Raw genomic sequence first — 72,089 nt, forward strand, 5'->3', positions numbered from 1 at the left:
ATGCCCATCTTCTCACTGGTCTTAACAGACTTTAACTTGTCTTGGCTCACCTCACCTGGAAAACAAGTTGATTTCTGAATAATTTCATCATTATGTTATGACATATGTGTTGTAACATTTTTGTTTTAATCTATTTAACTTATCATTTTCACAGATTCATCTCGGTTTTCTTCATCTGTGAGAAATTCTAAGTATTCGTATAAAGTGCAATGATCTTACCACTACGTTTGGTACCTTTTTGAGTTTACTTAAACCTTTAAGGCTGCAATTAAACTTTTTTAAAGATTTTTTTAAGTTGAAAAGGTTGAAGTCTTTTAGGGATTATTTCTCATTCCAGTATAAACTATTTTGTGGGGTTTGCTAAGACTGGCATGATGACTATTACTTATTAATCTTGCTTATTCTTAGGTTTAGGAATTGAAACCCCTCACCCTGCAAAATGTCTACATTTAACTTGTCGTAATCACTTAGCAGCACACAAACAACCACTCCGAAAACCTTAGCAACTGCATAGCAACACCATGGGAACTTCCCAAGCATTGCAGTGGTGAGTTTTGCACAGACAAACTATAAAAATCTCATTGAAAGTATAAATCAAAACAATACTTAGAAACAAACTTCATCTTAAGTTTCTATGCTCTGTTCTTTTGTCTTTCTATGATGTCCCGTGTTGTTGGAAGACCTCTGTCATATACCGATCTCCTGTTTCAGAATATTGTGTAAAATTGCAGGGTCTCTACGCTCCACCCGCGCATCAGATTACTGTGCAATTTTCCTTTTTTGTGTCTTTTGAATGGACTGGATTGTTCATTGTTTTGACAGATGCAGAGGACTAAGTCAGTTCCGCAGAGGAAAGCAACAATCAAAAACCTCAAATATCTTTGAAGAAACATATAAATACCACTGTGTACCAATATAACTGCAACTTATATCAAAACCACCGACACACACATTCAAAAGAGTCAAGATAATGTGTGTATGCCTCTTTTTGAGACAATCAGTCAGCTCAACATGTACATGTTTTATCTGTGAATAAACTGTTATTAAACTGCGTTTCAATCATTTGAATTAATTTATTTGCATTACATTTGAACAGTAATTCATTTGTGACAAAATGCTAGTCATATTTGTTGTTGTGACAGAAGCAAACACTTCACTTTCAATGTTTTTGTTCACCTGACACCAGATAGTCAACCTGCTGGCATTTCCCATCAGATCCCGCAGAAGAAGCACTTGGTAAGATGGACACTCTAGACATTGGGATGTTGAGCACATTTGCCACTCTCTTACGGAAATCATATCTGTACAGAATAATAACTGTGTCATTATGAGATATGTATTGATCTTTCTGCAAGAAGTGGTCTACAGAATATTGTGATCAGGGACTAAAATTGGTTCAAGAAACGAAATCCGAAAACGAATGACATTTTTGCAGAATGTAACTGAAAACAGGAACAAAGTCCCTTTCAATTGTCCCAGAGTGAAAAGGCGTATTTTTAAATCCTGGTAACCGGTTAAAGTTGGTTCCGATCATTTGTCATCGCAGTACATTTTAAGAATTATACTACAGTACTTCCTATTGCCCAAAAATGTGGCTTCCCTCTTGTTAGTAAAGCATGATAAACATGTGCTTTGATCCTAATAGAAAACACTGCATCACACTTCTGTGTCTAATTGCAAAGACATTGTGGGTGTTGCCTTCCATGACATGCAGGAGACCTTTTTGCAACTATATATACTGTAAGTACTGCATATACAGTAAATGCACAGTTAATCCAGATACAAGGAACATATTATTAGAGGTAAAAAGTAAATTTCTTCACTGAATTATTGTTAGACATGATGCATTATTACAGATTTGAGGCTGTCAGGTTTTGATTGAGAAGTGGATCTGCAATAGAAAAATAAAGAAATAAAATAATGAAATAATTATAAAATTATTTAAATAAAATACTTTGGCCAGCATACAATGATGTTTAGTCCAAACACACACATGCAGTGAGAGAGATTTTAGATAGCAAGATGTATGTATATATATATATATATATATATATATATATATATATTTGTGTTTATATTTAATATTAAGAACTAATTAAGAATAATATTAATATTATTTTATGCTGATAATTCCCTCACATTAATTAACTGTATGAATCTTCCCACACATGTTTATCATCACAGGAATTTCACACAGATATCTGACACCATCATTATTTTAAATAGCAAAATCCTCAATAATGCCTCTTCAGGGGACCATAAAATATATTCTGCTTTCATTCACTTTGCTAAAATTGCTTCATGTTAGTGGCAAAATCAATTGCTTATTTTGGCTTATTTTGGTTGAGGCAAGTCCCTCACATAGCTTGATCTTACAGACCCTTGTGCTACCCACCCGCAGTACAGAATAATATCATTTCAAAAATATGTTATCAACCGTTCTTTTAAGCTAAACTTCACTCTCTTAAACTACATAGAATATGAATTAACCACTAACAAAAGCCTTCATCTGCATAAATCAAAGGTCAATGCATCCACGTGTATTTCCTCAGTTAATTCGGGATGACTTCAAGGACTTTAACACAAAAACGTAATTGTTAAACCAAAATAATTTTGCTTAAACATTGACCAACAAAACTTACTTTGTTTACTAATTTTAACCACCAATAGTTCTAAACATAAATAACAAATATTAGCATAATATTAATTCATTTACATTTATGCATTTGGCAGACGCTTTTATCCAAAGTGACTTACAGAGCCCTTATTACAGGGACAATCCCCCTGGAACAACCTGGAGTTAAGTGCCTTGCTCAAGGACACAATGGTGGTGGCTGTGGGGATCAAACCAATGTCCTTCTGATTACCAGATTACCAGTTATGTGCTTAGACCACTACACTACCACCACACATTTCTGTTACAGCATAATTTCATGTACAGCTGCTTTGAAACAACGCCTGTTGTGAAAAGTGCTATTCAAATAAATGTTGTATTGTGACTTAACTTTTATTTCATTCAGCCGGTTACCAATTGGAAAGGAGTCTATGGAGCGCCAGAATCGGAACCAAAAATAAACAAAAAAACATTTCTGCTCAGAACGAACCGAAATGAAAAACATTTTGTTTTTAGTCCCTGATTATGATTGAGTACATTTTGCAATGTCTATCCTTGAAACTGATAATTATTAGTGCTGTCAGTCAATTAAAATATATAATCACGATTAATCGCATTATTTTCATAGTTAATTGCAATTAATTGCAGATTTTAAAAGTGCTGACATTTGACTGTAAATAAACTTTTTCCAGTTAAAATGCATTTATTTATTAGAAAAGAAAAAAAAACAATATGTAACAATAATACTTTATTAATTTTTTTTAGAGAAAGCAGTATAAAGACAGAAATTCAGTAAAAAAAAAGCACCAATTCAAGTAACATAAAACATTTCCAAAGTCTAAGTGGGAGGTTGTCTAATTAAAGAACTAGTGCCCATAGGTTGCATATTCTTTGCAATGCACATTAAATCTCTCCTCCACAATATATATCAGCCAGCAGGTGTTCGTGATGGCATGCTACACATATGCCTTAGGCACCCCAAATGCTCAGAGAGGCCCTGGTTCAAATCATTTGATCTTGGAGAACTCCATCAAGCTAGACAACGCTCCTTTTTAGGTGATAGTTAAGACTCAACGTGCTTCTGTGGTAACTGAATTCAGACTGTAAAGTCCTTGATTTTTCTCAGAAGTCCCATCTGGGTTTAAATAAAATGTCAGAATCTAAGGTGAAAATTGGTAAGTACATGAATTGCCATTAAGAAAAATAAATGTGTTAAACATTTTAAATCAATCGCATATGTTAACGCATCAACTTTGATGGCTTGAATAATTATGAATATAATCGATAGCCTTGCTTTTGTTATATCTTTTATAAAATATCTTTTAATTTTGATAATCAGTTTAAAGAGGCTGTGAATGAAAGTATTTGGATGAATATGGTTTTAGTGAAATAGTCCCACCTGCTAAAGGAGGCCACGCTGGGGAAGATCTGCATGGCAGAAGGGGATGCTGGCAGAATATCTGCACACGCAGTTGTGCTATTACTGAGTCTAAGAACCAATGACCTCTGGACAACTGCAGGTAAAACAATGAGTCAAAGGTCAAACTATAGCTAAAATCATCTTCTTTGTTACACACATATTTCAGTATTATAAAGATCAGAATCTTATCAGTGTGTGTGTGATACTGTTATCCAAATGTGCTACCTGTAAAGTCTCCGGTGAGCTGCAAATTAATGTCATTGTACACCTGCCTCTTGAGGAGACTAATGGAGCCATGTCTACCTGTCAGATCACCTACCTCACAGGACAGAGAACTGACCTGAGAACAGCTAGTGTTCTGTGAGAGAGAGAGAGAGAGAGAGAGAGAGAGAGAGCATAGATTTATTTATTTTACTATTGAAACTATTTCTACCTCATCTGACCCTTAAAATGACTTGTTGGTGTAACCCAAAGTGGTCAGGTTGGTTCAATCATATTAAAAATATATATTTTGCCTACAATAAAACCAGATCATTTAGATGTGACCACATCAAGCACATTTTTAGGTGAGCTATCAAAGCATGTTATTAAAATTCAACTAAAACACTATTTTAGCATTCAAAGAGGAAATATCCCTTCTTCCTCTCTTACCTCTGCTATCATGTCGAATGGATTATACATTTCTTCAGGACATGTACTACGACTCGACCCCACCGGATCTTCAGCGATGTACCAGGATGCCTCTGTAACCTAGAAATAAATCAATATAAGTTCCCATATACTGCAAAATGAAGCCTTTTATTGTCATTATGACAGTCTGACTAAATCTTTCATTCAACTTACATTAAATGATTGTGACGCACGCACATCCACCTCTAAGATCATGTCACTGTAACTGCCATCTGGAAAACTCTGTTGAGACTAAATACATGTACAGTAAATCAAAAACTATTATTCAAACCTATGCCATTAAAAAACTGTCCCTAGATATTAATATTAACCAAATTTTTTTTTTAAACTTGCCACCACAATGCAAGGATGTTGTGGGTGGTTTCCAGGGCATTGTTATTTACTGAGGTGTTCTGGGTGGTTGCTAGGTTATTGCTTACTGGCCCAAGTCAAAAGACTGTGGTCCGTGTATATGGTTTGAGTCCCTCCTACAATGCGGCGGCTGTGGCTCAGGTGGAAGAGCGGTTTGTCCAATAATCGCAGGGTGGCCCACATGACTCCACATGCCGAAGTGTCCTTGGGCAAGACACTGAACCCCAAGTTGCTCCCAATGGCAGGCTAGCACCTTGCATGGCAGCTCTACCGCCATTGGTGTATGAGTGTGTGTGTGTGAATGGGTGAATGAGTCACAGTGTAAAGCTCTTTGGTAACCGCTAATGGTAAGTTTCTGTAACTTTCCGGCATAACCGGGCGGGTTCCAGTGACACCCCACGTTGTTGTTGCAACAGCTGCTACAGAATGTATATAAAGTGCAGACAATTTACAATGTAAATCTGCAGGAATGTTTTGCCTGTTTTATCATTTGCCAGGTAAAAATGTTACACAATTTAAATAAATCGCATCAGAAAAGTATCATTCCTTTCCACTGCACAACCAACACAGGAAAAGTTACATGCGGAAGTTTCATTCTTGGTTTAGGGGGTCTGTTAAATTAATGAAAATGTTTAAGCAATAATAATAGAGATGCTTTCCTTACCATGTTTATTACATTTACATTTTAATTATTTTATGTGTTGTTTTCTATTTTTCCTGTGAAGTTACTTGGTTATTTAGAAATATGTAATTGTGAATCACAGATACTGTTTAGCTTGACCCTGTGAATTCACTTATTGAGCATTTTCTTTATTCGACAACTTATTTCCGATTAAAACATGAAGTTTGGGCAGGACTGTTATGTTCCCTGTTGTCTTTTGTTTTTTGTACTGTTATTGTGAAGTTTTGTTTAGTTCCTGTTTTGGTCTTTGTAGTCCTTTTGTAGTTTCTCTTATGCTGTCATGTTCTCTGTTGTCTTTTGCTTCTGTGCTTTTATGTTGAAATTTAGTTTAGTTCCTGTTTCCTGTTTGGTTTCTGTCATGTTCATTGGTGTCTTTTGTTGTTGTGCTCTTATGTTGAAGTGTAGTTTAGCCCCTGTTTCCTGGTTCCTGTTTGGTTTTTTGTAGTCCTTTGTAGTTTGTTATTATGATTGGTGTTCCCTTGATTGTTTCTTCCAGGTGTCCCTCATTCCCTTGTTTGTTCCTCTTGTATTTAAACTCTCGTTTCTTTTTCAGTCCTTGTCAATTGTTGTTTGATGTATGTGCATGAATGTTTGCTGCCCTAGTTCTCCGTTTAAGTTTATTTCTCCCTTGTGGGTTTTTCCTTTGTTTATTCGTTTGTTCATTTAATAAAAGTCTAAACTGCATTTGGATCCACATCTCCTCGTCTGCCTCGCTGCTCAAACGTAACAAGGACATTTATAAAGAGCACACCCCCATTTTTAAAATAGCCAATAGGCTTTAGTTTACGTCACTGCCATGAACCATGGTTTGTTTCTTGCTTGTCTGTTAGAGGTGGTCTTCTTATTCTAGAGAGCATTTGATTGGACAAAAATCTGTGTAGTGCAATATTTTTGGGCCATTTTCCCGAAAGAGAAAGATAATACATTTTAAATGCATTTATCTTCTAAAAGTTAATTTTGTCAGTGTTTAGGAATACATTAGATGACCTCAAAGCTGTTGCATAGTATACTAATAACCACAAAACTCTAAATCTGATTTAATTTCCATTAATTCCTCAGTACCTTCATGGAAATGTCATGGTTCCCATTTAAAAATATACGTGTAAATGTGTCAGATGCTGTGTATATAGCTCTAAAAGTGGAACGTCTCTGTTGCTGCTCATTATTCTTTGTAAATCAGGTGATTCGTCTTTCCGGACGTAACACAGGGACCACAAGACAGCTGCAGGTTTGTGCTGCATGTGACAGATCCATCTGCCTGCTGTAGAGATGAGCTTCATACTGTCCCAGCAGGACAAGAGCTGTACTTCTCCACAACCACATCATCACCAAGCCTCTGATCCCCCCTCTCCCTCCACCTCATTCCCCATCCGGCACTATCGACAGCGTCATCTTTTTGTGGCAGATTAAAGTGATGGTAGATTTAAAACCATCACTTAGAATAAAGTGAAGAGAGATGAGAAAGCATCACTCAAATTATTATTTTTTTTTTAAACATCCAGCAACATTAAACTTCATCAAGTAACTCATCTTGCACCGTTTGTGTTACAGATATAATTGATTCCTCAAATCATGCGGCTTGTTGACACGAGGTGTGCTAGTACTTTTCTAAGCAATCAAATGTAAAATTTTTGCCAGGCAGACAATAAACTGGATGAAAGAATTGTAAGGGGTGCACTCTTTTGGCTTGGGCCAGTAGGCAACCACCAAATAACCACATCGAAATGCATTATAAGCCACTCAGAACACATTGGAAACAGTATAGCAACCCTCTGGCAACAACCCAAGCCACCCTCAAGCAAGTTTTGCACTAACAAATGCCACCTATAAACATGTAGTTATGTGATATATTCTTAAAAATGGTTTATTACCATGGTCACTGTTCCAGTTACTGCATTACTGAATGTGGCCTTTGCAGTCACCAAGTATCCATCTGTATAATTCTCTGCTGAGATATCGGCACACCTCATTCTGGCAGAAACAGCGAGAGAAACCATTTCATTTTCCATAAATGTGACAATTTTGATTCCAACATTCCATGTACCACATGAATCTGATTGATTACTCATATAAGTCAACATGAATAATGTGTTTGGAAGAATGGGCTGAGTGAATCTTCCCACACATATTCCTCCTCACATAATTTTTTTTAGGTATGTCAGATATCTGACACTCTAATTACTCTAAATAGCTTTACAGAAAACCGATATGAGGGCTTTTTTTCTGAATCGTCAATTATGCCTTTTCGGGGGACTATAAGACATATTCTGCTTTCATTCTCATAGCTAACATTGCTTCAAGTTATTGGCAAATGCACAACATTTTCTGCCAACAGCTGAGATAAAAATACAAATAAAACTAGGAGGAACTGAGACAAAAGGCAGACATAGGAATCTATTTAATCACTACTTGCACCAGTAGTTATTTTCCTCTCAGCCCTATTTTTGGCTAAGTTTTTATAATCACCGTGAGAAGCAATCAAGAACAATGCACTGCATTCTTATACAAAACAGGCTAGAATCAATTTCAAAGCTCATAATAATTGTCAATATTAAAAGTCAAACTTAAGTGATTTGTTTGTGGATGTAATATAGGTAAAGAAACTAACCTTGAGCCATTAAGGTAATGTATTACCAGAGATCGGCCAATGATGCTGTTCAGCCCTGAAAGTGGCATGTTACCATCCATGTACTGGTTTTGAAAGTCATTCTGACCCAATAATGGTCCAAACTTCCCACTGATGTCTCCAATCTCATACTGGTCAACCGTGCCATTCCCTGGAGCAGGGGAAGAGGCCACATTCACAGAAAGCGGGTTGAAGTGGCCCATGATGTTGCTGTCAGAGCAGGGTTCCCAAACGCTCTTGATTGGAAGAATATGGATGTGGTAGCTAGCAGCTCTGGCATTGAGTCCAGTTAAAGAAATGTTGAGAATTGTTGGTCCTTGCGGAGAGACTTGGGAGAATATGACTTGACCTTCAGAGGATCCAGGACCCAGCCAAGACTTTGAGCGAGCGGATGGAAAACGGAACAAGGTGAGGTTTGCGCAAGCGATTCGTTGAGCTGTTTGGTTGGAACCGTGTACCACTAAAGAGCGACCAATCATTCCAGACACCCAGGAGGTGGTGTCAGTGAAGAAGCTCTTGGTGGCTACAGTACCCACCTCTGGAAGCAGGTCCAGAGTCTTGTGCTTGCCAGAGATATCTCCAACTTCACAAGCAAAAGGGCTGTCTGGACCACAATTAATGTTATAGGTACTCACATTGGTCTCTATGTTGAATGGGTTCCAATGTCCACCAGTGGACAGACAACTTCCCTTGTCACTGTCAGTCTCTGTGCTGATAGGATAGGTGTGGATGTGCCAGTTATGATTATGTGTGGCTTGTGTCGAAAGTTGTCCATAAGATAGGTCCATGAATACTGAGACTTCTGAGTATGAGTCACTGCTGAGCTGGGTGAAGAGGACAGTCCCCACCACAGGACTTCGGAAGACTGCCCTAGCAACAGTCACTTTGCCAGGGTAGCCTATACTAGCACAGGCAAATCTAGCTCCATTGGGTTGGTGTATCACGACAGAACGACCTACAATGCTATTATGTCCAAACAGAGGTAAGTTCCAGTCTGTCAAAGTGGCCTGAAAGTTATTTGAGTTCTCCAAAGATCCATGCCTGGCGCTCAGATCTCCAACCTCAAAGCGATCATGAGTGGAATTTCTTGGGGGCGGATATGCCGGGGCCTGAACTTTCACATTAAAGGGGTTCCAGTGACCCCCCACGTTGTTGTTGCTACAGCTGCTCTCTGGGGGTGATCTCATCTCTGGCAGTGGAAACTGGTGGACATGAAAAGGTCCAACTCTCCTGTTTAGGTGTGTCAGGTTAACCGTGATGGTGGTAAGATCAAATGGTGATGCTTGACGAAAGGTGAAGTATCCTTTAATCCCTAACATGTCTAAGACTGCGCTAACTACCTTGGGAGCAAGAGTTCTGATTTCCGCACACAGGTAGCTTGGGCTATTGAGGTTGAGGAGAGCAAAGCGGAATTCAGAACTGAGAGAGGCAATATCTAAGCGAGATTTCACAGGTTCAAGAGGGGATCCAATGTTCAAAACTCCAAGTCTTGTGAGACTTGTTGGATCCAGACTGCCAAGAAGAGAAGTGCAGTTTGTGGCAGAGCTTTGGGAAACAAAAATGCTGACATTTGCGAATGTCGTGATCTGATTGACATTTCTTAGATTTGAGAGAACACTTGCTCCTTGTTCCCCTGTCACTTGGCGGATGTAGATGTTCCCAGCTACAGAACTGAAAAATCGTGCCTGCCATGTTTTGACTTGGGATTCGGGCATGAGTCCAGCACAAACCCTGGTACCATCACATGTCTGCACCACCACTGAGAGGGCATCCAGACTAAAGTGCTGAGAAAAAAGACTGGACACATTTACGACAGCCTGGGTCAGATCTACAGAAAACACAAAAACACTGTCTCCTATGTGTGATTTCTGACAGGGCGAACTAAAATGGCCGTACATAACTGGGAATGTAGTGAGGGAGATGTTGAGCCATCGACATGTGCCGGTGCCAGTGAGGTTAACAGTGGACTTCTGGTCCGTGGAATCAAAGAAGACCCAACCAGTGACCCCCATCATGTTGAAATCTGCCCAATATTGAACACAGTAAGCACAACCTGAACAGAGAAAAGAATAGAAACAAAAATGTATTAAAAAAAACCATACTCTAGAATATTGGCTGTGTGTAATGCAGATCTATACCTTTATAACAGAATGTAGTATACCTAAACTACACAAAGTGTGTATTTTACCTGATTTGACTCATAAAAAAAATATTATTATTGTATGACCCAATGTATTCAAGATTATTCAGTCTTATTTAATAGCACATTGTCTTTACATTTATATAAAACCAGTTATTTTGTTATTTTTATTTGTATTTTATTTTTCCAGGAAGCTTACAATGTGTTTTGCCATTAAAAATGTATCCAATGCATGAAGATGTATCAAATAGGCTAGTCATATTTATATTATAATGCAGTATTTATACATACAGTATTTTTAATATACCTAAAATACATATTTAACATGTTTCCGATGTGATAATATGTGTATTACTCATTCTGACACCTGATCTATTATACATTTGTCAGACGCCAATGTTGTGGATTAAGGAACCAAATCTTTAGGTGCACTTAGGTGACAGGTGGGTTCAGGTGTTTCAACATTTCTAAGAGATTCTCTAACAAGAACTTGTTAGGGAATTGCCCTGTTGAATTCAGGGAATTGTCCTGTCCTGACATAAATAAATGATGCCACAGTCGATCTGATACACTATGAACAACAGCCATCAATAAAACAAGCACTGTGATCAACGGTGCAGAAAAGTAAAGAAAAGTCATTAGTAAAGAATTTGAAAGTCACAGAGGCATGATTTTACTTTTCCATTTCCCATGGCTGCCCTTACATAAAGATACAAAGGTTAAATTAATGTTTTAACTAAAACAATTCAACTATGGCTACTACTTAACTGTGTTTTCTTAGGGTTTAGAATTAGCAATAATTTTAGGCTTATTGTGTCTGCAATATACATTTCCAACAAAAACTTTAGCATAACACTTCATATCCTCAAAGATATCATCCTAAGTGAATGTTATAAATTTGGCACTATTGTGTATGTGACGATACCTTCTGGAACACAAGGTATCACAAACAAACACTTAGTATCACTTGGTCACTGAATAATTTAATCATTGTCAAGCAGTTATAGTGCACCTTAAAACACATATCAACTAATTAAGAATGCATTATATCTAAACCTTAAAATGCATAGCTAACTTTATCCCTCTATAATGCAAGGGTGGGTCAAATTGTATGCAGTTGCATGTGTTGTTTTGTTAATGAAAATAAAGGTTAATCATTTAGTTTGTGTGTGTATATTTTTAAACATACTTAGCTATACCTTGGGACAAATTTGTCCCCAAAGGTTGGTTAAATGCCTCCATTTGGAGATTCTCAATTGGAAATTGAAATTAATTGAAATTAAAGTGTTTTTAAAAATTCAAAAATTGCAAAATGTTTTCTATTATGGTTAGGGTTAGTATAGTATTGTAATTATAATTAGCTTTTTTTTAAAAAACAATATAAATCTATGGTATGTCCCCATTTAGACAGCTAAGTAAACGTGTGTTTGTGTGTGTACCCATAGGCGGAAATCGCGGGGGGGTCGGGGGGGTCAGGACCCCCCCATCTGAGGGTTGTCCCCCCCTAAAATATCATTAAAATATGTGTATTGTAAATAATATAATGATATATTCTTAAAATAATTGTTTAAGAAATAAAATAATACAAATGCAAACGGGGCTACAACAAAAAACCCCTTGGTGTCCCCTTCAAAAATTGCTCTTGAGAATTGTTATGTTTATTGATCCCCCCCCCCCCCCCCCTCCCCAACATTTTGATGAAATTTTCACCCCTGTCTGTACCTAACCTCCACTGTATCCTCCACCCACTCCTCTAATAAGTATACTGTGAATGTCATTGGATAATAGGATCTGCAAAATGACAGCCTGCTATTTATCTTACTAAATTTGAATCTGACAATGAACATTATATTTATCATTGCCTATATTAATAGTCAATATAAAGAAAGAAAATAGACAAAAATCAATTTTACACACACGTGTACAACAGGGTTATTAAAACGAAAAACTCTGCACTGTGATTAAAAATAACAAACATCAAGCTAAATGTGAAAACAATTAGTTTGCATGATAAAGACATTTCCTGGAATGTCAGATGAAAAGACCACCACATATGCATTTAAGGTTTAATGTTACTCATTGATTTTGGAGTCACAGCAATTCCAGAAACTTTCATCTATTTAGCATCAATTTTTTACAAATATAAATTCAAAGTTGAATCATGTTAAGAGTTACAAAACACACAAAACATGCAGTATTGGGATGCAAATCCCTAATTCTTTTAGGAAAAAAATAAATCGGCACTTACCCCACAGGCTCAACAGAATAACAGCTCCTGGAAGCAACATGTTGACAGCTACTGTTTGCGTGTGTGTGTGCGTTTGTGAGCGGTTGAAAATAATTAAGACAATCAAGTTTGAGAGGTTTCACAAGGGAAGCCCCTCTGTGCGCATGTGTGTGTGTGTACAAGTTTATACCCCTCAGTACTGAAGCATGTCTATATTTGTGTGTGTGTCAGTGTGCATGTGTGTGTGTGGACTCTGACTCTTTGCTGTGTCAGTTTGTAACTGGTTTGAATGAAACTGTGTGCTTGTCTCTTCAATAGTCCAGAGGGAGGGCAGGTGGAGGGAGTGGTTTGATGGGCAGGTTGTTCTGAACATCCTGTGTTCACATTTTTTGAACACAGACACTGGCACACCTGACATATACCAAATGTAATTTGCAAATACATCCCTGATTGTTGCTTAATTTCAAACTTATGTACCTGCTAACAACAACTTCATCCTTGGGTCAACATTAAATAGATAGATTGGGCGATAGGATAGCATTTTAATAATAGGTGAAATTGAGGCATTACAGAAGTAGGCATAAATTAACAAATAGGAAATAACAATAAATACAACATAATACACTATAATTCACAAAACAAATCAAAACATACTGAGAGAAAACAGTCAAATAAATATAAACTAGATAGTGTCCAATACATTGTTAAATTGGTTGCTTTCTTCAGTGTTGTTCGAAACCAGATAAACAAAGTCATGAGGGGGACCAAACACAATTTGCAGACTGTCTTGTGTCCAACTTTATATTGGGTGTCTTGAATTACTATGTACTAATATTAACATACATACAATACAATTAAATATTTAGTTAACTACAACTACCTACTACATTCTGCAAGATTCCTTCAAGATTCAAATGTACTGCTACTGAGGTTGAGGTACTTGTTGTTTTTTTTAGTAGGGTTAGGGTTTAGGGTAATGGGTTAGGATTTGATTATGGGTTGGCGTTGGGGTAGGGTTTGGTTTAGGGTTAAGGTTAATAGTGTAACTACAGACTCAATTAAATGCAGGTTATTTAAATGTAAGTACAATGTAACAACAACACATATGTACACAATAAGACACCTAATATAAAATGAGTCCCTTTTTTGCCCATTTCTGTGCTGATTTTGTAGGAAAATCTGGGGAAATCTGCTGAAAGGACTTAAACATGTTTAAAAGTTTTAAACAGTTCTAAAAGAACTACACTATTTTTAATAGGTGAAAGCATTATCAAATTATACATAATATTTTATAAACACTCAGGGGAGGGAGAGATGTGTAGAACTTGAATTGAATAACTTGAATAAATGAGTAAGGGTTTATTTAGTTAAAAAAAAAACATACACTAATACTAACATGAGCTCATCATTTTTGGAATGTGTATAACAGACACATTTCCCTCTGGTTTTAGCAAAAGAGTGCAGAGCTCTTTTGGCTCGATTGGTTGGCCGTGATTCTATGAAGTGGATCTTTCTCTGCTGGAACAAGGCTTGTGTAGTTCACCAGAAATGTCGCTAGTAAATACGATTTTTCAATAATTAAGTAAGTAACATGAACTGATGGCTTCAAGAGAAGCATTTACCATCTATTAACAACCTCAGAGCTCTAAAGCTTTATAAATAATCACTACAAATCAATTCCTTTATTCAATTTTCCCTTATAAATTTTGGAACCCAACTGTTGCACTTCATTGCAACCTATATTTGGTAACCTTATATTTTCCCAGTTTTTGACTGTTGTACTTTTTCATTTCTATTTATGATGTGGTCAATGTGGAATATGTCCCTGCTAAATATAGGAGGGTGTTTTATTTTTGGTCTGAGCTGCTCTAGGAGCCTCTTGATGCTCTTCAGCTGGTGCTATTTTAGAAAATGATTGTAGTGGCTGGGTGAAGAGCGTTTATGTGAGGTACACAGATTGTTGAGTTCACTCAATGAGAAAGAGAGGGTGCTAAACAACAATTGTGCTTTTGAAAGATTATGGTAAGGTGTAGCTGTGTGAATAGTACAAATATAGTTTATATGATACATTTGTTTTAAAATAATTTATTTGAATAAAAAATGTATTAAGTTGGCTTAACATTCCTACAGGAGCTGCTCTGCTCGGCATCAAGTTATATACTAACTTGTTGTTTTCCCTAATTATCGAATCTTTCACTTATTATTAGCATGAGGGCAACTTTAGATTTTTTATTTTATCTGAACTTTACAGAATAAGTTTTACTTCAAGTTCACACAAACAAAGTGTAAGTTTTCGGACAGTGACACAATTATTGTTTTGTAGGGGTGATCAAAACATGGACTTTTAGGATGTCCAGTTTTTATTTTGTTATTTTTGTTTTAATTGTCAGTCAGTTTTAGATAAAATTCAAATTTGACGGCTGATATTTACAGTTGCAGGGAGCAACCATCTAAGATGTTACCATGGCTGTGAGGTCAGGGGAAATTGTAACATCAGTTATAAAATAGAGCTGCTCAGCCATGACCCAAATTTGTAGGTGAAGCCAGAAGGCTTATTGACCCTTCGCTAAGCCCCGCCTTATAAGTGTTTCTGACCAATCCTGTCCTGGCAACTGTTGCCCCGCCGCCATAACTCTGACAAGGGTTTGCCTTCTTACAATGAGAGCCTACAGGAGTAATGCTTGTTTGAGTAGTTTTAAGCAAGATTTTATTGAAATCAAAAAGTTCTAAAAACTTTGTTTCTGAGAGTGTTATAAGACACTATAAGCACTTCTTTTCACGTAAACTAATGTTATGAGTTTTGTAATTACTATCAAGTGACGCTTTTCTCTGTCACTCAGTGTCACTCTTCATTCCAACCCACATAATAAAATATTATTATTATTATCCTTTCAGTTTATGAGAATATTTTGCCAAATGCCACACCATTCACGGCAATCTCCTATTCATTCCAATGGGGAGTTCTGCAGAGCTTGTCAGAGCGAGCAAAGGTAGTCAAGAGGGGTGGAGCTAAGCAAAGGGGCAATTCGCCATGGGCTCCCTTGGTGTTTTCCTGTGGGTTTTATAATAAAATGTGTTTTTTAATTTATGAGTGAATTAACTGTGGTTAACATTACTTGAAAATATTTGGACGTTTTGTTCTACAAAATAAATTGCACACAGTCAGGGCCGCAATATAGGGGAGACCAGGTATGGTTGTAACATGGGGAGAGTTGTAACGCCACCAATTCCACCGATTGGGAATAAGATAGGAGTCATATGATAATTTCAGTGTTTACCCACTTACTCCCCAATACCACATGGTGGTTGTAAAGGCTGGAAACAGGCGCATGCAGGTTCTATAGAGGAAAAAAATGGATTTTGATGTAAGATTATATTTTGTTTAGTACTTAAACTATTGCAGATCAAATCATATGACTTCTATTATTAATTGTAGTTTCTCAGGCAAAATGTGATGCATTTTTCCCCTGCTAATTTCAAAACACTATGCTAATAAAGCTAGCTAAACAATAGCTGACAGGGATAGGGTGGGTTGTAACACATCTTTAAAAAGTGGTACAACCATCCTCTTACATACAACTAAGAACACTTTCTTGATTTTAATAATTTTACAGAATGCCTAGGCAGTGGAAAAGAAAGATAGACAGAGGTGTGCCTGCCAATGTTTAAAAAACAAAGCATCTGTTGAGGTCACAAAGAAGGGCAAGCCAGTCATATCAGTTGTGAAGGCACATGGGATCTGCCAGGTATCAATGAGCAGATACTGCAAATACTCAACCATACACCAGTGAAGCAAGCATGGATGGGAGAAGAACAGTGAAGAGGAAGAAAAAAATGTAAGAAAGAGTATCTTAGAAAATAAAAAGGAGAGAAAGCCCACCAAGAGCATTCTGAGACCTCAGACGACAAAATCTTTTGTGTTGTCTGTATGGAGTCATTTGGCAACGCGAAGCCAAAGGAAGTGTGGGTAAAATGTGCCCTCTGCAGTCTCTGGGCCCACCAAGCTACATTAATTTGTCACCATTGTAACTGATTAAGAATATACACACATCGACGCACACACAAACACACACAGACATTGACATTGTTTTTTATTAGACCTACATGTTCTTTACACAGGTACATTGTAGGAGTGTTCATTAAGCATACATACAATTAAAGAAGTTTGTTCTAGTAGACTAATTTACACACACAAATACAAAATAGGACAAAATAACATAATACCCTTGTAAATACCAGTTTGTAACCTAAAGAAACACACACACACACACACACATACACATACGCACGATTTGAGTTATGGTCAGTCACAGAGAGAGAGACGTTGTTCTGGATTGTTCTTTAATTTCAATAAACCTTTTTATGCATATCGCATGGTGTGTGTGGCCTCTGTTTTTGCTTCTTTTGTCTAATTGTTACAACTTACCCCAGCATGTGTTACAACCTACCAACAACTGATGTCACAGGGGGCGATGGTTGAGCTGGTGACTTTGGGAGAACCGGCTGAACAGGAGGAGGAAGGGCCATCGTGCTGGTCGGAACCAGTGGAAGAGGAAGGGTACTCGGGTTGGGCACAAGGGCGGGAACCAACTCCGGGTCTAATGGGGCTTTTCCACTGCACGGTACAATGAGACAACTCGACTCTGTTCGCTTTTTTGGGGGTTTCCACTGTGGATAGTACCTGGTAACTGATACCTTTTTTAGTATGACCTCGGTCGAGGTTCCAAGCAAGCCAAGCCAATACTAAATGTGATGTCAAATTTCTGCAGATCACTGATTGGTCAGAGAGAATCGTCACTACCGGTGTCACTGGATTTCTGACACAGAACTTCAACCCGCTAGTTTTAAAGTTAGCAACAGCGATAAAAGTATAATTTGTTCACGTGACTTTCAAATTGTGAAAAAAGAAATGACCGTGCGCAAAACCACACCGTGGTCAATAAACGAGGTGCAGACGGTCCACTCGTTAGCGAAGAAAGAAACAGCGCAAAAGTGACTACAGAACCATTAAGGAAAAGTGGAAGTTGTTCGACCAAATGGACGCTATCTAGACCGGCGAGCAATGGGAGGGAGAGTGCCCTGGACTCAGCAACGGTTGGAGTCCACGATGGAGGATGGTACGTTTTGTTACGTTAACTCTATACTCTGCTTGAAAGCTTCACTTTATTTAGTTGACCAGCTACTGGAAGCTTGCTTCTAAAACAACCAGGCCAATTTAACTGTTACACTTGAGTAAAATCACCATGCAACAACTGCTTTATGCAGCACAATGAGCTAGTAGCTAACAGTTAGCGGTCATGTTATTCTTTATGGTAAGTAATGTTTGTGTCATGTTAAAGATGATGTCACAGCAGTAGAGGCGGCGCAACTATGATGATCAGCCTATAATCCCACCCACATTGCTGCGGCACTAAACTGCAGTGGAAATGCAAGCTCAGAAAAGAAAAATGAGTAGAGTTGAGGCGAGTTGAACCATAACATGCAGTGGAAAATTGCCATAATAGTTCTGAGATGGACGAGGCTTGCAACGTTGGCTCGTTGGCCGTGGAAGGCCGGGAGGAAGGAGCCGTGGAAGCCGGGAGGCATTCTCTGTGGGGGTTGTCCTCATTCTCTTTCCCTACATTAAAATGTGAGCCACAAAGTTTAAGAGCTCACAATGTCCAGTGAGGATCCACCTAAGGCACCTGTGTCTTTAGTGCACTATTTAGAATTACTCTGAAGAATGACATTAGAGCACAGTCATCATAGTGCACCAAAATAGCCAGTTCAAGGAACTGCCGGGGATGATCTTCCAATGGACGGTCCCCTTGTGTGAGGATGAGAATCTTGACAGCCGCTAGATCCATTTGCGGTCAGTTCTTCTGTAACGTTACTTAGTGATGAGAGGCGATGGATCTAAATGCAGGTTTTGTAATGGAGATGATGAATATGATACAAACAACGTGGAGTAAATAAAGAACAACAATCATAGGAACATACCAGGAAATGTAAGAACTGAACATAAGTGAGTGAAACTAGAGGGTGTATATATAGTACAAACAGATGATTGATGAGGGAATAGGTGAGGAAGATGGGGAACAGATGGCTGTGATGAGGGCAGTGCAACATGGGAAATGTAGTATGGGGCAAACTAATAACAGAAGATAATAACCATGTCAAAATAAGAGTCCTTAAGAACAGAAAGGAAACAAACTGTGACGCTCACCCTTATGTTGTTCAAAACCCATATGCTGTTACCTTTTCTTGGAACATAAAAATAGATATTTTAAGCGGCTCTATTCCATAGAATAACAGTTTTATAGTGAGCAGGAGCTGTCAAGCTTTAAAAAGGTAAAATACTATAAAGTGTAACGAAAGGATCAGTATAAAGACATCATAAGAGTAGTCCATATGACTCGTGCACTATATTTAGAGCTTTCTGGGGCCATAGAAAAGCTTTGTGTTGCATGGACTACTTTTATGGTTATTAATAATGTTTTTTCTTTCTCTCTTTGGACATTAGTGGAGTTATACACTGCTATTTGTTAATTACTATAACACAGTTTACAACCACAGCATTTGTGATATTTAAAGAACAAAGAACAAATTTGAATGGTAAGTAATGTAATAAAAATATCAAATACATGAAACTGCTCATCTCAAGTATTCTCCCTCTGCTGCAATGCAATATCGTAACAGGCCTCTAGGCGGAAGCAACTCTCAATGGGGAAAAAAGGAAAAGGACGATTTAGACATACCTTTACAAATGAAATAATAGTTTTCCACTGAATAATTAATAAGTAAATGTACTTATGTAACCTTCCACACATAGAGAAAGGGTTTACAAAAAAAAAAAAGAAAAAAGAAACCTAAGAAACAATTTCCACGCAGAAATTGCTAGTCAATATTACAGGCCATATTTTAAAGTAAAGACTAAACACAATTTGGTGACTTTAGTTAGAAATTCTCAAATAATGTTTACTTTTCAATACTCTGTTTAAAGTCATTTTTATTCACTTGTTGTTTGTACAATTTACTCAAGCAATGTAGCCTTTTATTTCAGTACTTTTTTAACATACTCAGTCATGTGGCACAGCATGACACACACAAGCCTTCCACATGGAAATGTAATGCATGCTATGTAGTCTAGTATATAAGCAGACATCACCTTGTCAATGGCATTGGAAACAAGATTCAGAGCTGCGTGCGCAGACCTGAACACTTGATGCACAAATTACGATGACATAACTATCAGCAGATTATATTTTTTATAATGAACAGGTCATTTTTTAGTAGAATATAAACTTCAGACTCCACAAAACAAGACATTTACAAACGAAACAACTAAATCAACAACACAAATGGTGTAACCATGCAGGGCTGTAGCTAGAGGGGTTAAAGGTGGTAATGATTCTAGGGGCCACAGGTCCAGGGGGGCCGCAACAAAGTCTAAACTGTATTTTTTAATAGGAAAGGGGCTCAAAGCAATATACAGTTAGGGGCCCCGGAATACCCAGCTACGGAACTGTAACCGTGCAAGCTCATATATCATTCAAGCCTGGTGCATCCTGGGAACACCAGCTAGGCCTACTAAAAGTTAAATAAAATGTACTTAGTTTATTTACCTGTCAAATTTACTCAAATCAGTGAATAAACATGACAAGGTTTTCTAGGATTGATACATGAAGGCGCATTGTTAAGATAACAAACAATTATAAATAATATGTATTTAGAAGCTGGCTATGTTTGAATTGAGTACAAATGTAGAATTTACTTTATATTTACAAGTTCACACTTTAGTTTATTCAATGTAGAAAGTACTTCATCTTTTCTGCCATATTTACTTCACCACAAAATATTTTTTTCAGCAGCCCATACGCATAATGACACAGCTGTGAATAAACAGATGTGTCATTGTGCGTATGGGCAGCTGAAAAAGCAGAAGTTGCATTATACGCTTACAGGAAAGTATGCTTGGTTAATTGAAGTTTTTTTTCTCGTTGCTAGAAAAACCTTTGCGCCCATGCTTCAAGTTTGTTTTTTAATCGATATTAACTTTTTTCACCAGGCCAATGTTCTTATATTTTCTGCATACTTTGAATATGTATGGTACATATATTAATTAATTAATTAATTAAGAAAACATTTTAACTAGACTTATATACCCATAGAACATTTAAAAAACAAAAACCATCAATATTCACCCTCCTTGTTTTTTTTTCATAGGTGAAACACAAGATTGAGGGATGGGAGGACCAGTGTTGAATCTGGCATGCGTCTGACACCACAATAGGAGAAAAAGGCAGGTGAACTGAAATAGCGCACATTGGTTCCTCAATCAAATTCTGCATGAAGAGATACCATATAGGCCTTCTTAAAAGTATATACTTTTTATACTAACACTACTCACTTTCATAGTACATACTGTAAGTGTGTAGTGTTTAAGTAGGCAAACTGGATGCAGTCTCGGCTTAGATGGCACACCGATAGAGTTTACTTTGACTTATCTTCACAAACTGCTATTTTTAATGCATCAAACAGATGCCTTACTCCTTTTGAAAACATGCAATGGAAAACATGTTGGAAATTGGTGGCAAGGCAATACAACACAAGGTACTAAGGCATCTCTTCCTTTGACTTCCATTCATGTTTTGGACCCTTAATGGGGATCACATGGTGTTACCAGTAATTGATCAAAATATCTTCTGACAGTCTTTTAGGCTCTGTCCCAAATTACAGCTCAGTTATTTGCCATTTTAATTTTTTTAAAGATGAATAAATCAATGTTTTTCAATAGTTGTCCAATAATCGAAAGGACAGAATGTGGGGTCCAAGTCCCCTTTGTTGCAGGGGGCTACAGGCCCCCCCTTTAAAACACATTGTATGTATATGTATATATATATATATATATATATATATATATATATATATATATATATATATATATAATTTTTTGAATAATGCTTAAAGTGGGCTCACATTGACTGATCCAGTCACAATAGAGATTCATTTGTTTATAGAATAGGCCTATTTGAGATGTTGTGAAATGTCAAATGTATCGACATTTTACAGGAAATGGTGCACCCTTTTCTGAAGTGGTTATTTTAAATAAGCAACATCTTAATTTCTTGCGGTCTCAAAATGATTTGTACAAGTTGACAAATTCTGCCCTGCAACTATTGCCACAATATCTACACTAATAGTTTTCTAAAAGCTACAGATCACTCTAGGACAAACTGAGAGAAGCAAAGTATTTTCAAGTCTTTTTTTGACAATCTTGTTGTTTATTGTAATAAGTATTGCATTTTAACTCACAGCTAGAATCAGAGTGCATGTTTACAAAGAATGGCCACAAGTTCAACAGGACCTCTGTTCTCCCCAGGTGGAAAAGCTTCACTTCTAACAGACCCCTTTACCCAAGTCTCTCGACAGGGGTTATATTCACCATGCATCTCGAAACAGATGCCGTGTCAGAATCAGTTTCGCTTTATTTCCTTACATCGGAGTGATTGATATCAGAGACGTGGGAAAGCTGATCCCAGACCAGCACCACTTCTCTAGAAGTCTCAAGGTGGAGGGACATGGGCTATTCTTATCAAAAACAAAATCAGCACAGGCATCTCAGTATGGGCCCTGGCTTTAAATAGTGCAGATTTATAATCCAGAAAAAAAAAAAAACAATATAAATGAAAAGGAGAGACAATAGAATAGATGAAATAAAAGAAGCAACATGACAAGAGGTGTTCTTCTGTGGTTTGGCCTGGTGTTAAGAGAGAGCACCACTTTCAGACTAACACATATGGGACGTTCAGCAGCCATTAGCAGATGTCTGTACTGCTCTATCACAGGCAGAACAATTCCAAATTAGACTTGGCTTTCATACGCACTAAAAAAGCAGCTCTGCATTTAAGTAAAATCACAGACTGATCGAGGGAGAACAAGGGAAAAGGACTGGGAGGGGAATGCCTTCAAAGATCTGACGAATGAAATAAGTTACCCTCTTCTCCGATACCGGATCAAGGAGTGAAAATAAATATGTCTTGAGGAAAGTGGCTCAATTCTGAATGCTCCCCCCCCACCCCACACACAAAGAAATAATAATAATAAAAAAATAAAATAGTTAACATACAGTACAGCGGGAAGCAGGACTTTGAAGCGCATGACAAAATCGACGATTTTGACGCACATGTGCCGCTCGTTCCACGTCCACAGCATGCGATACTGGGTGATTCTCACAAAAACATATCTGAATAATGTCCTAGTCATATTTTACCTCGTCATTTAAAGAAATAAACGAGGAACAATATATTGCATATCAAAAATGAGGTCTATTTTTAGAGCCGTTAAAGTGTTAGTTCACCCAAAAACGAAATTTCTTTAATGATTTACTCACCCTCATGCATCCCGGACATGTATGACTTTCTTTCTTCTGTAGAACACAAATGAAGATTTATAGAAGAATATTTCAGCTCTTTTGGTTCATACAATGCAAGTGAATGGGTGTCAAAATGTTTAAGCTCCAAAGCACATAAATTACTCATAAAAGTCTCCAGTGGTTAAATCCATGACTTGAGAAGTAATATTATAGGTGTGGGTGAGAAACAGATCAATATTTAAAAAAAAAAAAATAATTATTCTTCTCCCTGCCCAGAAGGGGGCAATATGCATGAAGAATGTGAATCACCAAAAACACAAGAATGTAGAAGATTTAATGTAAAAAAGGACTTAAATATGAATCTATTTCTCACCAACACCTATTATATCACCACCTATTATGGATTACATTTATGCAGACTTGTGTGATTTTTGGTGCTTCAACATTTTGGCACCCATTCACTTGCATTGTATGAACCAAAAGAGCTGAAATATTCTTCTAAAAAAGTTCAGCAGATGAAAGAAAGTCATACACATCTGGGATGGCATGCGGGTGAGTAAATTATGAGAGAATTTTATTTTTGGGTGAACTGTCCCTTTAAGACTTCTTGCGTTGTGGTGTAATTTTTGACATTAACGCACCTTTTACCCCTCCAATTCTCATTACCATACCACAATGCAAAAAATGATGGTCATCATTATAATATTCTCATTACCGCAAAAAGGAAAAGAAAAATATATTAAATACATTGTAAAGTATTTCTCCATCATTGCAGTACTTTTACTGATTTTAAAAATCAGTGTACAACAGCATCTTTTTTACTGTAATTCAGTATTAAAAAAATATGCTATGGTAATAAGAATCATCATCGCAAAACAATGGGAATAGTCAAATTATCTGGATGCGTTAAAGTAATGACAATTGGTGAGTAACTTGAAAATGATGTCACAATGTTAATAATCTTAATGGTCCTAAATGTCAGCTTCATTTTCTTAATACTATATATATATATATATATATATATATATATATAATTGCATTTTCAACAGTGTGGGCTTAAATATGCCCAGGATATTTTCTTAACTGGTTTTGTGAGAATCACCCTACTAGTAGTGGAATGCCTTTCAGCTTTAAAACAAATACAATTATAAACAAAAATTGAATAAATAAAGAGTGCTACTCAAAGGGTAGCATGCCTTTAGCAGAGGTCCATGCTTTGGCGTTCACTCGTTCAGTTGTTCGTTCTTGTGTGATCGATTTTAAGTACTTCAGTGTGTTGGTTTTCTTATCATTTGTTGTTTGTTTTTTTTGTCTTTTTTTTTTTTTTTTCAAGAAAGTCATAAAATTCCTCGGGCAGCCACAGAATTGAAACTACTGGACGTTTCATCCAGCATAATGAACTAATAATACATGCCACCATGAAAGACTTTCAGAGGAAGATAGTCAATCTTTGCAAAAATATAATTTCAAATGCACAAAACACAAGACACACAATACAGCAACAATAGTTCTACCCATGGGTAACTACCTTTTTTTTCCAACTCAGTTTTTCAGTTCAACTTTAAATGTATTAAACTATTGTATTTATGTACAAAAGCGAGCAAGTTGGCATTGCTCTTTTGGACGGACACAAGGATTGTGTCTCAGAAGTTGGAGTGCTAATGTGTTGATTCTGACTACAGGAGTTTATTGCTTATTATTGCCAGGAGAAACATCTATTTAAACACGGGGTTGGTTTGACATGGCATCGGTTCTATGGAGGGCTCTACGCAGTCGAGTGCAAGATTGCTTAGTTGTAGCTGCTGTGTGGAGATGAGGTCCACAATTTAAATGCACCAATATTCCCACAGCCATGGGATTGTTGTGTTTCCTTGTCTTTGATGAAACAGCAGATTTATCTGCATGACTGGTTTTGTGTCACATAGCACCAATGACAGTCCTTGTTGCTGCTTAGCAGCGATGTAAAAACAAAACAAAACATACCAGACAAAAATGAAACCAGATACGGGGCTACTTGTGATGATATTGAGCACAGGTGTACCAATTTGTAGATTTCGTAAGTTTTGCCGAATGTTTAACCAGTGACCAGTTCACGACCCGTGCATGTAAAGAATCAACAATCAAGGGTTTGAAATAAAAAAAAACATATAACTTTTTTTTTATACAATTCAGCTTTCCTTTTGGAGAAAAAAGGGTTTCGACACTGATATTTATCAGTCTAATGCGTCATACACTCTTCCATTCAGGGATAAAACCATCTTAAAACTTAATTAAATCACAATCACAGATTGTTTCCATCTCATTCATATTCTCTCGGATACATTCACAAACATTAAACAACAAATCAGGCATTTTACTTAGGGTGGGCTGTGTTCTGGTCACCTGACTTCAATGAGAGTCTCTGATTGGTCAAGGAGCGATAGGTGGCAAGGAGACAGGACTCATTTTGAGGGCTGGGACAGTGTGTGTATGTGTGTGTGAAGTGGCGCTTGTTTTATGAGCTGAAGGCCAGTTTGATGCTGCAGGAGGAGTAGCCCTCATCGCTGGCAGTGCTCTGTAGACTGCTGTGGTCGTCCAGATCGCTGGTGCTGGCTGTACTGACGCTGTCGAGCTCTCCATGAGAGAACTCTGTGCTCTCCACGTCCACCTCCATCTCTTCTGTTTCCAAAGAGAGAGAACATTTTTGATTTACTGTGTAACAGATTAAGTGCATCACATGATACCAAATACAAATGCCACAAGAACCATTCTGAAAGTTAAGTAAATTATTCAATGTAATTTTTCGCTCAATTTGTTATGCTGATAATATTACAAATATATATATATTTTTTTTATAATTTTTTTTTATTATTAGAAAATGGAAAATAGAAGCATTTTCATTCAGCATCAGATGCAGACAATAATATTTGAAAGCAGAAAATATTTATTATCTATTTTCCAAGGCTTTTGGTCAATTTCAGTCTTATATCACACTGGCTGATATAAGAGTCTTTAAATAGTGTATGTGCATTTTGGTTAATGCAGACCCCATACCTTGGTCTGAGTCGGAGCGGTAGGATTGCTCTGAGCAGACAGTGGAGCCTACGCTGTCAGTGCGTATCCTCTCTCCCTCCAGCACACCCCCGCCGCCCCGCAGCAGGTCCAGACGCCTCCGAAGGTGACGCTGCTCTCGCTCTAAATTATCCAACTGATACTGAGACTTGCGCTCCACTTCCTCCAGTTTCTATGAGAAGACAAATAACAATGACTCATGGATCATTACTGAAAATCACTAAAAACATCCACAGGAAATCACGGTGAACTGCTGTATCAGTAAACACACATCCATCAAAACAAAATATTCTAAGAGTTCCCATACTTTTTGACCCATTCATTTCCATGAGCTTTCCAGTCGTGCATGTTTACATTTTGCTCGCAAAGCGGACATCACTATGATAATTACTATGAAATCTTTATTAATAAATAAACATTCAATAAAACAGCAGGGAATAACTGAAGGTGAGGCATGATTGATAGTGGTGTGTCCATGTGTGTTTTGTCAAGCTGATGGCTGTTTACTACAGATTTGAACCCAGTTTGGATCAATAATCCTTCCACACGTGACTCTGCTGACCCCGTAATGCATTACGCTAGAGTGCAATACAGCATGACCCCCAGCTAAAACCACATATGCACACACACACACGTGCACACACACATAACTGGTTGGGAGAGCTTAACCTGTTATGGGAGGGAAAAACCAGTAGGACATCAGAAAGAAAAGCAAAACTAAAATAAAGGGTTATCATCACATGCATATTTTAAACAATAGGTATCTTCTGTCTATAGTGGTAGAGAGAGATTTTACAATAAAGCTTTGGAGTGAGCGAAACTCGTATGTCACTTCCGTAAGAGATTTAACTCTGAAGTATCTGCGTGGTTTCAATGTGTTGTGGCTATTTCATTGCGTGTATATGAAAATGTATTTTTCGAATCCAGGATCTGTATGTTTTGGCTAATGGTCGACCGATTTAGATTTTTCCAATGGCCATTGTCAATAAATAGACAGATATAAATGTCTTAATTAAAATAAAAATGTCAAGAAGAGATATCTGTATAGGACAAAGCATACTAAGGTTTTTTCACGTGCTGGTACGTCTTGCACACAGTGGGATTAGGGCTGTGCCTATACAATAACATATTGTATATTGCAATACATTTTCTCACAATATGGTATAAATTCTTTAGATCCATATATCGATACGTTTACTCAGCGATTTGTGTATACATGTCCAACAGTTAAATAACAAAGAAGCAGGTTGTTAAATAAGCACAAATTCTTAGGGTGCATCCCAAAACGCACACTTCTGCACTATTCTACGCAATTTTGTAGTGTTAGTAGTGTGAGTGGTATGTACAACTTAAATGCAACGGTGTACTACAAATTCCCAGATGAAGTACTTCTTCAACCAAAATAACGGAGTGTGGAATGTTGGACACTTTGTTCAAATGTGAGTAGAATGCTTTACCATTACCCCAAGCTGTGTGAACGTCTTCATTATTTGAGATATACACTTAGTGACCACTTTATTAGGTACACCTGTACACCTACTTATTTACGCGATTATCTAATCAGTCAATCATGTGGATGCAGTGTAATGTATAAAATCATTCAGATACGGGCCAGGAGCTTCAGTTAAATTTCACATCAACCATCAGAATGGGGAAAAATATGATCTCAGTGATTTGAACCACGGCATGATTTTTGGTGTCAGATGGGCTGGTTTGAGTATTTCTGTAACTGCTGATCTCCTGGGATTTTTTCATGCAGTTTAACGGAAACAACAGATGCAAACTCACACTGACCACAGGAGCACCACAGGAGCACCACAGTTCAATGTGTCAGAGCTGCATAAACCGCTAGGTCGTAGCTCTGATATAATTAGCTTAATTTAGGAGCAACAGACTTGATGGGAGGTCCTTACCAGTACATGTGCACAAGTGTGAGTGTGTTTACCTTTATGTGTGATTTGGCCTTGTTGAGCAGTCCAAGTGTGGTGTGACGGCTGCAGTCTGGTCCCAGTGGGATGAGAGTCTTCAATCGCTCCAGACACAGACGGAGGTGGGCTCGACTGAGGACACGAGAAAACAGAAGTGTCAGCCTGATGCATACATACATACATACACACACACACACCCTGAAACTAACCTGCCGTGACCATGTGGTTTCGAGGTGAAAATTTACAGACAAAACATTTTACAAGACAATGGAGCCTTCTCCACCTTAAACAGAAAGTACTCATGCACACCCACACATCCAATTGGCAACTAAGGGATAGTTCACACAAAAAATCTGTTGTCATTTAATCACCCTTATGTCGTTCTGAACCAGTATGACAAACAAATATCATGTTAGGTAAATAAATAAATGACAGTATTTTCATTTTGGGGTGAACGATCCCTTTAAAAAGTTGCCCTCTAGGAAGTGCTTGAGGTTGTATCCATTCGGAAGTGGAGGTGACCTGAAAAATCCCCCTCCCAAAGAATGCCCAATACCGTAGATTGCTTTTACAAGACATGCAGACATTCTGTCTGCATTCTACAAGAGTGCAGACAAGAACACGCTTGCGTGTGAGTGATCAGTACCAGCGAATGCACTTCCAATTCTCTTATTGAAGCTTTTCAACCCTTATTCTGTTGAATTTCATTCTTATCTGCAATGAAGATGGCTGCTCTGTGCCTTTTACACATACACGCACATACACACTGTCTGTCTGCCCTGTGACAATGGCAGTAGATTTATCACAAGCCTTATCACTATACGTCTGAGGACCATCAGGAGGGTACTGTTATCAGTACACCTGTCACGTAGGCGTTCCACTGTCTGCCTCAATATGCATGTAGACGTTGATTGACCAACATAGTGCATTAATGGCTATGAGAGTCTTTTAGCAATTTGTAATAATGGTCACAGACCTCAAGTTTGTCTACACCAAACTCAACCCACATCCTATTTCAAATAGCTTTAAAATACTTCTCAAACTATCCCCAAACAGCTCCCATGTCATCTGTCTACAAACACGATGGATGTCAGGTCATGCACAACAGTGCTTGATGGAAGCCTGTATATCTTCATTTGTTTGCCTTAGTCTGTGTGTGTGGCATGATAAATGGCTTTGTTTGAGTCACCAGACGGAGTCCGTGCCAAACAACAATCACTATGTCTGTCGTCTCGCTGTCAAACCGAAAAACAACATACAGTATACTTACCTAATTATGACGTCATAGCAGGTCACGCAACAAAACACTTTAGTTTCTACGGTACTTAAAAAAAGACCTTTGGCCATACATAAAGCAAGGTGGATTAACAAAACAAAAACAAGTACATGTGCACACTCAAACACTGGACATAAAATGGTATAGGTAATGTTGGGTGTGTTTCTGTGTGTTTGTATTACTATGAATAACCTGTGGTGTTATCGACTATCCAAATGCAACAAGATTATGTAACATGTTAGCAAGAGCTTTGACAAACTACACACGGTACACAATTGCATCGTCTTAGAATGAACCTTGATAGTCGTGGGTGTGAAAAATCTGTGCTTCAAATCTGGTCAAGTTCTGGCTCTGGTAGATTTGCAGTTGTACACTCCTCTGCATTAGTCATATAGAGAACTCTATACTCGGTATAATAATAACTCAAATCAAAAGCGTGCTTCTTAGGTTAGAGCATGTTCAGGCTTGTTCTCACTCACAACCCCGGAAAGACTATTTTTTATGACCAAATGTTTTCACGTGCACTTTAAAATGACACAATCTGCAGACACATAAGTTCATAGAGAATACATTTGAACAAACCAAGATGATCTAATACAGAAAGACAGAATGATGGATAGATAGTGATAGATATAACGAGTGATTGAACAAATGATTCATAGAAAGAACGTTAGATAGTGAGATATAGAGCGATAGAGAGAGATAGACAAAGAGCTAGATCGATGCATAGAGCAATAGAGTGCTGGATACAGACAGTGATAGAGCGAATGTTAGAGCAACAGAGTGACAGAGCAATAGATAGAGCATTAAAACGAACATAGATAGTGACAAACAATAGCGCAATAGATATAATGATAGATAGAGCGAACAACAGATAGACAGACAGAATGAACAATATTGATAGTGATAGTGATGGATAAATAAGATCTACATTAGAACAAAATTCACTATCTCTCCATCAACATCTTCTAACCTTTTACCACCATCCCTCGCTCCTGACGTGGCAGCAACACAGATGCATGACCACAGGCCAGACAGAGTAAGAAAAGAACGGAAGTGCACTTTAGATTGTCTTTTGTTGCTCGATGCCACTGATTTAGCCTACATAGCAGTGGTTTGCTTAGTTTTCTTCACCTTAATCTCAACACCAAGATCATATCAAAAGGTGAAGAGGGTTTTAAGGGTGGGTGTAGACAAAAACACACAAACACGCGTTTAAGGGGGTTGTTGTTTCTTGCTCTTGTGGGTTCAGAGACAATGATTGTTCACTGTGTTTGAGGTCTGCACAAACACCCCTCATGTCGTCTTGCGAGTCCACGTGAGCTCAAACCTGGCGGCGCCAAATCTGGTGGCCGTCTATATACTAAGCGCATTAAAACCACAAGAGCATTTCAAGACAAGTGTTTTAATGGTTGCATTTTGACCAATTGGTTCTGCTTTTGTAATGCTGGGTTGTGTATGGAACAAGGTATTTCTGAGGAAAAAACACAAATGAACACTATATCAGAGAATACGGGTAACTGAAGGACTGTGGAAAACATGTTATCCCGTCTGCTCTGTTCTCTGAGGAGTGTGGGTTTTATTAGGGGGTGTAAACGCTTGCCCCAGATTCCGCTTGGTTTATTGGTAAATAATGAATGGAGCTGGCATAATGTGATGGGGTTGACATTTTAATAACTAATGTTAAGGTCAAGAGGGTGTCGACACGTTCCCTAATTGCAATCTGTAGAGTTTTATGAATTTTCCAGCACAATCAGTGCAGAAAATTTGTCAAAAGCACACAGATTTTTTACAGGTTCAGCTATTAGGCATGTGTATATACAGTACATAAATCTGTGTGCATATAAAAACACACCAACTGTTTAATCAGTGGCAAGAAACAACCAGAACCAATCGGCAATCAGCACCTTAGCCTGTGCAGCAAGCTAAATTCTGCACCGATTCTTGCACCGATGAGGAAACGCACCTAAAACACAAGCTTCATAGGGAGTGTCCACAGTTCATTTGGAGCCCTGTTTAGACGTTATGATTCTTCGAGTAAGCACACAGAGTGCATCATGTCTACATGTAAAGTGTGCCACAGGCGAGGACGTATTTAAAGCAGCACAAGCATGTAATATAGATGAAGCACGGAGCAGTCGCATATGAAGGCATGGATGCAACAAAGCAATGCAAGTACTGTACATTCACATGCTAGAACAGCAAGGGTTGTTTCCAACAGATTTCCCATCTTGTATTTTTTTTCTCCATTGCCTCACATGATTCCTTTGAACTGTCAGATCACATGTCCAGGTTTTGTAAACCAGTGCACATATTAATGAGCAAGAACAGGCTTTGGGTACTCAAGCCCTGATTTTGAACCAATTAATATCTGAGTTACCAGCTTTTTTAAGACTCGTTTCATTTAAAGAGCTGTCTCCTTGCCTGTATTATGATGTCATTATGAGTGAGCATGTGAAAGTGTCACCCTCAGTGCCCTAGCATTTGTCAAAGCAGCCCTCAACCCTCAGATTAACCGAGAGCAGAATCCTCCCCCACTTCACAAACACACAGATGGGCCATTATTGGTGCTAGCCCTCCATTCTCATGTAATCTGCCTGATAACTGGACTCAGAGCAACGTGAGCTTCACATTAAAAGAGATATACCAACCTAAAAGCAACATACACTCTTGCTGGGGAAAAAACGCAGCCTTTTAACATGGGCAGAGTGAGGGAGGGAGAAAGATAGAGGTGGAGAAAGAGAGAAAGAAGGTTTATAGATGTAAAGTTAGAATGTGGGGGTAGCCAGGATGGAGAATGAGAGGGAGATGAATAAGGTAGAAGGAAGAGATAGTTGTAGAAAGACGTACAGTCAGCCACAGTGATGGCACTCTATGTAATCATACAGTACTCGCAAACAATGAAGCCTTTGAGCCATGCATGGGACGAACCAATGACAGCTCACTGCACCGTATGACACATGAAAGAGATAGAAAGAAAAACAGAGAATGAAAGGGAGGTAGAGAGTCAGAATAGAATCTTCAACAGGCCTTGGATATACTCTTGTTGCACTCCGGGTTAAAAACTATAGACAGAGTTATGGCTATAGACTACAGGGATATAAAGAATCACGTACACCCTCTGACATAACAGCTGTGGTGTGTGTTGCCACTATAAGTCCATCAAGCAAAATTCCTGTTGTGCATATTCCCATTGAAATGACTGTACTTTGCCAGTGGAATTTAACCATTCAAAAGGTAAAAGTGATCAAGCATTTAAGTTATTACATTTGGTCCGACCCAACCTTGAAAATATTGCTACAGCATTGGTAGGCCCACAAACCTATAGTGTCATACTTAAACACTTGACAGAAGTTTTGCCAAACAAACTTCAGGTTTTAAGGGTATTGCTGATTATGTTCAACTGACTATTAGATTCAGTAATGTTAATTGCTTCCTATGCATGGGGCGAACCAATGACAGCTCACTGCACCGTATGACACATGAAAGAGAAAGAGATAGAAAGAAAAACAGAGAATGAAAGGGAGGTAGAGAGAGGCAGAATAGAATCTTCAACAGGCCTTGGATATATTCTTGTTGCACTCCGGGTTAAACACTACAGACAGAGTTATGGCTATAGACTACAGGGAAATAAAGAATCACGTACACCCTCTGACAAAACAGCTGTGGTTAAACGAGGCCTGCACTGGCCCATCAGTAACACATGGATTAATTCACACGTGCCAAGTTGTAATCTGCTCCACACAGCCCAGACCAGCAGACCCCACTCACATGTATAGATTTTAGGTGTGTTCATATGATCACTGCCCCGTCCCTAAAGCCCTTGCAGATGCTTGTGTACATGGAAAACACAGATTTTTGTTAATGTCCAATTCCCTGTTAGGTGTGTTTTAATTGGCCAGAAGGTTGTGAACGCTTTGGGGTTGTAATCTAATAAATGTTGAGTGCTCCCAAAAACAAACAAGAAGAAATGATAAATCACCAGATGTTTAGATCATACAACTCTTTAACACTCTCTAACACACTCACACTCTCTCTCTCTCTCTGCAGGTGAACATGGTGTGGGCAAATGTTAAGAGAGTGTAAAACTTGAAAAAACTACTTTGCCATGCTGCCTCTTTTTAATGCTGCACTATATACTATGGGAGAGTAAAGTTATAAAGAAACTCACAACTAAAATAATTTACTCGTCCATTTTTAATATTTAGTGTAGCTATGTACAAAGCATTTCCCACACAGAGGTCACTGCCAACCATGAAACTTCCTATTGTTCATCGCTGCAAATTCACGTGTAAAGCTACATTTGCTGTAGGACATTACTTTGCCATTATAAGTCCATCAAGCAAAATTCCTGTTGTGCATATTCCCATTGAGATGACTGTACGTTGCCAGCGGAATTTAACCATTTATTTATTGCTGATTATGTTCAACTGACTATTAGATTCAGTAATGTTAATTGCTTCCTACTTTAAATGATCCTCAGCTTTTAATTCTAGAATTGGCTTGCAAAAAACTATTAGAGAAGTCAAAATATGTTGGGTGTGGCTGTATAGCAAACAAGCTTCATGTTGTCATTAAGGATATCTGTCTGTTTGTGTGTCGTCTTTGTAACCTTATCCACCAATAGCCATGGGTGTTGCATTTGCAGGGAGATGGTGTCCCTGCGTGCAATAAAACAGGGTGTTCTTTTACAGAACACACAGTAAATGTAGGGCAAGGCAGAACACTGGTGACCTCCAATTCTCGAACGTCATCTGCTATACTCTTCTGATAAAGACTATCATAGGAGTTTGTGTCCTTGCTTTGGATCACAATCTTTCAGTGTGAGTGTAAGCCACAAGTGTTTTGTGAACACGCCCTAGCACATGTGCAGGTCTCTATGCACTTGCTTACTGGACCACAGATCACACCTTCTAAGCTGCTTTTGCCGGCCAAGAAAAGCTTATAAGGCATCAAGTCAGAGAGAACAGCCAGTTCTAGCTTCCCCTGGGAATTCTGGAAACCCCTCAAAGGGAAGGGGAACATTCTGACCCCAGCTTCCTCTGTACCACCTTAGTACACAGGGAGGACAAAATGTATGATCATCAAAAGTGAGTTCCTGAAGAGTAATCTTTAGCTAGTGATTATGGCCCAACAACTTCTACATATACTTGCCCGAGCTCCTCTATGTTCTCAATAGAGCTTTTCTTAGGGCCAGCAGTCTATTTTCAGTAAACCAGCCTGGCAGCTTTATTCCTGAGCCCATGCATTTTGACTGTAAATTCACCACGGCCCACACAACAACAACAACATGATTAACACACAACCAAACAAACCCTCGCTCTCATACAGCCAATAATTAACAACCACATAACAACTCTATTTGGAAATGAAATCATTGAGAACATGGCAGTTTAATAGAACATTTCCCAACTGAAATACACTGTAATTTCTAAGCTTGCAACATGCAACCCAAGTTTAGGAAGTTGAGGCTCACCACATCTGTTCAAAGACATCAGAAGATCAAATGGCGGCATACTTGTCTGAGTGCACATGTGTTTATCTGCATGTGTGTTGTGGCTTGTATGAGGCCATAATGTGGTCACAAGGCTTTCATCTCCTTCCTCTTCCTTTATGAAGAACAAAAACACTGTACTATCTCTCATCACATCTCAGGTAAAATTAAAGCGTATGTGATGCCTAACAGACACAAAATGGTTACTGGTTGTACGGCCATGGTGACAAGGAAACTGTCCCTCTCATGCCTCCAGTTGGCCTGACATGTTGTACCAATGAGCTAAAGACACATTACAATGTGTTACAGGTTGTTGTATAAGATATGGGAATAGAAATTTTGTAATACATGCATGGAATCAAGGGCATTTTGGTGCTGGGTGTGCCTGCTGACTCGCCATCTTGTGCTTTCATCATCTTATGTTGTGTAATATTTCTTTGTGCTGACACTTAGGGTTGTTCGACCAGCCCTGGCCTCTTTATCTGCCCCAAACCCACACAAATCCACACCGCCGCACTGACAACTTCTCACATGGGTGTACATTATCTGAGAAACCCAGCTGGCTTGGGAGAACATTAATTTGAGTATACTTGCACAAGCACACACACGCGTACGCGAACACACACACACACACACACAATATATTTAAAACACTCCGCAAAAGTGCTTGTGTTTTGGTCCGTCAATGAGTAAAAGCACTTTAATTGTAAGTGTTCATCCATTTCATCCAACCTTGTACACATAGTTACCGTCTCACCCATTCTGTCCTATCCCAGATGATTGGCAAGCAAATAGATGTGACACTCCTTGAATGGGCCGTGCTTAATAAAAGTTAATTGAACTGAGCTCCAGGTCTTCAGATAGAGGGTCACAAAGGAGTTCCTGTTAGTCTAGACAAAGTTATTTTGAATCTTTGAAGTGGAGCCTCCCTTATTTGCGTGCACAGAGCTTAAACAGCAGGCCCCTCACTGTCGCCGTTTAACGTTGATCAGATAAGCACTCAAGAGACTTGAGCCTCACACACATAAATCCAGCACTACATGCTGAACATTCAAGGAACTAGAACATGAAGTTCATCATTTGCCTACTCTACATGGGTTGGCAATTTTAAAGGACTAAATAATTTACATTTGCTGATGTGTTATTTTACAAATGTGAATGGCTTTGCTGTGTAGTTGCTAAGCTATGTTCTCACTGTGTTTTCACCAAATGTTGCCACCAAGCCTCCATGATATCCTGTTGCCTGAATATGGCATGAATTCTTCCTTTAAAGTCTATGGGATTTTATTGCCTGTTTTGTTGTACCACATTTAGCAAAAATCATGTATTACTTGGAATACTAAAAGCACATTTACGGTTAGGGGTTTAAAAAACCTAATAATAAGTAAGAGCAATAGAAGTGATACTTGCATATTGTCCTCCTGTTATGCAACTGACAATGTTCAATACTCTTTACAAATGGCATGAACTGTAAGTCTCTGATTTCTGCCTTCTCCCTCTGCTAAGGGTAGTAATCTAAAACTGTGGTGACAGTAGTTGTGAAGGATCGAGGAGTGGGTGTGAGGGGATAAGAGGGAATGCCCTTAGATAAGCAGAACTGGTTGACCTCTTACTTTCACTTTTAGATACCTGTTGATGCAAGGACAGGGTTGAAGACAACATAATTCAGTGGCCTTATAACTGGTTATGCTATGTAGGTGTACATTTTCAAATTGCATTAAATGTAGCTTCAGTACTAGTGGTCCCCACTAGTACTAGAGGGAGAGTCGATATTGCAAAGTAGAGAGCACAATAGTCTGGATCCAGAAGTCAAAATCCCATTGATTTTTTCCATTGACAAAGTCATTTTTAACAATTACTTGAAAACCTTTAAAGACAGACCTACCATGAGCTCTGAGGCTGTTCTTTGGTGATATATGTTGAAGCCATAAGTCTGTATTATTTCAACATATTATTTCTTTTCTTTTTTTTTAATTATGTTTAATAGAGGCATTCCCGCTAAAGAACAACACTACCCATGATCCTCAAGAGAAATGCTCCACCAATCAAATAATTGCTGTCAACTGGGCCAGTACCAGATGAGCATTGATATCTTTAGAAAGGGCCAATCAGAAGTTCCAGGGGAACACAAGAAAAATCTAAGGGGGTTTCTTGACCACCCCCCCCCCCCATCCCTCACTAAGACCCGGCCATAGCAGATAAAATGTGACAAACAAGCTCTGCAGCCACTGCCCACATGCATGACGTACTGTGAATGGTGCAATCAAGTCGTTATTCTTACATTTACAAACGACTTAGATATTTGCAAATATCTAATTATTTATCAATAACATTTTAAACATTGCTTCTATACATACACAACAACTTTAAATATACATTTTTATATCTTACCATTGTTTTTAATTTGATTACATCATTCGCAATGACTCGTGGGATTGTAGTTTATGCCCTCTTGAAAGCAACAATATTATCACATCATAACCCAGATACCTATATAATTCACTCTTGCCAATTCCCACCCCTATTCAATACTGGACACTATATACATATATATATATATATATATATATATATATATATATATATATATATAAAATTGTACTTACCGATTTTTCTCCAGCTCATTGTGCGTAGACCTATAAAACAAAAAAGAAAAAGCTAATGAGCAAACATAACCACTTTTATTTGTGTTTGAGGAATTAAGGCCATGTTCACACAGCAGAAGAATACGGTTGTCAGTCCTGTATGAGTGCTTCATCCAGTTATGTTCACACACATGTCAGTTATTAACGAGAGTGAGAACCGCATTCTATAACCAAAATGACACCCATGAATTTTCATGAGTCATAACCTTATTTTCGGCAAACCTGTGCTTTGTGAAAGGAACCGTACTAGTCAACTAGTTGTTAGTTACGGCATATAATGTGAGAGACATGCTGCTCTGTATTTCATGTGGGGTTTCGTTAACTCACGGATATGGAGATATAAACAACAGCCAGCCATTGTTTTCCAGCGGAGTTGCCCGAAAATGCAAGTAGCGTAACAGAAGTGTATATAAAAAAAAATTTAAATTACAAATCAATCAGTGATTGTTGGATAATTATGATTTGACACATGTACTTATGCCCTGATTAGACTTGTTTCATTTAATAACATGTCGCCAATTGTAACAAGACTTGCTGGTGGTATGGACACCACCTATTTTTATATTTACTTTAGTCACTGTCACCATGGTCACAGCTGTTAAAATACGGTTGTGACTTTCGTTGTTCTTTTATACAGACGGTATTCAAGCCACTACTGTAAGCCATTGCATGAACAGGATATTTCATGACTCATGCCAGTAAGTAAATGCGGTTGTCATTCCCAAACACTGACTGTGTGAATGTAGCTTAAATGCACTAAATGTTTATTATAACCCATATCATAAACACAAGTTATTTTCTTGAGCACTTAGCTCCTGAATTAAACATCAGCTCTCATTGTCAGATCAGAGAACATGCGAGTGGACAAAAGCCCAGCCTCTTGCAAAGAACAAGGCTATGCATCATTAAATGTTCCGATGGATTTACTAATTAATCTTTATTGTGGGGGGGGGGGGGTAAACCAGCTCCCCCATTGCAACCAATCCAGTGGCTCCAGTGGGAATTAACGAGACTGCTCTAAATTACCCACATGTCAGTACAACTCTTTGTTTGCAGCAAAAAGACAGAGAAATTAAGTGTGCTGAGCTGAGAAAGGGAGCACAATGACCAGCCTACATCTGAGCATGTGAAAGAACTCTCCTCTTCATACAATGAGTGAGTACCAGTGGTCGCTCTCTCCGTCTCGCCCCCTCTCTCTCTCTCTGAGAGCACAAGACAGTGTTATGTTAATAATGTAAAGTGAATCAGCCATTCCCCTAAGAGGTTTTTTGTGAGGCAAAATGCTGAAAGCTTTTCCAAAGCTTTAAATGGCCGGCCGAACTGTGCATGGCAATGCCATTGCAGGGGCAGCACGATGTGGCCACTGTTGGGCCCTGCTTCTATGTCAGTCATGTGACCACTTCCCTTTATTGGTGACTATTAATACCAAAAGCGTGTTTTCATACACCCTGTAGCTGACCTGATGGCATTGACGTTTTTGCACAGGAGGATGTGTGTGGGCTTGGGAAGGGAGGAGGGATACATCAAGGGATGAAGGTGAAAAAAAGAGGAATGGTATGGCTGTGTTTCACAGCTTTTAATGTTGCATGACAGAATGTGTAGTGTCATGGGACATACACGGAGGTATTCTGCAGTTATTATTCACAGTGGCAAGTGCAACAATCTTGCGTTTTAATGCACAAAAATATGGGTTGCCCAAAGCAGAATGAAGACATTTTAAACGTAATGGCAACACAAACAAAAATCAGAACGCACACAGTATCATCCGAGCACTCTTTCCTTTAGCTATTTTAACTGAACCAGCCTGAATGGAGTCGTTTCTCCTTAGGTAAACCTCACACAGGCATGTAAGATGATCAGATAATGTTTCCTTTACATTACCTCCATCAGCGTGTACAGTAACACTGACCTGAGATCAGTCATCAAGATGTCTGATGCTTAGAAATACAGCGGAACAAAACATACAAGCCTACCACTATAAACATACTTGCACGCACAGTCTGAGCGCTACCTAGAAAGAGAGCATTTTTGGGGGATTTCAAAAGCTATTGAACTGCTCACCTAGCCAGCATTTTTGGGCATCGTAGACACATGCGCAATAATAAGTGCACCTAAGATACTCAAAAATGCTGTCATGGTAGGCAGCTCACTAGGTTTTAAGATGCCCATAAATGCAGTCTAGGTAGGGAACTCACAAGATTTTGATATACCCAAACATGATGTCTTGCTAGGCAACTCACCAAGTTTTGAGATGCCCAAAAATGCTGTCTATAGGTAGGCATCTCACTTGATTTTGATATACCTAAACATGCTGTCAAGGTAGGCAGCACACTAGGATTTAATATGGCCAGAAATGCTGTCTAGCTAGGGAACTCACCAGATTTTGATATACCCAAACATGCTATTGATGTATGCAGAACACTAAGTTTTGAGATGCCGATACATAAATGCTGTCTAGGTAGGCAACTCACTAGACTTTGATATATCCAAAAATGCTGTCTAAGTAGAAACCTTGTTGGGTTTTCAAATGCCAAACATGTCATCTAGTTAAACAGCTCACTGGATTTTGACATGCCCAAAGAGGCTGTTTAGTTAGGCAGAACACTAGATTTGATATTCCCAAACATGCTGTCAAGGTAGGCAGCAAACTGGATTTTGAGGTGCCCAAAAATTTACATGATTTTGATATACCTAAACATACTTTATATGTAGGCAGCTCACTAGGATTAATATGGCCATAAATGCTGTCTATGTAGGCAGCTCACTAGATTTTGATATACCTAGACATGATGTCTTGGTAGGCAGCTCACTAAATTTTGAGATGCCCATAAATGCTTTCTATATAGGCAGCTCACATGAATTTGATATGTTCAAAAAATGCTGTCAATGTAGGCAAAATGGCAGTCTGTGTTATATGAAGGCAAACTCCCAATGCCTTTTACAATATCAGTTTGTCGGGTTAACCCATTGTTTAATTGAAACATGGACTAGCTATTCTGCCATTAAGGAGTTTAAAGAGACGTTCTATATCAAGGTTGCATTGTAATAATCAAAGTGCAAGGGAAAAATATACCTCAAGCAAGCAACAACGTGACAAATGCGTCTTGTATAGACGGATTAAAACGCATATTAAACTGGAATCGTGTGGAATTACCTTTATTTCATCGAGATTTAGTCAAAAGAGAAACAGAATACTTAAAAAAAAAAAAACATGTTTTTGAAGATGTGGAAGTCGACGGAGAGAGATAATTGAATAAAGACGCCTCAGGCTGTTCACCTTGGCAGAAAGAAAACATCAGTTGCTGAAAATAAGATCGGTGTGTTCTAGGGTCCGGGGTAATTTTAACATCCTTTCGAAAAACAAAAGCGTAACCTGATTGTTTCAATGATTATTTAGCGGGTTATTGATCGAAGAGCGGTAAAAACCGGACGTCGTGTGATTATCTGCTGACAGACTTTCGGTTTAAACAAAACGAAACCCCATGGTTTCCGAGAATGAAAACAGGACGTGAGTTTTCACACGGTCCCTAACCTCAACGCTGCAGCAGTCCCGTTTGACAATCAGCTGATGAGAGCTTCTCTCCGCCAAAACAAATCCAGCAACAAATATAACACTACAGCTTCATTTAAAAGCAGTAATGTCTGTTTTATAAAACATTATATCAATATTCCAATATTACATAAGCCCGTCAGACATGATACATAGTGTTAAACAGTTTAAAATTTCAGAAAATACAGTAACAATAATTCAAGCTCTTATTTTCCAGTGACAGGTCTTGACAGATGTCAAAGCAGTATAATCTATGCACACGTCTCTGTCTGGCTTTGCTCCAGCAGTTTTTTCCACTCTCGTGGAAGTGAACAGAGGAGTCACGTCATGTGCTTACCTGTTGTGGTTGTTGCTGTACTTTTTATTTCGGAATTTTCTTTGTCTCTGGTAGCTGGAGTGCTGAATAGACGGAAAAGTCGAGGCATATCCATGTTCACACTCTGAAAAACACACCGCAGAAACGTGTCACATCTCTGATCACACGTCAATCACTGGCCCTTTAAAGTCCCTTTAAATACTCCAAAATTACAAAATACAGCAAATACCCAATTTAATATGAAATATGGCATTTGACATGTTAGAAAAGTGATTTTTAACCATCAAAAATGTACCTCTTTCTTTCCTTTCTAAATATTCGGCTGCTTCCAGTAACCTCTGTATATTCAGCACAGCAGTCATCCTTTTAATAAACCTATAGAGTCTGATATGTGATCACGGTGACAGCAATCGCTATGAAAACGGTTGAAAACGTAGCATTGAATATTCCTCCGATGGTTCACTTGCTATGTGGTTTTGTTTCAGTTTGCTTTATCGCAGACTAAATATATTTCCTCCAGAGTTAGCAAGCTAGCGACAACCAATTCTGTCCAATTTGACAGAAAACCTCCGATGCCGGTATATCAAAAGTGCTTTAGGAAAACAGTCGACTACAAAGTGTATAAAATAAGTAAAAACAGATACAAAAGAGAGCCCTAGAGCCCAGCCTGCAAAGTCCCTGGTACTTGCGCTCTCTTCTCCTCTCCCCGTTTGTTTACCTACTGTTTTAACAGCTGAGCGGATAGAAACCAAAACACGGCATTATGGGAAATGTAGTTCCATAACTAACCGGTCCTTTAACTCGAAAAGAGAAACCGCATTTAAAGTCCCATCAGTTTAAAGCATGCAGAACATATTTCAACACTAACTTTGATGTTTATTTCGATTATCTATCTATTGCATTTAAATGCTATATTCAAGGTTCTGCCACTAATATCTGATATCTAGCCAATTAAATATTTTAAAATCACAACATAAATAGGAAAATTATTTTCACTATTGAAACTTCCAGGACATTTAGGTTTTATTAATTTCCACTGCATGCCTGAAAAATTGCTATTTTGCATTAGGCTACGTATGTTCAGGTAAGCGTTATAACCCTGTAACATTTAAAAAAAAAAGACATCCATTTACTGCCCCATGTGGCTATGAAGAACATAAATATTATACAGCACACTATTTTTTATGTTGCTAAATTCAGGGTTCCGACATATTTTGATCAATGGATTTGCATGATTTTTCTAGTTGTTCGTGATTACTATTATTATACTGTTATTATTATTTGACCAAAAAAAAACACAATATCTAACCAATTAAAATATTTATATTTTAACCAAATATAAATAGAACAATATAATTCACAATAGAAGATTCCTTGATTTTTAAGACTATTAATTTTCATGACTTGTTCAGGCCTGGAAATCACTATTTCACATTAGATATGATCAGATATGCGTGATAACCGGTGAAGTTCACAAAATACACCGTTTTACGGCTTTCCCCCTGTTTGGCTAAACTACAAGTCCCACAATCCCTCACCATCAGTCACACTCAAGCTAGGCCCAGCAACATATGACATCACAGCACCACCGCTCTATGATTGGTTAGAGACTCTGGTAAGCGTCGGCCACACAAAAATCTCTGACCAATCAGAGCAGCGCAGAGTGCGCCATGTGGATGTCATTTGAACACACCCTCTAGGAAACAGGAAGGCAACGTTGTGAACTCTTTTGAAGTAGACATCTGCAGTCTGCATATAACATTTCGTATTTTGCCTATATGATGGGGTCTTTAAAATGGCGTTTATACTAAAAATCAAAAATCGAATGAATTACATGATGTAAATATATTGTTCCTAACGTGCTTTATCAATATACCCGTTATAATACTCAGTAAAATAACAACAGTTTCATACTGGCCTCAATGTCGTCAGTTTTATATAAATAAAAGCAGCAACATAAGCCTTTCTTACAGCTTTTCTCAAGGGTTGCATCTGTTTTCGGATTCATACATTAGGTCTTGCCAAAACACGCCATAATGCTTACACTAAGTATCTTATAGAAAATGTCGCATAATCAAATGCTTTTATTTATCAAAGTTTGATTAGCGTTTTGTGGTATTCATTATTCCTTTATCACTGACAGAGCAAAATTCAAACAATATTATACATGCTGAAAGAGGATTGAGAGTTAAATGCAAAACACTGTCCACCACAGTAAGAGGTGACGTCAGCCTGTGTTTTGTGGCAGCAAAATATGGTTTATTTATTTATTTGCTTATTTTACTCGAAAGATAGAGGGGACAAACAGCCTGGTGTCCCCGTTGAACAATGCCTGCCCCATATGACAGTATATGCCAGCTCGGGACAGTCAGTCTGCGTTTTGGGGCATAAACTGCGCTGCAGAGGGAATTATTTGCTGTTTTTGTACCTCTGACATGAAATTAAATTAAATGTGAACTAAATGTGACATTTTGTCACTTTGTATCTGTACCGATCAAAATACGACCATGCGATCAACCTAAACAGTTCAACTCACTGCAGGTGCTTATATGTATTTTATAACACGTTTAAAAATAAAAAGTTCTCCTCTTTTGCATGGAAACTCGATCCCTCAAAAGCATAGTCTGCGTTGGTTCTGAAGTGCTTCGCATATTGTGCCACATTGCACATGATCCTTGTCTACTTGGCTGATTGTTCGTTGAACTCAAACCCTTTGTTGTCTGAGTCTATTGACAATGAAACAGTTTCTCTGCATAACGCAAAAGAGTCAAAAACACTCGCACGAGCACCACAATTTCACTTACTTCCACCTTTCTTTTCGGCACTCTCAATGAAACTGGCAGCCTCCAATAAAACTTGGACGTTTTTCAGAAAAGTGTTTATCATTGAAGAGTCTGAGGAGTTGAAGACGTTATTGAAAGCGTAACTAGACATCTCAAAATCTTGCTGATCCAAAGATGTTTCGGACTCCATAAATAAGTCTTCAGTCTTTACGTCTCTTCGTTGTCTCTCACTCCTAACCATTTTGTCCCTGTACAATGGATATGGTTTGAAACTGTATGTGAGTTATTGCTGTGTGCTGCGCTATGAGGATCTACTGAATAAATGAAGGGAATGGAAATGGTTGAGGAGATAAAACACTTCGGCATTCCTGGGTCCTACTGCCTGCTGTGTGGTGGCTTGTCACGTCTACAATGTCCCCCCAATAATGACGTCATTGCTTTGACCACCTGCATTGGTGAAACACATTTCTCATGTACTATATAATGTGTGTAGATTACTTATGGAGTCAGAACACTTTTTAATTTTCCAAGATATTAAAAGCATTATAACAAAGGAGCAAATGCCTCCCATTGCTGACTAAGACCGTGTCTTGTTGCGAAGGCTGCTTGCTAGGTAGGAGCATCCTTTGAAGGCTGCATTATACTGAGTGTCCTCCTTTTTAAACAAATCTCGTTTAAACCAGATGGCCTTGGTAGGACAAACAGAAACATAACATAACGTGGTTGCTATGACAGCACGCCAGTCTTTAACAAGCATGAGCGATTTGAGTGAGATATGAGAAGGGAGTGTATGAGATACATTTTAGGAGAGTTATAAAGATGTAAAAGAAAAGAAAATTGATTTTACAGGTCTAATACTTTATTTTAATTATATATTAATATAATAATACATATTATATAATCTGCACCCATCTACTGAGGTACTTCAACTTAGGAATTAACCTTCCTTGCGTTTGAACATCACATTTATGGGCAAATTGGCATTATTTTTTGTAGACATTTCTGTTGAAGCAAAGAATTGTGGGTTGTGTGTTCCCACGAAGGATACACCACCTCATGCATCCTCCGAATTCCTGCAAAAGGTCGCATTCGGAGTGTCCTACTTGCGTTACTGAAACGAGACAGCCTCGATGACTTATGCGCAGCCTTCCAAATGAGACACAGCCTAAAACTTAAAGGTGCACTCTGTAAGTTTTTAGTTTACATAGTCTGAGAGTTGCACTGACACCTAGTGGCGTGGATGCTGCACCATTTAAACGTAATCATTTTCAGTTACTGATGTAATTGTAGAAATTATTATTCACATTCAGGCAGGATTAATTTAATCCTAGAGATAAAGTGTCCAATAACAGGATGTTTACTATGATCAAACATGTAGTATACAGCTGGTCATGTGATTGTAACATGGCCGCCCCCATTAGGGGACCCTCTCCATGAATAATAAAACAGCTTTTGTAAGGTTATTGATATGACTGTTGTCTTCATCTCATGAGAGTGGTCATGATTTTATACATGTGTTTCAAAATTACAATTAATTTCTTTAGTAGTAAAACTTTTTAAATGAGGATAAAATTACTGAGAGCACCTTTAAAAGTAGAAATGACATGTTCTATTCAACTTGGAATGTCGTAATTTCCAGCTTCTGACTTACAATAGAATGGCACTTGAAGTCAGACTCTCAACTTGGTAACTCGTCGGAAATCTAGAACTCTTGCAGCCTTCAAGCGGAGTCGGAAATATCGTAATTACGAGTTCCTAGTACATGAATGGACAAGCAAAGTAAGACAGAAAACTAATAACTCACACTTCGTTGTTTGTTTTTCTGCAAATTAATTAATAAATAGATACCATGCAAATTATATAGGTCATGTAAAAGTGATGCAGGTTTTACTTATGCTTATTCACTGTTATAACTTAAAGAAGTTCATTGTATATTTGTTTAAATTGGCCTCTTCTGTATTTTGTTTCCAACTTGAATGCGTGACTTATCATAATAACAAAAACCAAGACTCACGCCCGTTTCACACATACTCCGTTTGCGGTGCGTATGCGTTGCGTATGCAGTGCGTATACGGTACAGGAGCAGCACGTGCTATAGTGCTTTCACATATGCTGCGTTTGCAGTGCGCTGCTGATCCGCAGTTTGTGTGTGCCACAAAATCAAAAATGTATTAGTAATTTTGATTTTAAATCCAAACGTTAACTTTGACATTGTTTAAGACATTGAAACAGTATGAAAATTAATTTTAATCATTGTGATTCTTTGTTTTACATGTAGTTCGAGTTGTTGACAAGAAAAACTATCGCGCTATATCTGTTGCTAAGAAGGAGAAGAATGAGATGCATTTGGGTTCACTCAGTCAAACGAGGCAGGAGACAGTTTGGTGCTTGTCTCAGAACTTCGACTTTACAGTGACCGGCACCTAAAGTACTTTCGGATGAGTGCCGAACAGATGGATAATGTTCTTTCTCTGGTTGGAGCAGACATCACAAGGCAAACCACAACGTATCGTGCATCCATCGAATCATATATGATGGCATTTTGCAACTTTTGGGACTATAATCATACTTTTTTGTTTTTCTTGACCCTGTAATTTAGTAACTGTAGCACACATTAACTGTAATTATGCGTATATGATGAAATTATTACAGTTTCTTGACAATCTATGTCTATTTTAGTGTGAACAATGCGCTGTCACTTTAATTCAGTGCGGTACAGCACAGCAAAAATAGACTCGGTACGTAAACGATCGCTGCACTGCTGTATACACACCGCCACTGGAATGGATCGACGGACTGCATCTGCGTGCAGTGTAAAAGCTCTAACCTGTTAACATGGGAACGGAAAAAAATACGCACTGCAAACGGAGTATGTGTGAAACGGGCGTCATCCAACTCTGAATGAATGTACAGAGGTAATGATAATATTCACTTCGCACTTGCATAAATCAATGATTCAAAGTTTCTATTACATGATAATAAAACCTGTAGATGGATGGATGGATGTGGAGGCGGCATAATCCTGGAAAAGCATCCCTACGATGCCTTAAAATCTTGTTAGACATTTACAGATCTTCTGTCTCTCATCTTAGGAGAATTCATAGTGAATGGCTGGCCTCCGTGTTAGGTAACAAGAGATTCTGGCTGATTGAAACCTTAGTTGAAAGGCCCAAATCCAGACACACATATTCACATCCCTAAACACTGCAACTCATGGCTAATAATATCAACAGCAGTGGAATATGTTTCAAAGGCAGAGACTCCATTCCATGAACAGGGAGGGCAGAGTGGGTTGAGTTCTCGGTTTATTCCCTGCGGTCTTTTGATTTTTAGCATGGCAGCATTTTACCCGCACCAACACAAGGGGATCGCAGAGCTCAGCTCTCCCCAGCACTTCAAAGACGGTGCACAGGGCTACAGCTGTTTGAAGTGAAGTTCACAGGAAACTTGAAAGAGGAAAGCACAAGAAAGCCAGTGAGCTCTGTCTAAAAAGAGAGAAATTGGTTACATGACCTTCAACCCAATGAGGATGTGTGCTAGTCACTCACCTGATAATGTTTCAAGGCATTGTGGTGGACAAATGGAGCCGAAAAAGGTTCTTATCAGGGGTGTAAATTAACGAATTACAAATACTCACGTTACTGTAATTAACTACATTTTCCCAAGAATTGTACTTTTTTAAGTAGTTTAAAAATGGTATACTTTTACTTGAGTACATTTTAAGTGCTGTAACTGTACTTTTACTGCAATATTTTTTCACTGTCTGTGTTCGCTACTTCCCTGTCCTGATTTTATTTTTATCTATCAATGTGATTGGCTAGAGAGAGTCTCGTGACTCCCGTCAAATCAAATCACACATAAAAAACTTGAATGGCAGCTGCAGATCTGACACTAACTGTGGAGGATGCCTCAAGCACAGTTCAACACCTGAACATCACAGCAGCACCTGAAAGGGATTTTTGCAGTGAGAAAGGCCAATAGCTTGATCGTGTCATGTGAGTTTAACTTGCTCAAGCCAGATATCAGCATTAATCCTGCCTCTAATTTGAAGAAACATATCGAGGTAAATTTCATATTTCTTACTAGATTCTGTGTGCCTATAACGCAGCCTGTAATTTAAATATCGAGGCGAACTGTTACCAATCAACAGTGGTAAACAGCTTTTGGTAGTACTCACGGTAAGGGCTTCCACCTGTCTCTTAAAATATGGGATCGATCTGTAAATAAATTATCATCCCACTGGAGGGGGTGTCCTGTATTTTTTATCTTTGAAGGTGGCAACCCTGCAAATGTACTATGCTTTGGACTCAAATGACGTAGAAACGGGCATGGTTTTAAACCTGGAACATACTCTATGCCTGTACGCAAATGCAGGCTTTTCTAGCTTTGCGAGCTCAGTTTTGTGCATTGTTGCCAACTTAAATGTGTCAGACCATAATTTGTAACACAATGCAAGTACGCGGTGCATTCTCAAAGTTGCTGCAAGGGGCGCTACAGTGGACATTAGTGTGAATTGTCCACTTCTACAATGAGTTTTCCCTTTCAGGCAAAGCCCTCGGTTTGAAACAGAATATTGCAGAGCAAGTAGAGTAAGTTAAAGTCAATAGCAACTTACCAGAATAATAACACATCTGATTTTAAGGCAGAGATTTTTTTAAGGTAACTCTATCGCCCCCTTGAGTACGGCGGTTTGTTACCGCAACAGTAACAAAAAAAATCTCATGCTAAGTTTGTTTAACCAGACCCCATGTTGGCCAAGTGCTCACATCTGCGTTCACGTACCTGCGTAAAGTTTGTTTCTGGCCTTAAATGCAAGCAATTGAACCAAGTTAGAGGATTAAAGTTCTTGGATTAAAAAAGCTGTAAGCAGCACAATTCACGAAACAATGCAGGCATCACAAGACGCATTTTAAAGAGCCGTCTTAAAAATGCAGCAATAATGTGAAGAATGGCGAGACATGGCGCAACGATCTAAAATGTCTATCTTGCACAACACAGATGGAAGCAAAAACACATTCATCTGAATGGCCCCTCAATCTACATCTTTTGCTCTTACTGATTAAACTTGGACATACTAGTACTTGATATTGTACTAGTACTTTAAATGTTAGGATACTTTCTTCGACCCCAGCATATTATGCAGAGGCATGTATAAGTAAGCCATTAGTATGTTCGAAAATGGAAATACTCTCCTTGAGTGCTGAGTTCTCAGTCTCTTTGGCGCTATAAACATTTTTCTGTTTGTTTTAAAGCAGCTCATCCAGACCGACACAGCAACATTGGCTCAACAAATGGTGTTAGTTTGGGGCAGGACTACCTATTTGCTTGATCAAAGGCAGACGTAAAGTATTCGGAAAGCTGTTTGAAAACAGTGTTGATTTTTTGCAGTTCCGTTTGGTGATGGTAGTGCCACAGAAATGACATGCTTCAGCTTTAATATCATAATTTATTTCAAAGCAAAATGCATCACCCTTCTGCATAAAGATATTCCTTGTCTTGAGCCTGAGAAAGGTTGTGACCTAAAGTTGATGTTTAGACATCTTGCTGCTTAGTTTTTTAAAGGTGTATCATGCCTTTAATGGCATATTACAACACCCAGCATCGCCTTCACACTCTAAAATCAGTCAAGTTTAAAAAGCCTTTAGAGACCTTAATTAAAGGGGAGCTGTGATGTCTACAAATGGGTCAGTGCTGTTGTTAAACTCAACATGACCAACCTGCACTGCAGGCTATCTGGGGTCGGTACCTCGTTACCACTGTCATTCTCACAATTGTGACCGGGAGCCATGACAACAGGCACCAGCAAATCCTTTGCTCCCGTTCTCCAGACTGTGTCCATCTGCTTAAATATTTAACATGCTCATTCACATGACCCACAGTCCAGACTCCCACAACTGAATTAAAAATGTATCCACTCACCAGGCTCCCATCATTTGAAAACAATAAACCGTGACTGTGAGTGAAAGTCATCGTTGAAGATCTGGGGCCAAACAATTGCACTGAACATTGTCTAACAACATCGGCTACATTCTTCATGGAGTAATGTAGGATGTTTCGCATTCTTCAACACCAAGCCGTTGGTTCCTAGGGGAAATAAGATGTGTTATCATGATCTTAAAACAGATGAAAAAGGAGCTAATGTTGTCAAAATGGAACTGCTATAATGCAATCTCCACCCACGTGCAAGAATGGTGGTGGAGTGGCATGACGCCGGTTTATCTCCACCTACATACTCTCAGTGACATTCAAAATAAATGCCAGCAATCTGCAACACTCTAGGGAAAGCTTCGCATTAGGGGGTGAGCATTTGATAATTAGCTTGGAGCCTTTGCCACCATCAAAATCACTGGCGTGAGACAAAAGAGTTACAGAATTTGGCAATACAACTGCACGTTTGAGTAGTGAATTTTAGTTTTTCTCAGAAATAATTTTTGAACAAACCCCTAAACCTAAGGTTAAAACTTTGCCATGTAACTCGTCCCACATAATTTGTGCCAAGGAAATAAATGATACATAAAACTGCGCTAATACTTTTCAAAATAATGAGATTTGTGATTTTTGCCTAGTGGATGATAAAATGGGCAGGGAAACCCCATTTAAATACATTGAAGGAGAGACTTGAGTTTCCCCAAGACTTGGGGAAACCATCGAACAACCACCCAGAACACTCTAGCATTGTGGCAAACACTTTTGCATGGGCAAGTACCACCTCAGAAATTGGGTGCCAATTTAAAGGCAAAAATATGAAGATTATAATTTAAAAAAAGCACTTATATGAATTCTTCTGTTAAAACTTATGCATTATTAGAGTTGTAAAGTTGTTCACCATGATCAGGGTTTACGTTATTACTAAATTACGCTACAAAATAATTTTTTGTGGTAATCAATATTATGCCACAAATGGTGTTGATTGAGCTTAATTTCTACTGAACCCAGAATTTTCCTTTAATTTGGCTTGAACCGCTTAATGTACAGTCTCTGTTCAAACAGTGTTTTGTAGATAATTTCCATTTTTGTACACTTGTCTAATTTGATTTTGATATTGTACAATACTGAAGCAAAGTATAAAGTAAAATTGGATTTATATAGTTTTTGTTCAAACTGTATGTTGCAGTTTTAAATAATGGCTTATCATTTGCAACAGGATATGCGGTTGCTTCTGAAACTTCTGAAACTACCACAGTCAGCACAGAGTTTCACATTGCTCTTAAAAACCAGGTTGTGTGTTTTCACATTTGGTGCTACATTTGTGCTGAATTACTGAAACTGACCCTCCCTGTAGTTCTCATTTGATTTATGTATGTGCATGTTGGTGTGTGTTTACACTGTAAAGTTGACACAAGTATAATAGCACCACTACAAATATACTCTTTACTGGTCTGTTGTCCTGTCTTTACTGGTGGTGATCATTGCAAACTATGTGTGAGTCACTAAAGGTGTTACGTGACTGAGAAGGACGAGAGAGTGTGGATCCAATTGCAGAACTATTTATTAAGGAATTCAAAAGATGAAGAGAACTAAGATGAAACTAAAACTCTGGAGCAAAAGGGAAATCAAACATAAAAGCAGTTTGATGGCTAACTAGGTAAATAACCTTATACACTATCATGCTAACAAACAAACAAGAACCGACAAAGACTAAGGGAAACATGAGGGATATATATATATATACACACACACACACACACACACACACACACACATGGGTAATAACAAACCATGGAACACCTGGGAACAAAGATGGGGAACAGATGAGTGTGATCAACAAGGTGCATCATGGGAAGTGTAGTCTAGCAGTCCAAACATAAAGGAAAGATCAAGGGATAAACACAAGGGAGTTTGTGACAATAGGAGCATTTACTTAGCAGACTAGCAAAATCTTGTGCTGTTTAACTGAGATTCTTTGTATAAAGTGTAATCAGCCGTGCGTGTGTGGCCTTTGTTTATACATCGTCATTTTGGATTTTTGTCCGATCGTGTTCAGAACCTTGTTCTTCACTGTTAAGGGAGTTACAGATGGAGTGAGTCACATAGGTTACTATTTTAAGAAATGAGTTGCTAACCCCTGGATATTACTTCAACATAAGAGTTAACTAGGTAGTCCTATTATGCAGTTCCTTTTAAACTTTGTACATTTTAAATATGATTGTGTTGTAATTTGAAGAAGTGTTTCTGTAAAAGGGTACACCAGACATTCAGAAATGTTCTCTGAACAAGCTCAGGCACTTAAAAACTTATTAAATATACATTTATTATTTACACATTGGTAAGAATATGAACAATATGGAAATAAAAGCATAAGTTAGCCTTTGCTCAGAGAGGGATTGACAATGAGTTTACACGAAGGCATCAACTCGAAGTTAATTTTGATATTTTTGCAATTCTTTTGAAATCCTGATATAATCATAGCAATTTCTGTATTTTCAGAATAGGGTGGATGGTTTTAGAGGAAGGCAAACTCACTAAAACCACAAAACTTCACAGAATTCATAAAATGTCTAATACTTTCTGTTGTATCTGCTGTTTCCCCATCAAAAATAATTGAACTTCCTAGAGGATGATGTCATTAAGAAACAGTTTTTTTGTTCTTTGCTAATCAGATGTAAAGGATGTTACAAATAGAACACTCAGCCCCAATCATGCTAATCAGCCGAGGAGAGGGATAAGTGCAGCGGAATGCGGCAGTTAGAGAGAGAGAGAGCCACACGCAGCTGCAGTGAATGCGTTTGTGCTCTGAGTCTTTTTGTATAATTTTTCATTAAACCATTATTTTGACAGTTCAGCCAGTTCCCAATCCCTCCTTTCCCATTTTAAACCTTGTTACAGATACTTTTTATGTCATAAACTGGTGAGATTCAATACACCCTGATTCTTAACTGTTCTACGAAGACAATATGTCAAAGAATTCAAAATCCTCGGGCTTCTGGAGATATTAAAAGGTACTAACGTGCTCAAGCTGAAGCCCCTGAGCAGCAGGCAAAAAGCCCGGGAGTCAATTTGGACAGTGAAGGAAATTCGGCATCTATTGATGAATGTGTCGGCAATGATGATGAAGGTCGTTGTTGACTTGGAGGATCTTGTAATATGTCGATCCATCACTGCCATGGAGACTAAATTAATTGAGATGGTTACAAGAGTGGGGGATGTCGAGAAACGGATCAATTATCTGGAGTCATCGGAGAGGGAATTAGCAGCTAACCCACTAGCGACCAAGGCATATTTGGAGCCCATCTGGGAAAAGTTGGAAGACTTGGAGAATCAACAACATCCGAATAGTTCGACATAACAGGCCATAAGCTGGAAATCAAGTGAGCTCGGAGATCCTTGGAGGGAGACAGACCCCGATCATTTCTGGCAAAATTTCTGAGATCGTCCGATAAAGATCTTGTGATACACAAGGCAAGGAGTACAGGAAGACTCTTGGAAGAACCACAGTATTTTCTTGTTCCCAGACTTTGCGAATTCGACAAGAGACAACGTGATTGATTCAAGGAATGCAAGTAACTCTTACATCAACGGAAGGTTGATTTTGCACTGATGCTCCAGGCCAAATTGAGAATAGATACTAAGGATGCCACAAAGTATTTACATGCCCACAGCAAGCAATGTCCTTCATAAAGTCAGTGGAATGAGATAGTCATTTTGTGGAACTCACGTTGCAGCTGAGTGAGCATGACTCACTGAACATTCACTTGACCCTCTGAGGAATCAGCGTGCCTTTTTTGTTTCTTTTTGTGCTGGTTCGGCCTAGCAGATGGAGTTTGTTTTTTGGAATAACACTCCTTCGGGACAGTTTGTGGATGAATCTGTACATTCTTTGTGCTTATGCCTCCTATTGGTTGGAGTTTGTTTTGTGGAATATGTCTTGCAGAACATTGGAGGGATTAGGGCATTTGTTGCACTCATGTAACAGCCAAATGAGCCGGCTCACTGAACATCTGTTTGACTGCCTGAGGAAACTGAAATGCTGGTTCCACTAGCGGCTGGAGCTTGTTTTGTGGAGGAACACACCTTTGAGACAGTTATGTGGATGAATCTACACATTCTTTGTGCTTATGCCTCCTACTGGCTGGTATTTGTTTTATAGATTATTTTCTGTTGTGTAATTCTGTCTCCCAAAATTTGTATAGAAGCACCGGACTTGAGCAATCCAATGGCAAAGTTGTCGCGGGCGTTCTCGTAGGCATACATGGACTGTTTGAATTTAGATGGATGGACGCCAGTTGTCACTGTCTTGTGTGGGGTTAATGCGCACATTTTTCTTTTTTCTGTTTGTTTGTTTCTGGGGAATTTTCTGGGTTTGATTGTTGCACTAATGATGGAATGTGGTCTTTATCATTTTATTTTTGACACACAATCTATTTTTTCAAATATGTAAAAATGTAAAATGTTAATATGAGCGGATTGTCTCTCTCCACGTGTAATGTGAATGGGTTGGGACACCCCACAAAAAGAAGGAAGGTTATTTATTTTATTGATACAGTATGATACTGTGAAAATTTGGGAAGATATGGGGTAGAAATATTTTCTTTAGTGCTGGCTTAAATAATGGGATTCATTACGCTGATAAGTAAGCATCTACAATTCAAATATCTCAAACAGAGTAAAGATAAATTAGGAAAAGTCATTATTGTTTTAGCAGAAATTCAGGGGCAAAGGATGATTATGGCTAATATTTACATATCCAATACTGATGATCAGGGCCTTTTTTTAAAGATCTTGAAGGGATGTTGCAAGCCACGGTCACCCCTCATGATATACTATTGGGAGGGGACTTTAACCTTTTGATGGACTCATTCCTTGATCATAGTGAAGCAAAAGTGTGTAAGCCCCCTAGAGCAACATGGATGCTTCACAGAATTTGTAAAAATCAGATATTTGGAGACTTTTGAACCCATCTGATAAGGACTATAATTTTTTTTCATCAGTCAATAAGATTTATTTTAAATTAGATTTCCCTCATTTCATCTGTTGTTGATTGCTCAATTGGAAACATTTTAGTCTCAGATCACGCCCTGGTGAGTTTAGAGGTGTTGCCACATAAGGAGAAAAAGAGATCTTATAGCTGGAGCTGAAGTACAGAATGTCATATGATGGCCTCAGAGAATTGACCCGATTGAAATACAGATATAACACTATTTTTTCATGGAAGGTGGAGTTTTGGCTATTCAGGGCAAGACTATTCAGGGTCATATTTTGAGTCGTGGGGGAAAAGTAGGAAAACATTTAGCTAAATATATAAAGCAGAGAAAGTCTTTTTCTACTTTTCCCTCAGTGAAATCTGCCGGTGATACATTTTTATTTTTACATACTAGAAATTTGGTGGAACCATTAGAACTCCCTAAACTGATGACTGAGCAAAAAAAATTATCTTGATTCTGAGATAAACTTGGAGGAGCTTGGTGAGTTAATTAAGGCCTTGCCTACAGACAAAGGCTCTGGGGCCAGATGGCCTTGCCGTTGAATTTTTTTAGGTCTTAAGCTACAAAACTGGCTCCACTTTTGTTTGAAGTTTATACGGAATAATTAAAGAATGGAAAGTTTCCACCAACCATGACACAAGCCCGGATCAGTCTGATTCTTAAAAAAGACAAAGATCCATGTGAATGTAAGAGTTATTGTCCAATTTCCCTGATCCAGCTAGATGTAAAAAGATTGTCAAAACTTATTATGTCAAGTTATGACATCTCATATATATATATATATATATATATATATATATATATATATATATATATATATATATGTATATATATATATATATATATATATATACATACATACATACACACACACACACACACACACACACACACAGTACTGTGCAAAAGTTTTGGGCACTTGGGAAAAATGTTACATAGTGAGGATGCCTTCAAATATAATGCTATAAATAATTTTCATTTATCAATTAACGTCATACAAAAGACCAGTAAACATAAAGCTAAATCAACGTTTTGTGTGACCACCTTTGCTTCAAAATAGCACCAAATCTCCTAGGTACACCTGAAAACAGTTTTTCTTGGTGGTTGGCAGATAGGATGTTCCAAGCTTCTTGGAGAATTCACCACAGTTCTTCAATATATTTAGTCTCAATTGCTTGTGTCTCTATATGTAATCCCAATGTTTAGTGTGGGGTATGTGGGGGCCATGAAATCTGTTGCAGGGCTCCCTGTTCTTCTATTGTAATGTTTTCTATTTGCTAAAGTAATGTTTGAGAGTCTAACATTTATATTTTCTATTGACACACTAAAGCTGAAGATATAAATAACCATCTTAAGGCAAAAGCTTTTGTGAAACATCTTATGTGCCTCAGTACTGTATATATATATATATATATATATATATATATATATATATATATATATATACATACACACACACACACACACACACACACACACACACACACACACACACACACACATACAGGCGGCAAAAAGTTTGGAATAATGTACAGATTTTGCTTTTTCGGAAGGAAATTGGTACTTTAATTCACCAAAGTGGTATTCAACTGATCACAAAGTATAGTCAGGACATTACTATTTGAAAAAAAAAAGGAATTTTTGATCTAATCTAGACAGACCCCATTTCCAGCAGCCATCACTCCAACACCTTATCCTACAGTAGTCATGATAAATTGCTAATTTGCTACTAAAAATCACTTGCTATTATATCAAACACAGTGGAAAGCTATTTGATTCATTAAATGAAGCTTAACATTGTCTTTGTGTTTGTTTTTGAGTTGCCACAGTATGCAATAGACTGGCATGTCTTAAGGTCAATATTAAGTTAGAAATGGCAAAAAAAAGCTTTCTCTAGAAACACGTTAGTCTATCATTGTTTTGAGGAATGAAGGCTATACAATGCTTGAAATTGCCCAAAAAAACAGATTTAATTAAAAGGTGTACAATACAGTTGTGGCAGGGCAGAGGGCGGGGCCGGGTGGTGATTCTACACACCCGGTCCCTTATCAGGCTAATTAAACCTCCGAGAGGGATAAAGGCCAACTGCGGAAGATGGTGCGAGAGAGAGAGAGAGAGAGAGAGAGAGAGAGATCATTTACGGGCATGTCCATCATGTGTGTGTTTGTGTCTTTTGTTTAAGTTTCTCTTTAAACTATTATTTATATTGTTAAGCTGGTTCTCACCTCCTCCTTGCCCATCTAAATCCCTTTACAACAGTCTTCAAAGACAAAGGACAACTGTCTCTAACAAGGACAGATAGAGATGTGGAAGGTCAGATGTACAACTAAACAAGAGTGTCACGAACCCCGCTCCTCTGCCCCATCCCCGCTTCGTCGCACACACACTCACTCCCTCGACCTCACTCCCTCGCTCCGCCCCCTCGAGCTTTTCACGCTCTTTTTGCTCGCTCGAGCCCTCACGCCCACTTTGCTCCTACTCGCTCACATGCTCGTAGGTTATCTCCCGTCCTCTAGTTTCTCACGCGTTTCCAATCCCCCAGAACATTATGACCACCTGCACTCGCGTCATCTACACTCCTGCACATTAGTTTCACCTGCACTCGTCTCATCACCTGTCATGGTTTACACCTGCACCTTCCCCTATAAATACCACAGCACATCCGTTTCACGGGTGTTGGTTATTGTATTTAGATTCCCGTGTCCTTGCCCCCCGCTAGTCTCGCCTAGTTCTGATACTCCTCTTGTTTACCCCTTAGCTTGCCAGCTCCCCTTGTTCCCCTGTCGTTGATCCCGCTAGTCCCGTCTTGTTCTACGCCATAGTTGTTAACTGTTTTCCCGGCTTCGACCTCCCGCTCTCGTTGAACACTCTCTCCCGGATTTGCCCCTTCCTTCCTCTTGATTCCCCGGCTCCGACATCACGCTCCCCTTTGACGCCTCTTCACTGGATTTGCCCTTTTTTGTACTTTGCACGCTTTGTGTTTAATAAAGCTGTTTTGTATTCGACATTGTGACTGACTCTTCTTGTGCGGGTTACAGAATAACCAACCGTTACCGAAGACAGTCACAATGCCCCGCGCTGAGGATTTGCGCAGCTCACTAGAGCGGAGGTGCACGTCACATTCGGCGCGAGGAGCTACAGTTTGGAGGCAGGACCGAGCGCTCGCGGCCCAGGGGCAGCAGGTATGTTCTTGGTCTGATTTATGTCACCCTGTTTCACCTGTGTCTGCCCCTGAGCCCGTTTATGCCTCCAGTGCATTTCTGAGCGCCGAAAGCCTTCAACCCCCTGAGAGGTTTGATGGCTCTTCGGGCGCTTGCCAAGGGTTGTTTATGCAGGGCAGCGGTTGGAGAACTTTAAACCGTGCCCTTAACATTATGGACGGGGGCCTACCACGGCCCCCGTCCCGAAGCCTGTCACGGCCCCCGTCCCGAAGCCTGTCACGGCCCCAGTCCCGAAGCCTGATACGGCCCCAGCCCCGAAGCCTGACACGGCCCCAGTCCCGAGGCCTGTCACGGCCCCAGTCCCGAAGCCTGTCACGGCCCCAGTCCCGAAGCCTGTCACGGCCCCAGTCCCGAAGCCTGACACGGCCCTAGCCCCGAAGCCTGACACAGCCCCAGTCCCGAAGCCTGGCACGGCCCCAGTCTCGAAGCCTGGCACGGCCAGCGAGTCAACGCCCATGCCCGCCACGGCCAGAGAGTCAGCGCCCATGCCCGCCACGGCCAACGAGCCAGCGCCCATGCCCGCCACGGCCAACGAGCCAGCGCCCCTGCCCGCCACGGCCAATGAGCCAGCGCCCCTGCCCGCCACGGCCAACGAGCCAGCGCCCCTGCCCGCCACGGCCAACGAGCCAGCGCCTGTAGCCTCGACCGTCTCCATGGCCATGTCCCTTGTTGGCCGAGGACGCAAGAGAAGGAAGAGGGCCCCTTCTCCCCAGTCTCGTCTTGTGCTCAAGACCGCAGAGGTTCCCTCAGAGTCTTCCACAGCTCTACCGACCTCTGCTCCGCCCTCAGAGTCTTCCACGGCTCTGCCGGGTTCTGCTCCGCCCCCAGAGTCTTCCACGGCTCTGCCGGGTTCTGCTCCGCCCCAGAGTCTTCCACGGCTCTGCCGGGTTCTGCTCCGCCCCAGAGTCTTCCACGGCTCTGCCGGGTTCTGCTCCGCCCCAGAGTCTTCCACGGCTCTGCCGGGTTCTGCTCCGCCCCCAGAGTCTTCCACGGCTCTGCCGGGTTCTGCTCCGCTCCCAGAGTCTTCCACGGCTCTGCCGGGTTCTGCTTCGCCCCCAGAGTCTTCCACGGCTCTGCCGGGTTCTGCTCCACCCCCAGAGTCTTCCACGGCTCTGCCAGCCTCTGCTCTGCCCTCAGAGTCTTCCACGGCTCTGCCAGCCTCTGCTCGCCCCTCAGAGCCCTCGCGGCCTCCGCCTCTCGAGTCTCCCAAGGCTCCTCCTCCCAAGCCTCCCAGGGCTCCTCTCAAGCCTCCCAGGGCTCTTCCTCTCGAGCCTCCTAAGGCTCCTCCTCTCGAGCCTCCCAGAGCTCTACCTCCCAAGCCCCCCAGGGTTCTGCCTTACAAGTTTCTCGAGCCTTCCAGGGCTCCTCCTCCCAAGCCTCCCAGGGCTCCTCCTCTCGAGCCTCTCAGGGCTTCTCCTCTCGAGTCTCTCAGGGCTCCTCCCCCCTCAAGCCTCTCAGGGCTTCCCCTCTCGAGCCTTTCAGGGCTCCTCCTCCCCTCGAGCCTCTCAGGGCTCCGTCCCTCGAGTCTTTCATGGCTCCACCCCTCGAGCCTCTCAGAGCTCCGTCCCTCGAGAATTTCATGGCTCCACCCCTTAAGCCTCTCACGGCTTCGCCTCTCGAGTCTCTCAGGGCTCCTCCTCCCCTCGGGCCTCTCAGGGCTCCGTCCCTCGAGTCTTTCATGGCTCCACCCCTCAAGCCTCTCACGGCTTCGCCTCTCGAGTCTCTCAGGGCTCCTCCCCCTCTCAAGCCTCTCAGGGCTTCCCCTCTCGAGTCTCTCAGGGCTCCTCCTCCCCTCAAGCCTCTCAGGGCTTCTCCTCTCGAGTCTCTCAGGGCTCCACCCCCTTCCAAGCCTCTCAGGGCTTTGTCTCTCGAGTCTTTCATGGCTCCCCCCCTCGAGCCTCTCGAGCCTTCCAGGGCCCCACCTCTAGAGCCTCTCGAGTCTTCCACGACCTTTTTCCCCGAGCCTCTCACGGCTCTACTCCCAGAGACTCCAGAGCTTCCTACGGCTCCGCCTCCCGAGCCTCCTACGGCTCCGCCTCTCGAGCCTCCTATGGCTCCGCCTCCCGAGCCTCCTATGGCTCCGCCTCCCGAGCCTCCTATGGCTCCTCCTCCCGAGCCTCCTACGGCTCCCCCTCCAGAGCCTCCCACGGCTCCACCTCCCAAGCCTCTCACGGCTCTGCTCCCAAAGACTCCAGAGCTTTCTATGGCTCCGCCTCTCAGGCCTCCTATGGCTCTACCCCCCGAGACTACAGAGCCTGCCAGTTCGTCGCCTCGGGGACCTCCCACGGCGCCACCTCCATTGGCTCCACCTCCTGAGCCTTCCAGGCCTTCCCCCCTAAAGCCTCCTTCGGCTCCACCTCCAGAGCCTTCAGGCCTTTGCCCCTAAAGCCTCCTTCGGCTCCACCTCCAGAGCCTTCCAGAACCCCACCTCCAGAGCCGCCTACAGTGCTGCCTCTGACGGCACCACCATTCACGGCTCAGCCCGGACTTCCTGACCCTCTCCCTGTCCTGTGGAATCTTCCCTGGCCTCCGGACCCTATTTCTGTCCGGTGGTCACCTTCCAGACCCCCGGACCCAGTCCCTGTCCTCCAGTCACCTTCCAGACCCCCTGACCCTGTCTCTGCCCTACGGCTGCCCCCTAGATCTCCCGACCACCCGCCTGTCCGCTATGTTCCCCCTGACCTTGCCTTGAAACTTCCCATTGACCCCATGGACTGTCTCATTTCCCTCTGTGCCCCTTGGACTGCCCTTAATTTTGTTTGTGTGTTTTGTGGGTTGTCTGTTCAGGGTTTTTTTGTTTGTTGGGACTTCCTCGCAACCGAGCGCGGCCGTCAGGAGCCGTCCGTTTTAGAGGGGGGAGTACTGTCACGAACCCCGCTCCTCTGCCCCATCCCCGCTTCGTCGCATACACACTCACTCCCTCGACCTCACTCCCTCGCTCCGCCCCCTCGAGCTTTTCACGCTCTTTTTGCTTGCTCGAGCCCTCACGCCCACTTTACTCCTACTCGCTCACATGCTCGTAGGTTATCTCCCGTCCTCTAGTTTCTCACGCGTTTCCAATCCCCCAGAACATTATGACCACCTGCACTCGCGTCATCTACACTCCTGCACATTAGTTTCACCTGCACTCGTCTCATCACCTGTCATGGTTTACACCTGCACCTTCCCCTATAAATACCACAGCACATCCGTTTTACGGGTGTTGGTTATTGTATTTAGATTCCCGTGTCCTTGCCCCCCGCTAGTCTCGCCTAGTTCTGATACTCCTCTTGTTTACCCCTTAGCTTGCCAGCTCCCCTTGTTCCCCTGTCGTTGATCCCGCTAGTCCCGTCTTGTTCTACGCCATAGTTGTTAACTGTTTTCCCGGCTTCGACCTCCCGCTCTCGTTGACCACTCTCTCCCGGATTTGCCCCTTCCTTCCTCTTGATTCCCCGGCTCCGACATCACGCTCCCCTTTGGGCCTCTTCACTGGATTTGCCCTTTTTTGTACTTTGCACGCTTTGTGTTTAATAAAGCTGTTTTGTATTCGACATTGTGACTGTCTCTTCTTGTGCGGGTTACAAAGAGGATAAGAACATCAGAGTCTCTAGTTTGAGAAACAGACGCCTCACGTGTCCTCCGCTAACAGCTTCATTGAATTCTACCTGCTCAACACCAGTTTCATGTACAACAGTAAAGAGAAGATTCAGGGGTGCAGGACTTATGGGACAAATTGCAAAGAAAAAGACACTTTTGAAACAGAAAAACAAAAAGAAAAGGTTAGAGTGGGCAAATAAACACAGACATTGGACAACAGATAATTGGAAAAGAGTGTTATGGATCTTAACCCCATTGAGCTTTTGTGGGATCAGCTAGACTGTAAGGAGCGTGAGAAGTGTCTGGCAAGACAGCCACATCTATGCCAAGTGCTACAGGAAGTGTGGGGTGAAAGGTCACCTGAGTATCTGGACAAACTGACAGCTAGAATGGCAAGAATCTGCAAAGATGTCATTGCTGCATGTGGAGGATTTTTTTTAATGAGAATTCTTTGAAGTAGTTTAAGAAGGTCTGAAAAACAATTTCAATATATATATATATATATATATATATATATATATATATATATATATACACACTGAACATAAGGAATGACATAACTACTACTTAAGCACCCACAGGTTATAAAGCATGTTCATTTGGGTAAGATGTGATATGTCCATGCTATCAGATGTCACTTGAGTTTTCTTTTGTTCAACCAAATGCCTCTGAGACATGGGAAAGAATTTCCAGGATGTTATCAAGGCTGGGTTATTGTCACCCTTTCCTTCAGAAACAGTATCAAAACAGCACACGTGGACCCCTCCCTGGTTCTCTGTGACCAACATAGACCCCACTCTCATACACACTACATGCAAACACGCACAGTGAAAGATTCAATATGACAACACATCTAGTCCTCAGTAACACGCAATTGACCTTTCTGGAGCTTGGCTTTGGAGCTCATTGTCTTCCTGTGTTCACAAAGAAGGACAGCTGGTCAAAATAGCAGAGAGAGAGAAAGATAAAGAGAGGGGGTGGTGTTAACGAAAGGTGCAGGCTCGCCTCCACTCCACAAACTGTCTCACTCTGATGAGGTTTGTGGCCTTACCCAGATAACCAGTTATTATTTGTATGACACTCAGCCACGGACACCTGTCTCTGATGAGACATCTGTCTCTGGTGTCATCTGGTTTTTACTATGAGTAATATTTCTGCCTGGTTCTTTGAGGAGGCAAGACGGGGCCTCAGCACTGGAGCTGTTAGCATGAGGCCTCCTCTGGAAATTAGAAGGAAAGAAAGACATGATTAGAGAGAGGGAGACAGGGGAAAAGACCTAATGACCACCTCAGGCCAGGATGTTGTGGAAGTTGTGAACATTGAATGCACCCATCACCTCATTAACAAAGACAAACAAACACATCTAAAGGGATCCTGTTAATCAGTGATAAAGGTTTAAATGTATAGCTGGGGAGGGAGCCAAAACTCATCAAAAATGAGCAGCAAGAATAACGTTCTTCCAAAATCTAGAAAATTGTCTTGGTGCAGACACATTTTAAGGCATAATAGGTGTGCTCCAAAAGGTAGATGCTAACTTCTTTTGGACAAATTGTAAAACAACATCAAATGTTGATTACAAATATGGTATTTTATGCAATGCTGTAAAGTAATGATAAAATTGTTCAGTCTAATTAAAAATGTATCATTTCACTCAATATGTGTGCGCTTTGTATTTTAATGCTTATATGCATATCGTGTCATTTGCTTAGCAACATGCTAATGTCAAACTCCGTTGGAATCAACTGTGAGTCGAGTGGGAGTTAAACGTTTGACTGTCTAGAAGAGCACTATTTAAATGTAAGGCATTATTATTATTAAAACTGCAATGATAACGTTCGACTGTCAACAGAGACTAACCTAGCAATCAAAGTACAAATAATGCTATCCAAGTTAGCACACATACATCTCCAAGATGTCTGTTTAAGCACATTCTAATTAACTTCTGATAGACATGTTAAAAAGAGCTGATTTACATACATTTTAAATCATAAATATTTCAAAGACATCTGCTGAATATCCTTTTAACATTTGAGAGGATTTGTCTTAGATGTATTGCACATGAGCAAACAATCTAAAAAATATGTCTTACAGATATAAACACATGAATTAGACACCTGGGTGTTGTATGTTTGCTATCAGGGATGCAATGCAAGCATTGGTTCTGCAGATGTACTACTATCAATGGAGCGAATAGAGGTAACAAAGGTTTACAAAGCTGTCTCCTCAAAGTTTGCTACATGTATCGTGCCGTTAGCTTAGCAACATGTTAAAGTCAATCTCAAATGGAATCAACCCAGATAAAACACTAAACCATAAACGTTGCGAAGACATCTGCTGAAGGTCTCATTGACATCCGAGACATCCTTATTGACATACGTTTTAAGCCCCGTTCACATCTTCAGCGAATTTGCCGTTGGATGCGACAGGAGAACCTTGATTTTCAATGAGAACTGGCGACTTCCGGCGACCATTGGCGACAGGATGTGGGCATGTCAAGAGAAGTGACAACTTTATGCAAATGCTGAGCAATATGGTGCAGCGACAGCCAATAAGATATGACAGTGAAGCTCACGTTATCTGTCTCCTGTGAGATAATGGAGATGAGTGCAGGAAAGACAGAATTTCACTGCTGTATATCATGTTTCTGTAACCACTAACATGGATATTATAAAACAATGATGCTTGGAAAACAGTGGTAAAAGTTGTCGATCAGCATTCTGAGTGAGTTTGAATGATTCATTGAAAGATTGATCTTTGTGCCAACAGTATGTAGGCAGTTGAAAGGTAGGTTTTGGAACAGATACGTTTTGTAAAGTTGAAAACTAAATTATGTAGTTCCTGTAACTTCACAGCTGTCTCTCACGCACTGCTGAGTGTCTTATGTTTTCAACTGTTCTCAACTCTCAATAGTGTTTCTGTTTGTTTCTATGTTGATTTATACATTTCAACACCCTCAATGTCTGATGTCACTCCTAATGTTGCAATTGTGTGCTGGTTTTGGGAGTTTAAATGTGTTCAGTTCTGACTCAGCCAATCTACCATGTGACAAACTTCAGTGGTGAATCATTTAGCTGTGTACTTGTGTAACAACTGGCAGCAGATGTCAAACAGATGAAAGTGCTTTGTAATGCACACTGTGTGCTGGTATCTGAAAATGTCTGTTCTAGCTTATTTGCTTAGTTTTTGTTGCCAAGGAAAACATCATTACCATTATTACTCATAATTTGTTTTAGGTGTTTTTCAAAATCATACATTCATTCTAACATTCATTCAAAACACCCTAGAAACACATAGAAACCACACAGAACATCCTAGAAACTCATTGAAACCACACAGAACATCCTAGAAAAACACTGAAACCACACAGAACATCCTAGAAACACACTGAAGCCACACAGAACACCCTAGAAAAACACTGAAACCACACAGAACACCCTAGAAAAACACTGAAACCACACAGAACATCCTAGAAAAACACTGAAACCACACAGAACACCCTAGAAAAACACTGAAACCACACAGAACACCCTAGAAACACACTGAAGCCACACAGAACATCCTGGGAAACACTGAAACCACTCAGAACACCCTAGATGCACATAGAAACCACACAGAACACCCTAGAAAAACACTGAAACCACACAGAACACCGTAGAAACACACTGAAACCACACAGAACACCCTAGAAAAACACTGAAACCACACAGAACATCCTAGAAAAACACTGAAACCACACAGAACACCCTAGAAACACACTGAAACCACACAGAACACCCTAGAAAAACACTGAAACCACACAGAACACCCTAGAAAAACACTGAAACCACACAGAACATCCTAGAAAAACACTGAAACCACACAGAACACCCTAGAAACACACTGAAACCACACAGAACACCCTAGAAACACACTGAAACCACACAGAACATCCTACAAAAACACTGAAACCACACAGAACACCCTAGAAACACACTGAAACCACACAGAACACCCTAGAAAAACACTGAAACCACACAGAACACCCTAGAAAAACACTGAAACCACACAGAACATCCTAGAAAAACACTGAAACCACACAGAACACCCTAGAAACACACTGAAACCACACAGAACACCCTAGAAACACACTGAAACCACACAGAACATCCTAGAAAAACACTGAAACCACACAGAACACCCTAGAAACACACTGAAACCACACAGAACACCCTAGAAAAACACTGAAACCACACAGAACATCCTAGAAACACACTGAAACCACACAGAACACCCTAGAAAAACACTGAAACCACACAGAACATCCTAGAAACCCATTGAAACCACACAGAACACCCTAGAAAAACACTGAAACCACACAGAACACCCTAGAAACCCATTGAAACCACACAGAACATCCTAGAAAAACACTGAAACCACACAGAACATCCTAGAAACACACTGAAACCACACAGAACACCCTAGAAACACACTGAAACCACACAGAACACCCTAGAAACACACTGAAACCACACAGAACACCCTAGAAAAACACTGAAACCACACAGAACATCCTAGAAACACACTGAAACCACACAGAACACCCTAGAAAAACACTGAAACCACACAGAACATCCTAGAAACCCACTGAAACCACACAGAACACCCTAGAAAAACACTGAAACCACACAGAACATCCTAGAAACCCACTGAAACCACACAGAACACCCTAGAAAAACACTGAAACCACACAGAACATCCTAGAAACACACTGAAACCACACAGAACACCCTAGAAAAACACTGAAACCACACAGAACACCCTAGAAACACACTGAAACCACACAGAACTCCCTAGAAAAACACTGAAACCACACAGAACATCCTAGAAACACATTGAAACCACACAGAACATCCTGGAAACACATTGAAACCACACAGAACATCCTAGAAACACATTGAAACCACACAGAACATCCTGGAAAACACTGAAACCACACAGAACATCCTAGAAACCCACTGAAACCACACAGAACACCCTAGAAAAACACTGAAACCACACAGAACACCCTAGAAAAACACTGAAACCACACAGAACATCCTGGAAACACATTGAAACCACACAGAACACCCTAGAAACACACTCAAACCACACAGAACATCCTAGAAACACATTGAAACCACACAGAACATCCTGGAAAACACTGAAACCACACAGAACACCCTAGATGCACATAGAAACCACACAGAACATCCTAGAAACACATTGAAACCACACAGAACATCCTGGAAAACACTGAAACCACACAGAACACCCTAGATGCACATAGAAACCACACAGAACATCCTGGAAAAACACTGAAACCACACAGAACATCCTAGAAACACACTCAAACCACACAGAACATCCTAGAAACACATTGAAACCACACAGAACATCCTGGAAAACACTGAAACCACACAGAACACCCTAGATGCACATAGAAACCACACAGAACATCCTGGAAAAACACTGAAACCACACAGAACACCCTAGTAACCTATTGAAACCACACAGAACACCCTAGAAACACACTGAAACCACACAGAACATCCTAGAAACACATTGAAACCACACAGAACACCCTAGAAACACACTGAAACCACACAGAACACCCTAGAAACCCATTGAAACCACACAGAACACCCTAGAAAAACACTGAAACCACACAGAACATCCTAGAAACCCATTGAAACCACACAGAACATCCTGGAAACACATTGAAACCACACAGAACACCATAGATGCACATAGAAACCACACAGAACATCCTGGAAAAACACTGAAACCACACAGAACTCCCTAGAAAAACACTGAAACCACACAGAACATCCTAGAAACACATTGAAACCACACAGAACATCCTGGAAAACACTGAAACCACACAGAACACCCTAGATGCACATAGAAACCACACAGAACATCCTGGAAAAACACTGAAACCACACAGAACATCCTAGAAACACACTCAAACCACACAGAACATCCTAGAAACACACTGAAACCACACAGAACATCCTAGAAACACACTCAAACCACACAGAACATCCTAGAAACACATTGAAACCACACAGAACATCCTGGAAAACACTGAAACCACACAGAACACCCTAGATGCACATAGAAACCACACAGAACATCCTGGAAAAACATTGAAACCACACAGAACACTCTAGAAACACACTGAAACCACACAGAACACCCTAGAAAAACATTGAAACCACACAGAACATCCTAGAAACACATTGAAACCACACAGAACATCCTAGAAACACACTGAAACCACACAGAACATCCTAAAAACACACTGAAACCACACAGAACACCCTAGAAAAACACTGAAACCGCACAGAACACCCTAGAAACACACTGAAACCACACAGAACACCCTAGAAACACATTGAAACCACACAGAACATCCTAAAAACACACTGAAACCACACAGAACATCCTAAAAACACACTGAAACCACACAGAACATCCTAGAAACACACTGAAACCGCACAGAACACCCTAGAAAAACACTGAAACCGCACAGAACACCCTAGAAACACATTGAAACCACACAGAACATCCTAGAAACACATTGAAACCACACAGAACATCCTAAAAACACACTGAAACCACACAGAACATCCTAAAAACACACTGAAACCACACAGAACATCCTAAAAACACACTGAAACCGCACAGAACACCCTAGAAAAACACTGAAACCGCACAGAATACCCTAGAAACACACTGAAACCACACAGAACACCCTAGAAAAACACTGAAACCACACAGAATACCCTAGAAACACACTGAAACCACACAGAACACCCTAGAAACACACTGAAACCATGCAAGAAACATTGAGAACACCATAGAAACACATTACAATAACTCAGAACACAATAGGAACCACCTAGCATTCCCTCAGAACACCTTAGAAACACAGAAACCACTAAAAACACCATAGAAACTACATAACAAACAATGAGAACACTATAGAAACCACCTAGAACACTCAGAACACAATATTCACTCAAACACCCTACATCTTTAATGGGAGAAGAAAATAAATCAACTTTGTGGGAAAACGTATATGAAGACATACCACAGACTCAGACTCACAGAGTTCAAGCTGAAACCAATGAATGAGAACATGAGAAAAAGATTTATGTTACAAAGGTTCAGCTCCATCACCAAAAGGTTAGATCATTCAAATCATCATATGACAATACCCACAAACGTTTGCCATTGAATTACAAATATCAGTGTACCCAGGTCTTAAATTTGCTCTGAAAGATGAATAGCCTGTCTTCTTTAGTATGATGGTTGATTATAAGACAGACCCCCAGACTGAGTGAAGCCACTATTATTCTCTTTCGCATGGATCAGAGGCCAGTGTCGCCCCAGAGCAACAACAACCTCATCATTTGGTGTCCTGACCCCGCCTACAGCTCATCTCCCTGACGTTTTAAGCACCCTATTTAATGCTCCCACTCAAAAGGACATTTTCCTCCAACCCCCAGTCACCTACGCCCAAAGCCTTTACTAAATATCACACATATATAGTGACCACCATAGGGTTTCATTTAACCTCCTGAGACTGCATGACTGCTGTATACATTTTCCATTTCCCTTTTTGATTTGTAACTAGTAGCCCCTAATAAACATGCCCGCTCAGAGCGGGTCGTGCAGGACCATTTACACATACAAGGGGAAAAAATGGCAACACTAATGTTAGCTATGCAGATTTTCGAATGTCAACAGAGCCTCATCACTCAGAACACCATTGAAACGCCTAGCAACCACCAAGAATACCCTACAAACCAACTAATATTCACTTAGAACTTGCTAGAAACCACATAGCAACCACTGAAAACACCCTAGAAACGCATACCAATCACTCAAACAGAGACCTAGAAATCAAACTGAGAGGTATAAATGATGCTACACAATGCTAACATTTGTTCCGCATGTGTAACATTTTCAAACACAAGTATAATTTACTATACTTCACACACTTCACTTTACAAACGTTTACTAAACAGGTTTTAATATCATGTAATCCCTTACAAAAAATCTAGAGTTCTGGCAAACTAGCCGCAAACTTGCCACAAATTTGCTGCTCATTATTTCCACATGCAAATAAGATTGTGATTTGGCGCAAATGTTTGCCAGATGTTTGCAGCTCTTCATCGGTAGTGTTGAATCCGCAGCAAATCATTGGCGACAAAGGACAATTTGCCGCAAGTTTGTTGCAAAGCTCATTTGCTTGTGAAAATTATCAGTTGGCGAATTTGCAGCAAATTTGCAATGAACTCGTGATTTTTGTATGAACTTTGACTCTTGAAAACATTTTATTTGCCTGACAGCGAATGTTTATCGTTAACTTTGTACATCTTTCTGGGTGGCGCTTTTTTTGCACGAGTTTCCAGTTATTAAGTCTGACTTCAAGTGGCATTCCATTGCACTTTTCCAAGTAGGAGGTTAGCAATTCCGACTTTAGGAGTTGAAATGAATGCAACACAAGGGGCAGTTCAGGTCAAATGTGTTCTTGTGCTAAAAAAAAAAAAAAGAAAAGAAAAAAAAAAAGAAAAGCTAGGCAGACTGCTAATGTTGTCATTAATGTTATGAAATGTGTTAACGCAATGAAAAAATTATTGAAATGTCAAGTTTTGGGCTCATAACTCAAATTTCTATGTTTCTTGAACTTTTTTTCTTAAAATCTACAGATTTCCAATTTTAAGTGTTAATAAATCAAACAAATATTGAGGCTATGGGGAATACCCATAATGTCTTGCACTTGAATTATTTAATAATGTTTCATTGGTCAAAGGGAATTTATGAGGTGCATTTGAACAGTTGTTATTAAGAATTAAGAGGTTTTAGCTCTTTTGTTGTTGCCCTGTGAACACAGTCTCTGTGAAGTACAAGCATATATGCATTTCTGTGTCAAATAAAGTTTATTTAATTATTAATCTAGAATCAGTTATCATTTTCTTTATTTAAGCTGTGTTATTGCATGACCTAAATTTGAGTCCATTCAATTAAAATTATTAAGTAGAAACAACAACATGCAAATAGCAAATCTTCAGTTAAGTCTACTTGCTAGTTACTTAAATAGTTTAGTTCATTCTAATCGTTTACAAAGTTAAGTATACTTAATTACACAAGTTTTGGAGACACCATTACTCAGCTCAATTGAGGGAATGATGTTTACTCAATCAGTTGAGTAAAGCCAACTAATTAGGGTTTTCAGAGTAGAAAACATGGGAAAAGAGTGCAGATGAACACAAAAAACAGTTTTTGGTGAAAACAGCCATTAATACTGCATGAAAGCCAGAGTTTGCAAGGTTTCTTATTGGTTTTCAAAATTTGACATTGACTTTGTCGAACAGGCACACTCTACTCCACTTAAACGGCTGTTGCACAGTCATTTACATGGACGTGACTTCAGACATTTCCCAGAATCCTTCTGAATAATGCCGCCATCCCTGGAGTGTAATCCCAAAATCTTGTATACAGGGCCTCCGTTTGCTTCACCATGACCTTAAGAGAAAGACTTAGAGATCATCCATCTGTAAAGTAGGTCTTCCATTCAAACAAGCTCACCCTTATTCTTCCCATTCATGCCATATTGGATGGCTATTTAAGGCAGACAATGTCTGGTGGTTTGTTGAGATCTGAAAGGCCCGTGCAGCCCAGTCAGACCCCTGTCATCTGGTCTAAACTGAAGAGAGATACTGGGGCGCCTCTCGCTGAGGAACATCTGGACTTCATGGGCATCTATTCGGTCACTTAACCACAGAATAGAGATTTCACAAGTATTGTGGAGATCACTTCAGTTAGAGGGCATGAACTCTGAATGAAGATTGAATATTTACATGTTGAAACCGATCTGAGGATAAAAGCAAATTTAAGCCCCATGTAAATTTATTTGGTCTTTTGAGGTTTAGGTTTAACATTAAACCCTATTGGAAAGCAAAATCCAATTATATCTCTTTAATATCTCAGAATTGTTTCTTAGACAGCATTGAGATTATATGGAGACCAAATGGAGACTTATGCTTAAAGCTGCACTATGTAAGATTTTCTTGTTCAAAAAATATCAACATGAAAAGGACTCCTGCTCTGCAGGTAAATATCTCAGAGTCCTCAAACATGAGATTCATACGTGCAGAAGACACTCATGTAAAGTGTTCCTACGCAAGTAATTT

The 72,089-nt window shown here is 39.8% G+C and overlaps 2 protein-coding genes across 4 annotated transcripts in view; both read right to left on the minus strand.

Moving 5' to 3' along the window:
* Window positions 1-13,008, minus strand: part of LOC127639949 (uncharacterized) — a 14,104-nt gene extending 1,096 nt beyond the window's left edge. Inside the window, exons 1-9 of the mRNA XM_052122300.1 lie at window positions 12,772-13,008; window positions 8,366-10,436; window positions 7,629-7,728; window positions 4,878-4,955; window positions 4,686-4,784; window positions 4,260-4,392; window positions 4,014-4,128; window positions 1,177-1,301; window positions 1-55 (exon numbers count right to left, since the gene is read on the minus strand). The exon at window positions 1-55 is cut by the window's left edge and continues 29 nt beyond it. Of these exons, the coding sequence (XP_051978260.1) occupies window positions 1-55; window positions 1,177-1,301; window positions 4,014-4,128; window positions 4,260-4,392; window positions 4,686-4,784; window positions 4,878-4,955; window positions 7,629-7,728; window positions 8,366-10,436; window positions 12,772-12,811 (2,816 nt within the window). The 5' untranslated portion in view covers window positions 12,812-13,008. The remainder of the gene's footprint in view (window positions 56-1,176; window positions 1,302-4,013; window positions 4,129-4,259; window positions 4,393-4,685; window positions 4,785-4,877; window positions 4,956-7,628; window positions 7,729-8,365; window positions 10,437-12,771) is intronic.
* An 11,388-nt stretch (window positions 13,009-24,396) lies between these two features.
* On the minus strand, window positions 24,397-44,451 carry LOC127639922 (max-interacting protein 1). 3 transcript variants are annotated; one of them, XM_052122259.1, is made up of 6 exons: window positions 44,169-44,451; window positions 41,386-41,488; window positions 37,460-37,489; window positions 28,101-28,215; window positions 26,138-26,327; window positions 24,397-25,759 (listed from the first exon to the last, which is right to left on the minus strand). In XM_052122259.1, the coding sequence occupies exons 1-6, from the start codon at window positions 44,386-44,388 to the stop codon at window positions 25,599-25,601; spliced, it is 819 nt and encodes a 272-aa protein (XP_051978219.1). In that variant the 5' UTR covers window positions 44,389-44,451; the 3' UTR covers window positions 24,397-25,598. The 3 variants fall into 3 exon arrangements, with proteins under 3 accessions (XP_051978219.1, XP_051978218.1, XP_051978220.1); XM_052122258.1 differs by having other exon boundaries at window positions 24,397-25,762; XM_052122260.1 differs by lacking the exon at window positions 44,169-44,451 and adding an exon at window positions 41,660-42,067 and having other exon boundaries at window positions 24,397-25,762.
* Between the last annotated feature and the right edge of the window lie 27,638 nt (window positions 44,452-72,089).

Source organism: Xyrauchen texanus, chromosome 48, assembly GCF_025860055.1.
Source record: "Xyrauchen texanus isolate HMW12.3.18 chromosome 48, RBS_HiC_50CHRs, whole genome shotgun sequence".
NCBI lineage: Eukaryota > Metazoa > Chordata > Actinopteri > Cypriniformes > Catostomidae > Xyrauchen > Xyrauchen texanus.

Coding starts and splice junctions, on each gene's coding strand:
- LOC127639922 (XM_052122258.1), bottom strand. CDS start 44,388: ATGGTTAGGAGTGAGAGACAACGAAGAGACGTAAAGACTGAAGACTTA. Junction 28,216..37,459: donor AATGAGCTGGAGAAAAATCG/GTAAGTACAATT, acceptor TCGTGTCCTCAG/TCGAGCCCACCTCCGTCTGT. Junction 25,763..26,137: donor CCGCTCCGACTCAGACCAAG/GTATGGGGTCTG, acceptor CTTTGGAAACAG/AAGAGATGGAGGTGGACGTG.